The 72,089-nt window shown below is 43.1% G+C and overlaps 1 protein-coding gene across 1 annotated transcript; it reads right to left on the reverse strand.

The window, feature by feature from the left end:
- Positions 1-389: 389 nt before the first annotated feature.
- On the reverse strand, positions 390-30,837 carry LOC120940672 (enoyl-CoA delta isomerase 2-like). The gene is made up of 10 exons (XM_040353653.1): positions 30,702-30,837; positions 24,763-24,919; positions 21,091-21,189; positions 12,769-12,948; positions 9,376-9,445; positions 5,695-5,797; positions 4,253-4,373; positions 3,958-4,047; positions 3,057-3,200; positions 390-757 (listed from the first exon to the last, which is right to left on the reverse strand). Exons 1-10 carry the CDS (start codon positions 30,761-30,763, stop codon positions 602-604), a joined length of 1,182 nt encoding a protein of 393 aa, XP_040209587.1. The 5' UTR covers positions 30,764-30,837; the 3' UTR covers positions 390-601.
- Between the last annotated feature and the right edge of the window lie 41,252 nt (positions 30,838-72,089).

Below are 72,089 nucleotides of genomic sequence, written 5' to 3' on the forward strand. Positions count from 1 at the left end.
GCCTTTATACATACTTTATATCGTACCTCTGCCTATAAATATGTCCTGGACTGCTAGGAAAGGTCAAGGAAACCAAGCTCCAGATGTCCTAATCAACTCCAATCAAATGGAAATAACTAATGCAAAGTGTTTCCATTGAGTGAGTTTTCTTACCAAGATAATTTTAAGAAACAATGCTATCCTAGGCACAAGTAAACATTGCCTGCTCATTTGGTTACCAACAATGGTACCAATCGTGATTATTACTTGAAGAAAAAAAAATTGTGATATTTATGTATCTCCCATAGTAAACCCTCAAAAGATCACAGCACTTTTAGATCGGAGCATGATCACATGGGAAAAAACTTGAAATTGTTCAATGTGGCTTGGTGGTTCCAGCTTCTATTCTATACTGCCCTTGGCATTGATCTAACAACGGCTTTAAAAGGTAAATATATCCAAGTTTGTCAGACAGGTCTTTAAATTGGATATTCCATACAGATCAATTTTAACAAAATATCAATTACACATTTATATTAGCAAAGGTTAACAAAGTTCAAGTTTTGTTACAAATTCATTAAAGGTAGAACTTCAAAATGTAAGCCATTGGGGAAACAAATCATCACAATTTGACTCTCTTCTGGAAAAAACTGATAATTGCATTCATGCACTCGTCTGACAGCCAGCGCTCCTTGAGGCGTTCACACTCTTCAATATTCACAGCATGCAGCTTTTCCTTCTCAGTTGCACGCATTAACTGCTTGGAAAAAACCAAGGACTGTTGGAAAAAACAAAGAAAAGCCATTTTTGTTAGAACATACATAATAGTATATGTACTGTTTGCCTCTGTTGTGAGACATGGGAGGATTTTAGTTTTATAAAGTCTTCAATTTATGTCAAATACTGGCAAAAGCAAAAATCTCTGAAAAAGCTTTAGGATTTAAAAGGGGACAGTGTCTCTGGAAAGCTCCTCATCCAACTCCCTTATAGTTCTCCAATCTGTGCTCCCTCACAGCTCCTTGTTCTTCCCTAGTCAGCGAAAATACCTAGCACTTCAGGGTATGGAGGAGCATGGGTCTCACACCCCAGTGACAGTGCCCTGGCCTATTAGCTGATTGCTAAGCCCGAGCACTGTTACATTGGCAGAGGAGTGACATCACCACTCCCCTGGATTGCCACTCTCCGCACCAGCTGCAGAGGTGGAAGGAAATGCAAGCAAGTCAAGTATAGTGGGGTTGGGGGATGCCCTGTTAGGAGTCACCTTGCCTTGCATGAGCTGCACCATGTTCAACTAAATCTCTATCATGTCTTCCATTGTGTTTAATGACACAATAGCAATTTATGCAAAACAAAAAGGAGAAATTCTGTCAAAAAAAATAAATAAAAAAATGACCCCTGTTGGAAAGTTTCCACCACATGGGAGTGCCTGAAGACTAAAATGCAGCATTGTCTGTTTTGGCCAAGCATTACAATCCTGGCCACCATGTTGTCAGTGTTGTATCTCACAAAGAAAGGCATAAAATGTGATGGCTAGCATTTTCCTCCATCTTCTTTCCAGAATATTCTCCCAGCATCAAGGGTATAATACATTATACAGAACTGAGTGTGAGCAGCAAGGGTATAATACATTATACAGAACTGAGTGTCTGCACTGGTTTTAATTTATAAACAAATACCAGCAGGGTGAGGTTCCTAGTGTTGCTTGTGCCATGGGGTTAAAGCAGAAATCAATTTCACATACAAGACATTAACTCCCACACGCTATAAATGAAAATGAACCTAAAGCTACTGCATATTCATTTATTCCAGGCATGTTTTCTCAGAAAATAGGTGTAGAAACTCAACCATGATGACCCCCCCCCCCCCCCACACCAAATAGATGCTCGCCTCTCACTTGCAGGGAGATTATCCAGTAGGGGTGTCGGCATCCACACTGCACCCTGGGAACTTGCATTTTCCTAGTCCCTGCACTCAGTGAGGGCCGCTCAGGAGATCAGATCTCTGGGAGCGATTAGGAGCGAAGAACACAGAAGCTGGACTTCTTTGTTTACAAGTGATAGTGGTGAGCAGGGAGCAGATGGCCTGAGCCAGAGGTGATGGAAACGAGCTCTACCAAGTTCCAGCTAAAAAAAAGCCCAGATTTAATCTAAAATTACAAACTCAAACATGGGCAGGTTTGAAAACATACAATATTTCCTAATTTTTCTATACTGTATGTCTTTAGCTTGTAAGCTATATGACAGTAGAAATTGCACTGGCCATGTTCTAGCTGCAATAACCCATGACAAGAGCTCCTTTTTCTAATGCCTAGAGTAAACTGAAATCTAGTCCCCAGACGATAATGTGATGTGAAAATACATACTAAACTTTGAACCAATTTATAAAATTCACTAAAACTTGTCTTTCTTGTAAGATGTGAATTTTTCAGTTTGAGGGAGACACTAAAAACACACTTAAATCTGCATTTTTACATATATGTTAATGCGCGTTCGCACATTTGGCATTGATGCATTCTATTAACCGGAATATTCATTTATTTGGGCAATTAGAATGCATAAACATGCACATGCACCTAAACACGCTAGTGGCAATGTGTTATGTGCGCATTTGGTGGTTTTGTGCCAAAACACTCCTCTCCTGAATGCGCTGGTAGTGCGTTTCTTTTTCTGTCTCTGAACACTCCTACCTCTGAATGTCTGTAAATGCCTGTGTGCGTGGAAAAAAAAACTATAATTGGGGGGGCATTTAGAGGTGAAACAAGAAAAGGTAAAACGCCTGTAAAAGCTGCATTTTTGATGTCCTGTCTGCATGAAGCCTTATAATGTTGCTGGAAAGCGGCACACACAAATTAGAAACCAGATTTAGCTCACAAAGCGATTATTAACCATAAAGGTAATTTTCAAGCATATATGACTTATTTTAGTTCTCATTTGTCTGATAGCGTAAAATGGCAATTTTGGCAAACAATCAGTATAAATTATGGAATTCAACTTCCAGAAAAGAGCAATCTTTGTTCCAGATTATTTAACACAGGTCATATTAGTTATTGCTGCTTCCAGATTTGGTGGAACACTTACATTTTTTGGTAGACTGCCATAACCTTTCAGTCTGTCCCAAACCTCCCTTTGGAAAGTGCTGTCTGGAAAGACTTCAGTGACCAGTCCAAGCTGGCACGCTTCGTGTGCAGTCAGAAGCTTGTTGAAGAGGAGAACTTCAGAAGCCTATTAAAATAAATATATTATCAGTTTCCTGCAAAATCCCATACCTGCTTGTATGTATTTAGTTGTGAAAAAGTTCTTTAGTAAAATATAAAAAAAGAAGAATAGCTATACATATGTAAAATCATAATTTTAAATTAAACCCCCCAAAAAGCCTTAACACTGTTCAAACTGCAAGATCCATAGGACAACTATTCTGGCCAGTCTGTACCGTTGTGCATGTGCAGAGAAAATAACATTAATTCCCATTCTGCGGATGCGCAGAAGAAGCAAATGAACAGCCAGGAGAGTCTGCAGTGGCTCCCAATAGACTGCACATTGTGGATGTCACAGAAACATGGTTACATTAGTAGAAGACTTTGGGCAGGGGTGAGGTGTACCCTAAAGGTTTAATCATACAGAAACAGGGGTGTACATAGTTGTCAATTTAGACGAGTGTACAAACACATGGTGCATATGATAGGGTATACCACTAGAGTTCACAGAATAAAAAACAAACACAGTCCAAGAAGTTCATCTAATGAATGGCAGCACTGGAAGCCATTTTGAACTGGAAGGATTGGGCACTATTCTGTATTCTTCCCCCCAATACAAAATGTGGCAATGCTTACTCCCTCTGATGCCAGGAAAATTTCCACTCCTGCTGGCCACAGTTCGGCCTCCCTGAAGGACAATAAACTGGCTCTTTGTTAAGAAAGTTTGGAGACCCCGATTTTAAATAGTAGTTTTATTCAGGCAGATAATCCCACTTCAAGGTTACCTTGCTTAGACCCATAATTCGAGGGAATGTGTATGAGGAACAACCCTCTGGACTTTGTCCTAACTGGCTGAAAGGTGTGTGGAAGGTAGCCTGCAAAACAGGAAGAATGCAAGAGTTAGCATGACATGGCATTTTAGCAATCACCATCACTCTGAACAAACATGCTCTCAATCTTAAGCTGGCCATACACTGAATTTCAGAAAAAATTTCAAAAAAAGTGAATACCATATATATCATAATAGCCAAAAATAACACAAATATCTTCTAAAACAAACACAGTTAAATAAATACTTACCCTATCTGTGGCATAGACCACATCAAACAGTCCTAATATGGTGACTGAGATTCCAACTGCAGGTCCATTAACAACAGCAATAAGAGGCTTTGGAAAATCAATGAATTTACTGACAAATGCTCTGAAAAAAAAAAAAAATACATTTATTGCTCGATTAAATTACATCTTTAAATAAATGTATTTATTTTTAAACAAACAAGGTAGAAAATGCATAAGCGTACGTATTAGAAAATACATGTGGAAGAAGAACTAGCTATATCTATGGCATCTAGAGTCTGCTTACCCCATTACAGCTTGCCTGTAATAAGGGTCTGTGCTGCGCTTCAGAGAGTTTATAGAAAAAGCCACTTTGAGTACTTTCCCTTTCATGAGGCCAAAGCAATTAGAAAAAAAAAAAAAAAAAAAAAAAAACACACGCACATTGCTGGGCCAAGAACATGTCCATAATAGCAATCTACGGGTACGTTAATGGGACAATACATTACAAAACAAACTGTAGGTTACCGATAGGAAAAAAATAAAAAATCTTAAATCTGCTTTTTGATACTAGAATACCATATAAGTTTATGATACATTAATAAGAAAAGTGATGTAATCAATTATTTGTAAAGCTGAACTCCAAGCTTACCATCAGTTGCAGTTGTAGAGGTTCCTCTCCTGTATTGAAATTTCTTACCTTGATTTCACTGCACAGCTTTTTACATTGTGCATCAGAAGCTTCAACAGTTCAGATAAAGCCTGCCCCATTCCCTGGCTTAAGGACCTCCAATATCATATAGCGCTTTCCTCCTCAGCCTTACTGTCACTGGCCTACATCATTTACTGGATTTCACTCATAGAGGCTCGCCATCATATGTGGGGTTTGTCTAGTGTGATCCGCATGCAAATGCATCCTTACTAGGAATGCCTACTCCTCCAGACTGATCCCTGACCATGAGGACATTTTGATGCTGGATGTCCCTGAATAAAATTTCTGTGTTTTCAAAAAGCACCCTGCTGGCCCCTTTCACCAGCCATGATCTATCCACATTGCATAGAGAAACATACACCCAATGAAAAGACCACTGGGTATATAATACGTTATGAATTCGAAATGGAAAGGTTTTATTTCATTTCATTGGGGGGGGGGGGGGGGGAGAAGGTGATAAGGAAAAAAAATAGAAGCAGATTACATTTTTGCTTTCAACAATCATTTTAAAAAGAAACCTAAGGTGTGCAAATTTAATATAGAAATCGGGGTCTAAGCAGTTCAATCTAGGATTCAGCAGGCAAGGTTAAAGAGCCAGATAAAAGCACAAGAAGGCTGGTTGTAACATTCAGTTTTTCAACAGTATACTGGCTAAATGGCTCCCGAGATATATCTAAACTAAGCAATTATTTTATTTCTTTTATGCTCTAATCTATTCGTATAAACATATCAAAGATACTTATAGTTTACCCACTCTAAAATCACTGCAGAGTCACTCGCCATCTGTTCCTTGCCTTCTGGTGGAATGTTTGTGAAATTATTCAAGTCATTTCCGCTGCAATAATAATCACCATGTCCTATAAGAAAAATGATAAACATTATGACAAAAGAGTCTGAAACAAAAGATTATTACCGTATGTAATGTCCCTTTGAAGATTTTAGCATTGAGAAAGGTGGGCATTTAGGACTGTGATCTCTTCAATCTTCCTGCATTCAAATGAACCCCATCTTCTGTACTGGCTGAGCATTGTTTACCATGTAGCTATAGAAGTATACACTGCCCCTGTGAATAAACCCTTAAGCCTCATACACACGATTGGATTTTCCAACGGGAATTGGGCGAGGACACGCTGTTGGCAGAAAATCCAACCGTTTGCTCAATCGGACAATGTTTTTTGGATTTTCCGCAGACAAATGTTGGATGGCACGCTTTAAAATTTTCCGCCAACAACGGATTTTCCAAACGTGTACACAAGTCCATCAGGCAAAAGTCCAAAGTACAAACACGCATGCTTGGAACCAATGCTTACCAAACACAACATTAGCAGAAGGTGCCCAAAGGGTGGCACTAAAGAGCTGAAAAAAAACCCCACAGAGTTTCATGTTTGTTGGCCGACAATTGCGTGCCGTTTGTAAGCAAGACAAATTCCTGGCCAACGCCCTTTGGACAAAAGTTCTACGCTTTGTCAGCTGAAAATCCGATCGTGTGTACCAGGCTTAAGCACTGCTTCGCCCCTTCTGCATTATGTTCTTCTATTCAGCATGATGCAAGAAGGGTGTATTTTTAAGTGTATGTGATTTGTAATATACAACTGTGCACATAATATTTTGGCGTTTAAAATATTTGTAATGTATTTCAGAAAAAATGCCAATTGTCTAGTGCAGTAGAGACAATAATAAGTTTCATAAATGCACTGTGTATTGTTTCTGAGTGCCATTTGTTATATGTGAAAGCAGCTCATTGGCAGCAAAAAAGGTGTGCATTTCTGCTTTGCAGTACAAAAGTAGAGACATTATTAATGCTACAAAGATGCTACTTAATAAAAGTCTACTATAATTATTAAACAATTGCAGACACAAATGACTTCTTTAGAATTTTATGCATTTTCAAGGATAATAGGATTATCATGCCAGGCTTGATTTACAATTCGTGATACAAGGTTTAACTACAAAAACTGCAGCTGCTCCTGGGACCATAACATTAGGGAATAGAAGCACAACTAGGGCTCCCCTCAATAGGCATCTATGTATGCCTATTATATTCAGTACAGAACAAAGCGTCTTGAACTTAAAAATGACCGACCTTGATGGCGGCTAAAGAAAAAGTCTATCAGAGCTCTTCTCTTTCCAGCCACTCAACCCATCACTAGGGTTATGAAGACTTAAAGTGGTTGTAAAACCTTACATACCACTTTACCTACAGGTAAGCCTAGATTAAGGCTTACCTACAGGTGCAACAAATATCTCCTAAACCTACATGGCTTAGGAGATATTTGCTGAAAAAAAAAAAGACTGCACCGATGTCTACGGCGCATGCGTGCTGTAGACCAGTGTTTTTCAACTCCAGTCCTCAAGGCACACCAACAGGTCATGTTTTCAGGATTTCCTTTAGATGAAACGACTGTGGTGATTACCAAGGCAGTGAAACTGATCAAATCACCTGTTCAAAATAATGGAAAGCCTGAAAACATGACCTGTTGGTGTGCCTTGAGGACTGGAGTTGAAAAACACTGCTGTAGACAACGGCGCAGGCGCACTGAGCGTGCCGTTAGTGAAGGTGATCGTGTCGTCACTGACAGCTCCCGCGAGCATCGCGGCTCCAGGCCCATCACAGCGCCGGAGCCGCGTTACCCGGAAGTCGGAGGAGAGGAATGAGAGTCGCTTTGGGGGCTTCAATCTCAGGTAAGCAATTCATAATGAGCTATGCATACTAGCTCATTATGCCTTCCTCTTGCATGTTTTTTTTTTTAAAGAAATGTATTAGAGGGTTTACTTCCTCTTTAAGAAGCAGGAAATGTTCACCAGTGTTACTAAAATTTGCCTTTAAAAAAGGATTGTCAGGGATTTCTACATGTGCATTTTGCACATGTACCTTGCGTAATGTGAAGTTAAATTACCATCTCTCAGCTATAACATGGATATCTTAGCGTTAACGGATTATGAAAATGGCTTTGAGACAGTTTTATTTGTTTTTAAAAGCCTGTACCTTATAAACTTGCATTAACCCCTTCGCACCTGAGGGTAAAACAAATCTAAATGCCTAAGTCCAATTTTGCAAAGAAACCATACATATTATAACACTACTAACTACTTTGTGCATCCAGGTGGATTATACAGTAAAACCTTGGTTTGAGAGCGTTTTGCAAGGCAAGCAAAATGTTTTAATACATTTTGCCTTGATATACAAACCATGTCTTGATACAAGAGTGGTGTCATGTCACAACTGAGTATAAAAAAAGAAGAGAGGAGCCGCAAAGTGTAGCAATATGGTTACCATTAATGAAGGTACAATATTTAGCAACTTATTGCTACACTTAGAGGTGCCTCTCTTCTCTTTTATACCCTGTAAAAAAGAAAAAATTTGATATACAAGTGCTTCGGATTACAAGCATGTTTCTGGAATGAATTATGCTCGCAAACTAAGGTTTTACTGTATATTTCTTGCTGCCACCATAAACTACCACCAAAGAACAACCCAAAAATTGCTCCTGACAATCCCAGGGATACCACATATGTGTATGCAAGTTGTTGTTTATACCCATAGTACAGCCCAGAAACAATCATGTGCATTTTGCTTTTTTATTATTATTTTTTTAATCCTACATAAAAAACACACAGACACTGACACGATTTCCGAAAAAATACAGACCCTGACCTAGATCAAACCGTGATCTAGTTATCTTTATTTTATTTTTAATAAAATAATGTATCTCACTTGACCATTCACAAAAGACAAAAAACACGGGGCGGGCTTCACAGTCACTGATCACTGTAATAGCCAATCGGATGCTTTCACAGCGATCAGGTGACCCGGAAATCGGACAATCTGAGTCCACATAGTAAGAATGGGGCCCGGCGCTCTAGGTGAGACACTGCTTTCTGTGCTGGGAGCGCACCGTGCCGTGCGCTCCCAGCACAAAGGAAGATACACATACTGTATTTGCAGCCCCACGGAAAAAAGCCCAGTCCAGTGGGGCTGCATATTTGCGTACAGTCAGTGTGAAGGGGTTAAATATATATTTCTGTCTTTCTTCTTTGTGTATACAATCTTTGTTTTACCTATAAAACGTAATACATGACAAAGAAAACCCACAGCACTATGGGTTTGCTAAAGGTCAGCAAAGCACAGGCTGAATGCTTTGCGTTTTAGTTTGTCTGTCTGAAACTTCAGACTGAGACCATAGTTTGGGAATGCAAGAAAGAAAGGATGAAAATTCTACATTTGGAAGCAAAGAATTCATCAATCTAGCCTATATGCATAAGAACTACCACCAATGTAAAATGTAAAAATATGACACAGTATGAGAATAGTTTCATTTTAAAATCCAAACTGAACATTCCAATTTTATTATGTATGCACAAAATGTGTAGCACAATAGTCAGCAAACTGAAATGTATGTAGTATGAATATTTAAAACTTCAATGGAAAAAGTACCAGTCAAGACTGTAATAACAGAGTCATCTTTTGCAGCTTCATCTAAGGCCAGACCAATTTCTTTATACATCTGTAAAAAATTAACAAAAAACATCAATAAAAACTGAACATATATGGTTCTGGGTCATGTACGAGATAGTTGCCCTGAAAGTTTGAAGTGGCGGTCCATTTATTCTGTATGAGCCATGACAAATCAGGGACATGGGTTGGGTCTTGGTGCAGTCAGTTTGTTTATGAAATATCAGGTGGCATTTCATATGCGCTGACACAAACGAAATCCTGAAAGTAGTGAGAACTGGGGCTGGAAGATTCAGCATAATCACAATGTGATGTTTAAACTTTATACATTTTACAAGCTTTACGTGAAACGTTCACTATCCGCAGCAACCAATCTGCATCCATCTAATAGGGGTTTGTCTCTAGTAGAATCATTAATTGCTATAGATTAATACAGTTGGCACTTTGCTCCATGGACTGTACATTAAATAAGCCCTGATAAACAATGGTCCAAATGTAACAGTATCCATAAAAGTTAGGTTAACCTTGGATAAACAGATGTCTCACTGAGAATGACAAGCAGCTACAGTGGATAGCCACCATCCAGCACCACCAGGATCTATCATTATTACCTCTTTGACATGACTGATGGGACATTGCACGTGTGTGTGGAAACGACTATGTAATTGCACAGCACAGCTTGCAAAGTTCAGTGGTCAGGAGAAAGCGTCCCTTTATGTTGATGGATCAGAATGTCCCCTACACTGTCGGTCAGCGCGTCCCCTTGATTGGTGATAATTCTCAGCATGCACCTTTATATTGGTGGTCAGTGCTCAGTGAGCTCCCCTCCCATACACTGGTGCTCAGCGTGCCCCCCGACATTGTGGTCAGTGTATTGCCCGCCTTACATTGGAGATTAGCGTGCCCCTTTACATGGTGGCGAGTGTGCCCAGGCTTAAACTCTATACTCCATACACACGGTCGGAATTTCCGCCAGCAAAAGTCTGACGTGAGCTTTTCTTCGGAAATTCCGACCATGTGTATGCTCCATCGGACTTTTGCTGTCGGAATTAACGCCAGCAAAAGTTTGAGAGCTGGTTCTCTATTTTTTCTCGACGGAAAAAAATCCTTTTCGTCTGTAGCAATTCCAACGCGCAATATTTTGAAGCATGCTCGGAAACAATTCGACGCATTCTTGGAAGCATTGAACTTAATTTTTTCGGCTCGTCGTAGTGTTGTATGTCACCGCGTTCTTGATGGACGAAAGTTCAGAGGACTTTTGTGTGACCGTGTGTATGCAAGCCAAGCTTGAGCGGAATTCTGTCAGAAAAACCATCCAAGGTTTTTCCGACAGAAAATTCGAGCGGGGCATTAGAAAAAAAAAAAAAAAACCCAAGCAGGACATCTACTAAGGGACGACAGGGCGATGCACTGTTCAAGAGCATTTTATTTGTGCTGACCCAAATTTTCCTTTAAACATCATCTTCTAGACACAAGACGAACATGTGAAAGCCAAGTATGCAGATGCTGGTAGCGCTTCTACATTTTGGGCCAGATCCACGAAGACTTACGACGGGCGTATCAGTAGATATGCCGTCGCAAGTCCGAATCCCAGCCGTCGCAACTTTAATTGTATTCTCAAACTGAGATATGCTTAAATGTTGCTTAGATACGGCAGACATAAAAGTCTCCTACGCCGTCGTATCTTAACTGCATATTTACGCTGGCCGCTAGGTGGCGTTTCCGTCGATTTCTGCGTCGAGTATGCAAATTAGCTAGATACGGCGATCCACGAACGTACGTCCGGTGCATTTTTTTACGTCTTTTCCGTAAGGCTTTTTTCGGTGTATAGTTACCCCTGCTATATGAGGCGATACCTATGTTAAGTATGGACGTCGTTCCCGCGTCGAATTTTGAACATTTTACGTAGTTTGCGCAAGTCGTTCGCGAATAGGGCTTTGCGTAGGATGATGTTCACGTCGTAAACATTGGCTTGTTGCGGGTTAATTTCGAGCATGCGCACTGGGATACCCCCACGGACGGTGCTTGCGCTGTTCAAAAAAAACGTCAATCACGTCGGGTCACATAACATTTACATAAAACACGCCCCCCTGTTCCACATTTGAATTGGGCGGGCTTACGCCGGCCTATTTACGTTACGCCGCCGCAACTTACAGAGCAAGTGCTTTGAGAATACTGCACTTGCCCATCTAAATTGCGGAGGCGTAACTTAAATAGCACATGTTACGCCCGCTCAAAGATGCGCCGATCTATGTGGGTCTGGCTCTTTGTGTCTTCCTGAATTAGATCCCAAAGTAAAAAATTATTAAAAATACTATAATAATATAATTAAAAAAGAGAATTACGCAATTTGTATTTAATTACCTAGGTGGATGCAGCATGAGACCGATGTTGCATCTGACCCCCACCGGCTGGAAGGCCGAGAACTGAGAAAGCAAACACCGCTGATCGCTCGGTTCTCAGAGCCCTCTGATCTGCCCCCCCCCCACTGAAGCGCTGGGCTGTGGAGAGGAGCAGCCGGCTCACTGAGAGGCAGAGCTGGATGGCAGTCCAGGCATATGGTCAGATCCCGACCATATGGTCACAATCTTTTCCGACCCTGGACCGGCGACGTCAGCAGACAGTGGGCTTCAGCCTGCTATCTTCTGGAAACGGTACACAGGAGTGCAAAACAATCTGCATTCATGTGATCCACAGAAGTACAGTCAAACAAGCTTTGGCTGCACGTCTCCTTTAAGCCACTGTCCTTTGGAAATTGTAGGATTTAACATAGATAAAGCTTCAAGGTTTAAAATCCCAGTTATTAGACTCCGCAAAGAATCTAGCAGACAAGGATCCCTATATTAAAAAGGTCTAAGCATTATATTCAACCATGATCTATGTATGTGACCCATGTAAAGGCCCAAAGCTGCCATTAAATATGAAATACATCAGTACATATTATTAAAAATGCCCTGTGGGTCAAACAAGTCTAATATAAGAAATAATGTCTCGATTAATTAAAAATATAAAAAGAAAATAGGAGGTCACCTTGGACTTTAATTGCCATAAATTTCAGTCTGTCGCATTGTGCTTTTATGCATCCAAGAAATTCTGTATAATCACTAATAACTATGCCCTTGGGCCAATAATTTATAGTGAAATAAATGAGGTAATGAAATATGTAACTTATTGTAAACTATCTCTCCACTGATTCCCCCCCCCCCCCCCCAATTTCATTTATGAAGTACCATTTTTCACTTTTAACCCAAAACCTTCCAAGACAGGACTGATTGCCTTTATTGTAAACAGCTGTGAAAACTACCAATATTAAATTACATACATTTTAAGGCCTTTACCTATGATAAAAAATAAATAAAAAAATCTAGGTATTACCTGCAAGGTAATTGCATTTTTCTTTTCTGGTCTGTTCAGGAATATCTTTGTTATATTATCTTGAGAAAACACCTCTAATGTCTCATATTTCTTGTCAGCACTTGATGTTGATCGTTTGGTAGGCGATTCAGTGGAGATCAAACTAGAAACAAGTTCTATGTAAGACTGCCTGGCTTTTTCCTGAAAACATACACAAAAAAAATAAAATAAAAAAAAACATATTCATGGCATTGTACTACAAAATAACCAGATCTGCCGAGCAACGTACTTATAGTAGTTCTCTTGTGCAGCGTTTGGAGCTTGCTATTAAAAGATATCAGCACTGCTATTCTGACAATTTTTTTTTACAGTACCATTAGTTTTAGGCTCTCAAACTTCCAGGGGTACCCGCAGCCAGACTCTCTCCCCCAGTCCCTTTGTCATCACTGTTTCTGCTGCAAGTTAATTAACCTTAAAAGCTTGACCGTAATAGCGAATGCATTTTGACCAGTTGTGAAAAAGGAGCATGCATCTGCTGAAAATTTCCAGCTGTCAAAATGACAGCTGGGCATTGTTATTCATCTACAGCAGCTATTACTACCACTGCTGTATAAAAAAAAAAAAAAAAAAAAAAAAAAAAAAGCTGGACCTTATGACAGTGTTTATACACATTGTTCTGATGCGAGATACAAAGTAACATTGTTACATTTAGAGCCGGTTCACACACGGGTGACCTGTCAGGCGACTCAGCCACCTGACAAGTCGCGGTCCGCAGTAGTCAATGGAACCGTTCTAATAGGAGCGACGCAAGTCGCTCCGACTTAGAAAAAGGTTCCTGTACGACTTTGGGGGCGATTTGCATTGACTTCAATACAGAAGTCATTTTGCAAGATATATATATATATATACATACATATATACATATACATATACACACACACACACACACACACACATACACACAGTAGATATAGTACAGTACATCTATATATCTTATCCTATATAAATAATAATATTTTTTTATATACCGTATATAATAATAATAATAAATATATATTTAAAGATCCTTCTGCTATAAGATTAGCCACCATCTGCCATTGTGTATGGTCTTTACTGCTTCTTACTACAGTCCTCAGATATGTAGCTGTGTCCCCATTTTATGTTAATACGTCTTTACCCGACGTAAATGACGTTTTTTCTGAACGGCGCATGCGCCGTCCGTGGGGGTAGCCCAGTGTGCATGCTCCAAATTAACCCGCAACAAGCCAATGCTTACGACGTGAACGTCATTCTACGCAAAGCCCTATTCGCGAACGACTTACGCAAACGACGTAAAATTTTCTAATTTCGACGCGTGAACGACGGCCATACTTAACATAGGATACACCTCATATAGCAGGGGTAACTATACGCCGAAAAAAGCCTTACGGAAACGACAATAAAAAAAATGCGCCGGCCGGACGTACATTCGTGGATCGCCGTATCTAGCTAATTTGCATACTCGACATGGAAATAGACGGAACCGCCACCTAGCGGCCATCGTAAATATGCACCTTAGATCCGACGGCGTACTAAGACGTACGCCAGTCGGATCTAGCACAGCTTCAGGCGTATCTTGTTTTGTGGATACAAAACAAAGATACGCCGGAGCAAACTAGAAGTTACGCGGCGTATAAATAGATACGCCAGCGTAACTTCTTTGTGGATCTGCCCCATGGACTCCAAGTTCAAGTTTTAGTAGAACTGCTTATGGACAATATTGTCCGTTTTGACTGTGCCTTATTACTATTATTTTACACGTATACATTGTCTTTGCGCCAGTTGTTATTGTATTTATTACACCCAATAAAGACTATCTATACAGAGCATTTTGGCATATAATCTGCAAGGGAACATTGCCTTCATTACTGCAAGCACAGAGGGAAACCATGAGCTAACTTGGGAAAAAACCCAAAGCCATTTGTTGCAATAGTTTGTTAGCTGAGAATATTACGGTCACATACAGTGATTTGCAGCTCCTGTGACACCATCTTACAGCAGCAGCAGCCTGGATGGGGAATTTTCAGGGCATGTCTACAGTAATAAATATTCTATTAGCCTTTTGTCTACAGAGCAGGCTTTTGTTGTAAATAGTAAACAAGCCAGCACAGCGGCAGCACTGTCTTACCAATAACTTTTGCCTACACTAATATTAGGTCAAGATTGTGCTGTGAAGGGTGAGCAGCAGGGATCGCCTCTATAATCAGGACACACACCGGCATGTTGTCATTTTATTTTTCTCATCAGTCTGCCCTTTCCTTCCCTAATAAGTAAAGGAAGCAAGTAAGTAAGAGTAAGAGTAGCAGTGATCCCCTTTTATGTCAATGCTGGTACACACATTGGCATATTGTCGCTTTATTTACACATCAGCCTGCTCTGGACTGCTCCAATACTAAAATGAAGAATGTGGCTGGGTTCAATCACACCTATGCGAATTGGATGCGAGTTTCTCCGGGGCCCCCGGTCTGCGCCAACGTAATAATATGGCCTTTCTGGCATAGAATAAAAGTATGTTGAGTAGAGTCCTGTGCGCCCTAGACGCGAGCGACCACATCCTCGACCAGCCCCAAGAGGCACACCCGAACCTCACCGGCACAGGAGTCATCAAAATTTCAGATATACAAGATGTAACCTCTGTCCAAAATATGTAGATCAGAGGGCAGCTCCAAAAGCCGCTGGAGCAAACATACATCTCCAGCACTCTGCCTGCACTGCCGGATAAATAGACGCCAGCCTAGCAGGTGTATAGTAAATCCTATGGAGGAATTTAAAATGGATAAGTCTATCCCTAGCCGACACCAGGTGCTGGAACAGGTGTGCCCACATATCATCCCAATCCTCCCCCTGAATGTCCGGGACCTCCGCCTCCCACCGCTCTCTACACTTGTGGACCACCCTGGGGCTAGTAGCAAACAACTTTCTGTAAGAAACTGATAGAGTCTTGGTGAGACCCTCCATCATCAGCAAATTCTCCAGGTCTGAATATATGGATTCTACAGTCAAAGTTCTAAATTGTGCTTGGAACACGTGTCGTATTGAATGTAACGGAAAAATTGAGAATTCGGTAGATCATGTCTAGCTTTAAGCTGGTCGAAAGTTAACAGTTCCCCATCCATAGTAATATCCTTCAGGGTCTTAATCCCCCTTACCACCCAGCTCATAGGATCATCAAAGGAGTAAAGGTGTGGCAATCTAGGATTCATCCACAACGGAGTGGATGGGGAAAAACCCCTATAACTTAGGCATGCCATAGCAACCGCCTCCCCCCAGGCCTTAATCGTAGCTTTCATAGATGCTGTGAGTGGAAGGTCCATCTAAACCCCCCTATGAATGGCCAGCCGTAGCGATTCGTATGAACCCAAGTGGGCCGCCTCCAATACCGTGGCCGAGTCTCCATCATCCGATGTCAACCACCTGTGAACAAACACCAATTGTCCAGCCAAATAATATTTCCGCCAATCCGGCAGGGCCAACCCCCCCTCACCCCATGGCTGTGACCAGCTCTCTATGGAGCCGGTTCACACATCTCCACAGTGGCTCCGGAATGAATTGCACAGGAGACCTGTGCATCTTTTGGTTAGGTTTAGATCCAAATTCAGGCAAAAACTCAAGCTGAAATCGGACCTCAAACTGAATGGAGATGCACTGGACCCCTGCTGTGAGCCGCAGCATGCTGCAGTGTGAACCGAGCCTGAAAGGACAAATATTTTTTTTTTACTATAAAAAGTAGGAGAGCTATTGACGCTAGCCATAAACGTGCATAAAATTTCCATACGAGATAAAATACACAGTTTAGCTTACAATGTATAGAAATCCGTCAGGATATTTGTTAAGATATTTAACTAGCAATTTTAGAAAGAGGTTAGCAATGGCAGCCCCATATTACTCTCATGACAGATTTACTTACATTTTTCATAAACTGTCAACTAAAGGGAATGTAGATTGAATGCCAATGTATTGCCTTTGACTCTTTCTGAATCCTGGACTTAGACCAACCATAGAGATAAGGAAAGATGACTTTGCCCTCACTGTCATTTGCTGCAGGCATAGATATATTGAAGCCAAACACACCTAAGGAACTAAGATTTTCAAAACGAAGCCAGAATTGGCAGTCCACATATTACTCAAGACAGATGTTCTTTCAGGAAAACTAAACTGTTTAAAGAAGAGCATTTTTGTATTGTTTAATGACCTGTTAATATGCATTTAATTAAATTCTTTGCACTGAATGCATACAATTATAAATCCTAACTCATGTGTTTCAACTCTTGCCAATTTCAGTAAATATAATTGAAAAAAAGAAAGAAAATTAAGATAATGGCACAATTTAAGCATGAACACATTAATCCATGAAGTTAATCTTACCTTAAATACTTTTAAGCTTATCAAAATAGAATTTCCTTACTAAAGGCATGGTTCCCATAATCAAATCCTACTGGAAGCATTAATTAACCAACCCTGAATATTATTCCTTTTGAGGTATTAAAAAGGATTGCCCATCCCTGAAATTCCTATGTCTAAAAATTCTCAGCAAAGCATTGATTGCTACTCTTCCAAGGTATTTTTTTTTAAAGAATAAAGTTTTATTAGATTCTGAACAAATACAGGCATGTCATATCTGAAAAATCAGTGTACACAATGCTGTGCAAAACAAGAGAGGTGATTTGCTAAGGCCGGCAATACACGGTTCCTGCTGAACTGGCCGGGATTCAAACCGTTCATTGGCAGGCCGAATGTACCAAGTTAATCGATCAATTAACCTGGGTACAACCAATCTGCTGGACTCTCTTGCGATTATCGTTAGCGACTGCTTTAGCCGCTAGCGATAATCAAGGTTAAGGATGAGCTCCAGCATGTTAAAAAAAAACCCCATGTGCAGAGCCCGCCAGGAAGTCGGCACTGCGCTAATCACAGGTAGTGGGACATTTCCCGATCTCTGCAGCTGCGCATCGGGACAATGTCTCACTGCCTGTGATTAGCGCAGCACAGTGCCGACTTCCTGGTGGGCTCTGCACGTGGGCTTTGCGAACATGTCGGAGCTCATCCTTAATCACGGTCTTCTCCCAGCGGGGATGGCTTACCCGTCGCCACCGGGGGAAGATCATTGCTGATTCCCCTGTCAGCACTATCCGTATTGATGAGGGAGTTTTGGGAATAAAGATCTGAGTGAACAGTGCTATGTAAAAGGATAGGAGGGGTGATCGCTAAAGACACAATTGGTTTGTGTAAAGCATCGAGAGAGCGGTGTAACAATTGCAGCGATCCCTAGGGGTGTACGCTGACATCTAAATAATTAGAGTGTGTTATTTTTCAGTCTGTTACTCTTCAACTTCCTTTAACCACCCAAGCTGTCTAACAATAATGGCAGTTGAAGGTTTTAGGCAACACATCACTGACAGGGGTATTTATGTAAAAATTAAAATTTTTGATAAAAAGGATTCTGTAACTGCTTTAAAATAATTTGCTGGTGTTCTGCTTGAAAGTTGTTAATCAAGTTCATCTAAATTTGCTAGTGCATCCACCAATACTCTCTACCCAGATTGACAATGCTGCTGTCCAAACGTGGATATATTGCTCCTCCATCCCTGGAAACACCCTAGACCAGGAAGTTTGTTACTGGCTCAATCACCAGGTGAAAGTAAAAAAAAAAAAAAAAAAAAAAAAACCCCGGGAAACGAAAGCAGCTACCACATTTAACCACTTCAGGACCCCTTCACGCCGATATACGTCGGCAGAGGGGCACGGCTGGTCATAAGCACATACCTGTACGTCCTCTTTAAGAGCCCAGCCATGGGGTCGCGAGCATGCCCGTGACCCGCTCCAAAGCTCTGTTACCGCACCCGCGGGCCGCGATCGGTCACAGGAACTGAAGAACGGGGAGAGGTGTGGGTAAAGTTACCTTCCCCGTTCTTCATTGTGGCAATGTCAGTGATCGTCTGTTCCCTGATATAGGGAAAGACGATCACTGACGTCACAATTGTCCGATGTGTCTGCCATAATGTTGCATTCACGGAAAAAAAAACGCTGATCGCCGCCATTAGTAGTAAAAAAAAAAAAAATTATTCATAAAAAAATGCAATAAAACTATCCCCTGTTTTGTAAACGCTATAAATTTTGCGCAAACCAATCAAACGCTTATTGAGATTTTTTTTTACCAAAAATAGGTAGAAGAATACGTATCGGCCTAAACTGAGGAAAAAAAAATTTTTTTTTCTTATATCTTTTTGGGGGATATTTATTATAGCAAAAATATTGCATTTTTTACAAAATTGTCGCTTTATTTTTGTTTATAGCGCAAAAAATAAAAACCGCAGAGGTGATCAAATACCACCAAAAGAAAGCTCCATTTGTGAAAATAAAAAAAAGGACACCAATTTTGTTTGGGAGCCACGTCGCACGACCGTGTAATTGTCAGTTAAAGCGACTGTAAGGGGTTAGCTCGGTAGCGGGGTGTGTGACCCCCTGGATGGGTTCACTACACACTGAATTTATACAGAAAGTAAGTCGAAGACGGTTGAAAACAAAGATTTTGGTTTATTCTTCCATCTTGCTGGAAACAAGTGCAAGCATCCAAACAGCATAAACAAAATCAAACATAAAATAAACCCTGGCCACTTGAGGCGTCTACCTTCACCACACAGGAACCTATCTATGGAGTCTGGCACAGCCTAGTGCTGGGCAGACACTGCTGGTCCTACAGCAGAAAACAATAGTCTCTTTTTGATTTTTATCAAACAAAAAAATCAACAGCACCTGACCTCTTCAGAAGTATTTCTGCTACTGCTCTCCTTCACTCAGAAAGCCTCAGGATGCAGCTATCAGTAGTAATCCTCTGGATTACTTATAGAGGCCTTAATTGCCTCATTCTGAACAGCTGAAGTTTTCCAATGCCCTTAAACCTTTCTGGCTACTTCTGCAGCCGACACCCGATAATAATTGGTGTATTGTCTAAACAAGGCAGAAATGTATCTCCCATCTGTGACAACACCGACAGATTTACCTGACTTCCTGTCACACGACGCAGTGCCGAATTGCAAAAAGGGGCAAGGTCCTTAACCTGCATAATGGTCCGGGTCTTAAGTGGTTAAGGATTAGTAAACTGCAATAAAGTTACATTTTTTAATCTTTTTATATGGTCTATAAAGTATGGACAAATAAGGGGTGATTATGCAGAGACCAGGTCTTTGGTAGAGCCAATAATGTACCAGTTAATAGCATTCTATGAATTGGCATTTAAAAAGTTAAACACACAATAAATAAAATATATTTTTAAAAGCATCAACCCATATTATTATTTAAAAAGGTACTTATATAGCGCTGTCAATTTACAAAGCGCTTTACATATACATTGTACATTCACATAGGTCTTTACCCTCAAGGAGCTTACAATCTAAAGTCCCTAACTCACATTCATATACTGGGCCAATTTAGACAGAAGCCAATTAATCTACCAGCATGTCTTTGGAGTCTGTGAGGAAACCGGAGTACCCGGAGGAACCCCACGCAGGCACAGGGAGAACATGTAAACTCCACTCAGGTAGTGTCATGGTTGGGATTCGAAACAGCGACCCTTTTTACTGCTAGGTGAGAGTGCTACCCACTACACATTCTCAGTATATTAAAGCAGAAGTCTTTTTTTATATTATTTTTATAAAGAAAGACAGACCATTTTTTTGTGTTTCGTTTTTAGTTTACAGCAAACAAACTATACCAATAAATAGAATATTGCTTACTGTATATTGTCTTTATTGCAACTACCAATATCGATAGAGTACACATGAAAATGCTCAATACCCTAAACTGATACTTTGCAGTACAATTTACACCCATACATTTTGTATGGATGCAAATCACACCGCAAAGAGTTGCATGCGATTTGAACAGGAATGCGGTGCGATTTACATATGTGTTGAACCGATAAGTATATTGATTACTACAATATTGAATGAAGAATGAAACAAGTGGCTTGTTACAAAAAAAGTGTTTTTGGATACATTTCAATAATGAAGTGTGGGGATGCTACACCTGTGCCCCCCAGATACAAGGCTGGGATGCACGCTGTGCAGCTAGGCGCCCCTATGTGCAAGAGGTCGCAAAGTGAATACTGGCAGGTGAAACCTGAACACAGACCAATAAAAAAATTAAAAAAAATTAAAAAAAAGACGCTGTAACACTTCCTCTTTCTGTGCATGAAGGTAAAAACAACTTTAGTATGCAGCTCCAAAAAAAACAAACGAAAGAAAACAAAAAGAAACACAACCGCTTTAATTGCATTTTAACTAAAAACAGAAAGACAACATTTACCTTGGGTAAGTCTCCTAGTGAATTCCATGCATCCCACTTTGCTTTGTTTACAAAGTCTAACATACCTGGCTTTGGAGCATTGCAAGCTCCCTGCGTTGCCTGCAAGACAAGAGACAAATATTTTAAACACAGAGCAAAGTGCCAATTGCAAAGCACATACCAGATGTTAAAAAATAAAAAAATAATAATAATAATAATAATAATAATAATAATAATAAATAAAACTGAGCCAAAAGGAGTTCATAATTATACATTTTATTTAATATATATTATATATATATATATATATATATATACACACACACATACACACACATACATACAAATAACCAAAACACATATATACACACACACACACACACACACACACACACACACACAGTACAGACCAAAAGTTTGGACACACCTTCTCATTCAAATAGTTTTCTTTATTTTCATGACTATGAAAATTGTAGATTCACACTGAAGGCATCAAAACTATGAATTGAGGCTGCATTCACACCTGAGCGTAGCGTTTTGCTGCGTTTTTTACCGCGACAAAACGCATCGGTTTTTACCGCGATTTGCCGCGACAAAACGCGGCGTTTTTTAACGCAAATTTTTACAGGTCTAGGGTCACCAATGTAAAACGCCCAAACTCGAGCGACAAAAAAGGGTTCAGAACTTGTTTGGGCTTCAGGCGTTCGGCGTCAGGCGTTTTGTAGTGGAGATGTGAACCATCTCCATAGAGAATAATGTATTTTTTCCCCTCTAGCGTTTTGGGGCGTCTCGCTTCAAGCAACAAAACGCTCAGGTGTGAATGCAGCCTAACACATGTGGAATTATACATAACAAAAAAGTGTGAAACAACTGAAAATATATTTCATATTCTAGGTTCTTCAAAGTAGCCATCTTTTGCAGCAGACACATCTCTAGAACTGTTAAGAGGAGACTGTGTGAATCAGGCCTTCATGGTAGAATATCTGCTAGGAAACCACTGCTAAAGAAAGGCAACAAGCAGAAGAGACTTGTTTGGGCTAAAGAACACAAGGAATGGACATTAGACCAGTGGAAATCTGTGCTTTGGTCTAATGAGTCCAAACTTGAGATCTTTGGTTCCAACCCCCGTGTCTTTGTGCGACGCAGAAAAGGTGAACGGATGGACTCTACATGCCTGGTTCCCACCGTGAAGCATGGAGGAGGAGGTGTGATGGTGTGGGGGTGCTTTGCTGGTGACACTGTTGGGGATTTATTCAAAATTGAAGGCATACTGAACCAGCATGGCTACCACAGCATCTTGCAGTGGCATGCTATTCCATCCGGTTTGCGTATTGTTGGACCATCATTTATTTTTCAACAGGACAATGACCCCAAACACACCTCCAGGCTGTGTAAGGGCTATTTGACCAAGAAGGAGAGTGATGGGGTGCTGCACTAGGTGACTACCTCTTGAAGCTCATCAAGAGAATGCCAAGAGTTTCCAAGCAGTAATCAAAGCAAAAGGTGGCTACTTTGAAGAACCTAGAATATGAAATATATTTTCAGTTGTTTCACACTTTTTTGTTAATTCATAGTTTTGATGCCTTCAGTGTGAATCTACAATTTTCATAGTCATGAAAATAAAGAAAACTCTTTGAATGAGAAGGTGTGTCCAAACTTTTGGTCTGTACTGTATAAATATATATATATATATATATATATATATATATATATATATATATATATATATATATATATATAAATAAATATTTATTCTCCAGGGCCTCTGCCCTGGGGGTTCCAAGCAATTTTCTAGAATTTTTTTTTTCCAATTTTTAAATTTATCTTTGTCATCAGCCAAATTTCCAGACTACAGTCATTAGCAGTAGAGGGCAGCCTGCTGAGGACTGGGGAATGGAAGACTCCAGGGCTTGAGCAAGAAAAGATAAAACAAATCCATCCCTGTGTACAACATGTAGGCTACCATTAACATGCAGCACTATTTATATTAAATAAACTATATGTGATCATATTAAAAATTAACTTGGTGTCTGTAAATGTTCCACTTCTGTGTTCTCTTTTGCAATCACAATCCTCCCAGTGAATATACTGTATACACCACCACATGGCTATCAAAGAGTGTTTACCAGAGGCCAATGACCCCTAGTAGAGCTTCATGGGAACACTGAGGCCGGGTTCACACCTATGCAAATTGAGCGCGGCTTAAACCGCATACAAATCGCAGAACATTTCTAAATACATTAATTTCAATGAGTCTGGTTCACATATGTGCGATGCATTCGCACTGCGCATTGCCGGAAAAACATGTGCGTTTTCTAGGCATTGCGGTGTGGCTCAGGTGCGAATTCAGGCCCATTATCTTCTATGGGCACGCATCTGATTCGCAGATGTGTTAATTTCTCTTCAGGATTTCTCTCATTCTACTCAATACACTTCCCCCCTCCCCCCTCCCAGGTCTCCAAATTCGCAGCTAAAACAGAGATGATCTGCTGAACATCTCTCTTATCTTTTTGCAGAGATAACAGAGCTGGAATTTGCACCGCACAAGTGTGAATCCAGCCTAAGTGTAATACTTCTGGACACAAATTACATTTTTAACCACTTCAGTACTGGGCACATTCACCCCCTTCCTGCCCAGGCCAATTTTCAGCTTTCAGCGCGGTCGCACTTTGAATGACAATTGCACAATCGTGCAACTCTGTATCCATATTACATTTTTATATTTATTTTTTTGACAGATAGAGCTTCCTTTTGGTGGTATATAATCCCCACTGTTTTATTTTTTGATAAACAAAAAACTTTATTTTATTTTTCCCTTTAAACATTTAAGTCATTTTTCTTCTTCACTGATGTGCACTAATGAGGTGGCACTGATAATCAGCGGATCCATGGACGCACTCCCAGAAATGAACAACAGCACTGTGGCCGCATTTCTGCTATAATACGGTCGGCAAGTAGTTAATATGACCGCATATAGTTTAATAAAAAATGTTGTTTTACACTGTGTATAACCTGTTGTCCAAGCTACTTTTTCTAGGTATTTCTCTATTTCTGTATACATGTAAAGTCGCCATTGCCGAATGTCCAAGCTGCAAATACTAGGTATCTAGCGGTCAAATGGAGAACAAATATGCAGATGAGGTCTGACGTTACTCTGATTTTGTTGATATGGATACTTTTTTTTCCAGTTCTGCAACTTTGTCCCATCATCCTGGACCACAAAACTTCCTCATTGTTCTATATGTTTTCTGCTGCACCATTGGCATGGTTATATCTTCTTATGTTATCAGAAATTTGTGCTTAAAATAGAACTATAGGCAACACTCTCCCCCCCTTTGAATAGAGTAAGGGGGGGGGGTCGTTATAGCCCTTGTCAGTTTATTTTTTACAATCCCTGTCCCATTGCAGAGATTTTCCTTCACTTCCTGCCCCATAGCCAAACAGGAAGTGAAAGAAAGTTTATAAAAATTAAGGGAATCCGTTTCTCCCCCCCATCCCCCCCCCCCCCCCACAGGCCCTCAAAACTAGTGTCCCCACTCAAAAATGTCAGATGGGTCTTAAACAAAAGGGGGTGTGGCCTTGACAGAAAGGGGGTGGTCATATTTAAATTAGGGGGTGCACGAGTTTAGTCAGGCCTAGGGCAGCATAAACCCTTTTTTCGACACATAAAAACAACATGTAACATTTAACTACCTGTTTGAATAAAGCATACAACTTCAGTTTGACCTCATTGCCAGGGTCTTTTTTTAATGTTTTTAAGTCATTCTGTGCTTTATCAAAGTCTTCTTGGCTTGCTTGCATATGTCGTGCTGTAGTGTGGACACCAAGGGCTGCAACACTCCTCGACTTACTGGACAAGATGTGATAAAATCAAAGATTAAAAGGTTACAATGCAAGTCAAAAAAGCACAAATCTGTGCAGGTTAATACAGATATTATATAATTGGTCACATGAATTAAAAATAATTTACATTGTTTTGTTATTCATTACGCGTTCATTATCTGTTCAATGTCGCCCCTGCGTGGGTAAACCACGGCTTGTTACAATTTTTGAAAATCCAATAAAAATATTGAACAGAAAAATTATTTACAGACTGCTATCACCAATAAGGACACATTCATGATATGAGGAACTAAACTCAATCTTCTTTATTTGGGGTTTTATTCCTTTTTCCCCATGCACCCATATCCATAGATGTTTCATTCTTTTGCAGCAACCTCCCTCCTTGCAGACACTGATGTGGACAGATCAGAACTGTGAATAATTTCTCACTGGCCATATATAATCTTCATGCGTGGATAAAAAGGCATACAGGTGTAGCGCTACCCCCGGAGGAGACGCTGGTTAGATTTGGGACGGCATAATTATGTTACCTCTGTGGTGTGTCTAGGGGTGATGATGGTGGTGAGAGCAGTGACGGAATGTCCAGACAGTTGGTTGACGTTTTCAATGCTTTATTTCTGGTCCAACACGACCAACAGTCAACTCGAGGTAGATAGTATAGGTTGGTGAAAAGAGAATAAACTTCGCAGATTCAGGCTATGGATAGAGAAAGCAGTCCTGCTTCCAACAATTTACACTTGTCACGTCGCCACTCCAGCCGGAGTGGGTAAAGTGCCCCTGGACAGATCCCTCTCACAGACCTGGCAGCTAGAGCGTCACTCAGAACTTCTGGGGAAATGTTAGAGCGAATCCTCCCCGATGATAGTTAGCCTGAATTTCCCCTCAGGTGGACTTCTTGTTCTTGGGTCACCGACTAACAGTTTGCAGCAAACAACCTGTCAGTGTCCCGCCACCCAGATCCCCAATGGTTCATCTAAGCCCTGTTGGATCACCTGCCTCCGGGTTCACCTCAGACCGACTCCCTATCGAACAGCATAACTCGCTTGGGATCTTCTTGATGAGGGGTGGGGAACCCAGTCAATCACTGGGGTCCCTTTGCAGCATCAGTTGCTCCAGGCCATGGGAGCCCAGAGTCAGGAACTCCGCGTAGCACATGCGCCCCGGTAGGCCATATCTCCGGGGCCCGTGATGTGCGCACACCCTAAAGGTGGGTGCCGCACCTGGAACCCGCGAAGAACCCCCTGAGCAATGGTCTCCGCCACAGAAATACCCCTCCCCAGCATGCTCCGCGAGGGAAAACTCCTCTGATTGGCTGCTGGGGAGAAGCGGCTCCCCTCTGACGCCACCTGCATCCAGAGATGGAACTACATCCCTGTAGCGCAGAATGACCCACAGGACAGTCCAGAACTGGCAACAGCCGAATTTAGCAAATCAATATAGATGAGAGCAAGTAACTCTCTCATCCCCCAACTAAATTTGATATAGCACCTGTACTGAAAAGTACACAGGCGCTACACAGGAATACACAGTGCCTGCTGATGAGCAATTAGGAATCCCTAGCCTGTATAATGTCAGGTTCCAGATTAGGTGTTCGGGGGTTACTACTGGTTAGAGAATTATACACACGGGAATGGCCTGGCTTGAGCAAGCAAAACAAGAGACGGGCCAGGTTCCCTACATTTACTTTGGTGGTGAATTAACTGGAGCTTTAAAAGCTGAAATGTATTTGACTTTAGTATAGCTTCAGAGAGGGTTATGCCCTCTATCAGAATTTCACATTCTGTCTTGATAGAGAATGTTGGTGGCCAAAAGGGAGAGGACACATATAGCAATAAAAAAAAAACACTTGTTCACACATTAGTAGGTCTATCTTTTACAACTTTTTATACAATGAAAAATGGGCAATGTATACGTGGAGAGTTTAGTTCTGCTTTTAAACTTAGAAAGGAAATGGGTGCTACTCAGTACCTCTACCTCAAATCAATCCTATCCTGTACTGCAGCCATATTTTAGAGGATGTAGAGCAGCCATTCAACCAAGGTTTTGTGAACAGGTAGGGAAGCTGCCGCTCCAGGTGAGCACACTAGAATAATCAATGTCCACTCAGGAACCAATGGGTGCCGGAAATGCACAGGATGTGCAAAAGGAGGAAAATATGGACAGCCGCACTCCAAATTCTTAAAAAGACGTGCCCTTTATTGGGTGAAGGAAAAATGCACTACAGGTATCAGCACACAGTGGGAAAAACAGCTGACGCGTTTCGCATTGGATATCAATGCTTAGTCATAGCTACTGATGACATTGGCATTAATGTAGTGTGTTACTTCCTGTGAGCTGCACCAAAGAATATCTTCCTTAGCCATCTTCTGTTAAAGTGGAGTTCCACCCGTGTGTTTTAGTTCATTAAAAGTCAGCCGCTACAAAAAGCATAGCTGCTGACTTTTAACCACTGGCTTACTGGACACATATACCCCCTTCCTACCCAGGCGAAATTTCAGCTTTCGGCACTACGTCAATTTAACCGACAAATGCGTGGTCGTGCGACGTGGCTCCCAAACAAAATTTACGTCCTTTTTTCCCCACAAATAGAGCTTTCTTTTGATGGTATTTGATCACCTCTGCAGTTTTAATTTTTTTGCGCTATAAACAAAAAAAAAACAAAAATTTTGAAAAAAATTTGATATGTATTTTCCTACATATTTTTGGGAAAAAATAAAATAAAAATCGCAATAAGCGTATAGTGATTGGTTTGTGCAAAAGTTATAGCAGTTATAGCTAGAATTATGACTTTTTTTTTTACTAGTAATGGCGACAATCTGCGATTTTTATTGGGACTGCGACATTATGGCGGACACTTTTGACACATTTTTGGGACCATTCACATTTATACAGCGATCAGTGCTATAAATATGCACTGATTACTGTATAAATGTGACTGTCAGGGAGGGGGTTAACACTAGGGGGCGAGGAAGGGGTTAAGTGTGTTCCTTACTAGTGATTCTAACTGTGGGGGAAGGGGCTGACTGGGGGGGGGGGTGACCGACACTTACCTGCCCCCTGGCGCAGCGATGCGGCCGCCCGGAGGCTCTCTCCTCGCTGCCGTCATCATAACTGTGGGCACCCGGCCGTCACAGCTTACGGCTTCATGGCCGTGCGCACACTACGCATGCACGAGTCGCACTGCGCTCTCCTATTGGCCAGCCGATCTTCTGGGACCCGAGTTGTGTCACAGAAGATTGCTGCCTAGGGCAAGAGGAAGAGTCGCCTAGGCGGCCGAAGATAGAAAGGAGGAAGCGGGACAGGAAGTCCCACTAAAAAGATGTTACCCACTTCCCCCCAAAAAATGACATGCATGTCAGGGGGGCGAGGAGTGCTTAAAGCAGAAATTCCACTTTTGGGTGAAACCCTGCTTTAACTATCAATTGCCCTGCCTCCCACCTAGTGGAAACAAAGAGATACAGACATGTTTGTAGTCCACATCAGTACAGCACCCAAGGGGGGACAACTATGATTTCCTCCATAGACACAGTGGAGTGATGGAGTCACCCAGGTACAGGAAGTGTGTTACTTGCAAAATTGCAGGAGAAAATAAAGCAAAGAATGCCTGAAAAATGTAATAATAAAAAAACAAAAAGATAAAAAAAAAAAAAAAACATTAACGTATTATTCCCTGGTACAGTGGCTGCATATTAGTTTTGGATACACTTTAATTTCAAGATTATTACTAAAAACTTGTTGCACAGAGCAGGGGGGTGTAAAAAATAGCTACATGGTGTGTCAAATTTGCTAGGTATGTCTGTTTACTCCTATATTTAAAGCATTCTACAATCTGGTGATCATGCCCATGTGCTGAAAACTGTTGGCAGAATTCTTTTTAGCAGGGGTTCCCTGGGACCTCAAAAATATTTTAACAGTAAAAAACGTTGAGAAAGGCAGATGTAGATGGCTGGTCAACAAACTAAAGTGAGTGCATTTGTGCAATTCGATTTTAACTAGTTATGGGTCCACATTAAAATGGTAGTAAAGTTCATTTGTGTATGTTTTACCCATAGGAAAGCCTATAATAGGGGTTACCTGTATGTACTGTAAATATTTCCTAAATGTGCACCGTTTAGAAGATACTTGTGTAGCAGCCGGTGATGTCACCTGTGCGTTTGCTTTGAAGGAACAGCATACCCACGCTGTTCCTTCAGAGCTCTGCAGGAACAAAGCATGGTGACGTACAAATCGGGAAAGTTCCATTCGGATGGCGCCACCCTTTGGGCTGCTTTTGCTGATTTTGTGTTAGTAAAAGTTTGGTGAGAGACGATTCGCACTTTTCAGTCTGTTACAGTGTGACGAATGTGCTATCTCCATTACAAACGCTAGTTTTAACAGAACAAGTACTCCAGTCTCATAACTTGCTTTTGAGCTTGCGCGTTTTTTCCCCCCGTCGTTAAAGCCTACACACGACCGTTTTTTTTACGACGTAAATTTTTAATGGCCATTTTTCATGTCGAGAAAAATGCTCTGGAGCCTACACAAGATCGTTTTTAATGATCAATTAAAAAAATTGCATTTTTTAAGTCATGAAAAGCGAGCAGCGATAACAGGAAGAACACAGAGGGGACATGGCGGCGGCGGTGGACGGGACAGAGGAGGACTTCGATCTCAGTTATTGAGACTCGGGTGATCACGGATCCGAGTAAGGGGCCGGTCCCGACCCCTTAGCACATGATCAGCTGTCATCCAATGACAGCTGATCACGTGATGTAAACAAAAGCCGACAATCATTTTTTTTTCTGCTCACGCTGACAGCGTGAGGAGACAAAAAAAGCCGATCGCCGGCTTATGTGAAAGGGACAATTGGTCCCGAAGAGGAAGGGGGCACATCTGCCGCCAGTAAAACCCTTGCCAGTACACCCTGCTAGTGCCACGTGCAAGTGCCCACCAGTGCCACCTATCAATGCCCACAAGTGCCACCTATCAATGCCACATTAGTGCTGCTTCAGTGCCCAATACTGCCACCCATTAGTGCCACTTCTCAGTGCCACCTATCAATGCCCTTCAGTGCCACCCATCAGTGTCACCTCTCAGTGCAGCCTCATCAGCGTACATCAATGAAGGAGGAAAATTACCCGTTTGCAACATTTTATAACAAATAAAAAAAAAAATATATATATATATATATATATATATATATATATATATATATATATATATATATATATATATATATATATATATAACAAAAAATAAAAACCGCAGGTGATCAAATACCACCAAAAGAAAGCTCTATTTGTGGGGGGGAACAATATACATTAGTAGAATGAGGGGTAAAGATTAGCGTCATAAAGGAGGCGAAGGTTTGCTTTCACGCTCCTTGTAGTAACTTCCTAGCAGGCTTATTAGCTTTGATTCTGCTTGCTGGGAATGATCCTGCACTATAATTCAGGATGATAGATCAATGAATGAGAGGGTAATAAACATAGAATGGATCTCATTGGATCACCAGCTCTGTGCACAATAAGCTCTCAGCCCTGTATGAAGTGTGACCTGTCACTTACACAAGGACTACCAAAGGTCACCCACCTGATCCAGGCTGGGAAGAAAGGTTACACGTCCTTACACAGGAGGATAACATTACATGTAATGTGAGTAGATCTCAGTGCTCTGATCACCGATAACAGTGATATCAATACTTGTGATCATTGTGATAATATTAATAATGCATGTTCCCCCCACAGCCACTTCCGCATGATCCTAGACAGCACGCACTATATAACATTGCACGTATAGAGGAAGCTCACCTCATTGCTTTATAAAGTGTGAGCCACACGGCGCTCCGCGAATGCAATAACGAAGCAGCCATAGATAGCGAAAGCTTCAGGAGTTCGGTACAGAGTGAGTACCAGGCTACAGCCCCTCCTCTGCCCCTCCTCTTCCCCCTCCGGCCCCCACTTAGCACTCACATACCATGCTTGCTATAGAGATGTAAAGCGCTTTCTGATTGGCTAACGCTCTGGCCGAAAGCCGTCCCCTTGGCAAAGAATATATACAGTATACTGTATTGTGAGTTAGCTCCCTCTGCTGGTAAAACTAGTGTTTTTGCATTTATTCACACCTCTATAAACAGCTGCTGGTCGAAGAATCTGAATTGTTTTGTGACATATAAAAAAAACGAATAAAGACGTGCCAATCAGTATTTGTTTATGTGCAAATCAAATTCGTTATTATATTGTACATTTGTACTACATGTAATATGTGGTAATTCAATTAAAATAAGGTATTATTAGAGCATAGCAAGGGACTGTCCCTGATTTTGCGCAATGGCCCTCCTGTCCTCCTCATTTGTCCCTCAATTTGGTCTGATCTATTTAGTTGTATATAAAAAGCACTTTTTATCTTTCAAAAGGTGTTTCCCCCGTGCTAAGCCTTTCATACAATTTCTAAATTGCTGCATTTGTACAGTTTAAAAGCCAATGTACAGTAAAGGAATAGTAGCAGTAAATAAAAAGTCCTTGTGTATTTAATTAACTTTTTTGGGGTTATTTCTCCTTTACGAGGGTGTTACAGGGGGCGTGTCCTATGCCTACATACGTTTGTTAGTAGGCGTTCCTCATTCCCATCTTAAAATGTTGGGAGGTATGTTAGAGTGATTCTAATTCTCGTTTTTTATTCTATAAAAATAACAAACATGTTATACTTACCTGCTCTGATTTGCACAGAGCAGTCCAGATCCTCCTCTTCTTGGCTCTCGTGGCCTCTCCTTTCTTTTCAGTGTCCCCCGCATAGGGTTGCCACCTTTTCTTCAAGTCAAACCCGAACACTGTCGCAGAGCACAGCAATTTTGTTTTATAGTATAAACTATACATATATTTTGCTATTAAATAACATTTCTAATCATTTGAAGTTAATAACAAGAGTCTATTGGGGGAAACGGATGCACAAAACCATGCTAACTAAGGCAATATATAAACTAAAATAAATTTAAAACTAATTAAAAACTAAGCAGCAGCCAAATAGCAGCCAAATAGTGCTCACACACTGATAATATGTTAAAAAGGGGGGGGGGGATGGCGCTTGCTAATAAACAAATTAAATAATACTGCTGAATAATATAATACCACGTATATGAAAGTAGGTCTAAGTAAGTAGAGTAAGCCCCCATTCACATCTAGGCGTTTTAACGCCTGTAGTGCTACGCCGCTGCCACCAGAGGGATGAAAACACATGTCCCTCTATGGAGATGGTTCACATCTCCACGCCGAACGCCGGACGCCGGACGCCTGCCGCCTGAAAAAAGGTCCCGGACCTTTTTTTCAGGCGGCTTTCGGCGTTCGGCTAGGAGATGGGAACCATCTCCATAGAGGGGGTCAATCTGGGGCACATCTAGGCGGACAATACCGGCGCAAATCGCGGTACAAAATGCCGCTATTTGTACCGCGATTTGCGGCGACAAAACGCCGCGAATTTGCCTGCCTAGGTGTGAATGGAGCCTAAGAAAAAATGTGTTTCACTCCAAATTCAATAATGCCCACCAAACATCAACCGAATAATGAGGGGGGTGACAAGAGTTTAGTGAAAATATGAATAACATAGGTGGTGTGTAAAATACCACCCAGAATTAAGCAATAACGCACTAAATAAGATAATAATAAAAAGTATGAAAAAAGTAGATAAATAAATAATGGTGACAAACGAAATCTGTGTGTGGAACCACAAGGTCCACTGCAACAATCAATAATTTAAAGTGGAAATAATTAGATGCAAACAAAAACATGCATAATAGAAAAAATGTTAATGTTAACAAAGTGAGTCTCTGTGCACATTCGTGCAAAATGGAATAATTGATTAAGTGTTCAAAAATCTGTTTCAACAAGGTGCTCTAATCAATAACTTGATTTCAAAGTGCATAAGTGCTCCAATCAAAATACAGGAATAATGGAATCCACCACAGTTCCCACAGTGCAAAAGTGCAGAATAGGTGCTCCGTTTCCCCGAGCCTCTCACCTTAAAAAGGCTAAAAATAAGCCTATAATGCTGCTGGCTTGACAAGCACAGCAGATTCCGCAGAAGATCACTGTCTCACAGCCAGCCTGTTGCTTCAATCTTCCAGGTATAGGGTTCACAGCAGTACACACTCCCCGGATGGGTGGTGCTCAACAAACAAACAATAAAAGCTCCATAGCGTAAAATCATATGATACTTTTAATAAATAAATAAATGCACTTACAGTACAATAATGAACAGTCAGCATGTAGCATGTATCGAGGGTTGTCTCCACTCTCGGCCGTGAGCGGAGATGACGTCACCAACGGCTCTCCTCCTTACGCGTTACGTGGCTGTACACGACCACTTACTCATAGGATCTGCTGGGCCATAGCCTTTGGATAGGAGCCCACAGCCCCCTCCAAAACACACAGTGACAGTGGGTTCTGTCACATTTCTCCCCTTTTAAAAACAGACCAACCCTCAACTGGTCTGAACCTGCATTATTCACAAACTCCCACCCCAGGCAAACAGCAAAAGGAACAGTATGACTCTGGTGCAGGGGAGAAAAACAACACATACGGCCTCCCAGGAATAAAAACAGCTGCTGCAGAGCAGGACCGGCTGTCTTCACCCCTGTGACCCGGGGCTGGGTTGCAGGTATTGGTTGAGAGGCGAATAACCTTCTGCTCAGATGCCAGTGCTTCAGCTGGTAAGAAACGTAGGCTGGAAGTGATAAGCTGTTGGGGAGGAAGAGGTACTTGCTTTCCTCCCGATGTAGTTACCAGCCACTGAGGAGGTGTCTTGCGGGGACTATCTACCGGACTCTCCATCTCTCATTATCTGCTGGGCCATAGTCTTTGGGTAGGAGGCCAGCCCACAGCCCCCTCCAAAACACACAGTGACAGTGGGTTCTGTCACAGGAACCAACGTTTAAAAATGTCAGTTTTGCTGCATTTGCTGGCCTCGTTAAGCTGTGTTTAGTCGAGTTTGCGTTTAGAAAAGTTTTTTGTCAAATAGTCAAAAATCTCAGTTAAAAATGCCTGTAAACGAAACACAGATAAATGCGAGTTTAACTGCGCATGTTTACAAGCTGTTACAGGCATTTGACAATTCAAATGCCAGGCTCTGAACATCCGTCCTACAAGCATTTTTTTGCTTTCCAAAAAAAGCTTCTAAACTCTACTGCCTAGAAACAACTATAAACTACCCTGTGTACATGTACTGGTAAGATAACATAGGGGAGAGTTCAGGGGCAGCTGAAAAAATGCCCAACTGCTTCTAAACGTCCATTTACCAGCAGCAGTGTACATGAAGCCTTACAAATAGAAGAGCAACAATAGCAAAAATATTGCTTTATTGCTTTATTTGTGGAAAGTCACTCATGCTCGATGCAGGGTACATATATATATATATATATATATATATATATATATATATATATATATATATATATATATATGTAGCGTTACCCCCTAGATGTCAGACAGATGTAAGTGCCAATCACTTAGTCTTTTTCCAATGCTTTAATAAACAAACGTGCAGTAGTAGAAGTAGTAGGCTATGCCTGTTGATGCCTTGTGAGGAGAAACGCAGCGTGGGGCGGGGCAATAATACCTGATGTCACCACGCCCCAGCTGATTGGCCCCAGCCGCTGCTGGATGTTTTACCTGCTTTTTAAACTATTCTGCCGAAAAAGTTTTTATCTGATGTCAGTAACCCGCTTTTTCAAATAAAGGGGCTTTGATTGTTTAAATCTCACTGCACCCTGAAGCCTTTTTTGTTCTCCTTTTAATATTTCTGCACATCACGCTATCACGCTATCCTGTTGGGAGTGGATACTGCCTGCAATAGGATTAGTTACAGCCCTTGGAAGTCTGGAGTAAAAACGGATACACTACTGGATTAGTGTTTGGCTGCCGTGGATTCCCTTGAGTGACCCCTGGTTTGCTGAGCTCCTAAGATCTCCATAATAGAGGTCCATCTGATCTGGTAAGCAGCCCCTCTATTCACTAAATGTGTTCCATCGGCTGAAATATTGGATGAAGTTTTGTCTTTTTCTCCGTGATTACAGCAAAACACTATCAGCTGTTTTTGATTTGGACACAAATTTTTTGTTTTGTTGGCACCAGTTGTATTGATTTATTATTGGGTCAATATTTTCAAATTTTTACACTAGTACACTTTGTTTGTTTGCTTTTTTTTTGGTTGCGCATTTTGGTTCCTATTTTTAACACCCATCTTCTGTTGAGCTTCAGCTGGTGGACAGATGGCCTTAAGTTCTCCTGCAAAATGTCTTAATAAACTTGGGAATACATTTTTCCTTCGATAATAGCAATCCATCCAGGCCCTAAAGCAGCCCCAAACCATGATGCTCCCACCACCATACTTCACAGTTGGGATGCGGTTTTGATTTTGGTGTGCTGTGCCTCTTTTTCTCCACACAGTGTTGTGTGTTTTTTCCGAACAACTCAACTTTGGTTTCATCTGTCCACAGAATATTTTGCCAGTACTGCTGTGGAACATCCAGGTTCTCTTGCGCAAACTGTAAACGTGCAGCAATGTTTTTTTGGACAGCAGTGGCTTCCTCTGTGGTATCCTCCCATGAAATCCATTCTTGTTTAGTGTTTTACGTATCGTAGATTCGCCAACAGGGATGTTAGCATATGCCAGAGACTTTTGTAAGTCTTTAGCTGACACTCTAGGATTCTTCTTCACCTCATTGAGCAGTCTGCGCTGTGTTCTTGCAGTCATCTTTACAGGACGGCCACTCCTAGGGAGAGTAGCAGCAGTGCTGAACTTTCTCCATTTAAAGAAAATTTGTCTTAACATGGACTGATGAACAGCAAGGCTTTTGGAGATACTTTTATAACCCTTTCCAGAATTCTTAAACGTAGGTCTTCGGAGAGCTCTTTTGTGCGAGGCATCATTCACATCAGGCAATGCTTCTTGTGAAAAGCAAACCTAGAACTGGTGTGTGTTTTTTTATAGGGCGGGGCAGCTGTAACCAACACCTCCAATTTCATCTCATTGATTGGACTCCAGTTGGCTGACACCTCACTCCAATTAGCTCTTGGAGATGTCATTAGTCTAGGGGTTCACATACTTTTTCCACATGCACTGTGAATGTTTACATAGTGTGTTCAATAAAAACATGGGGGCAAATCCACAAAAACGTAGCCTAACTTAACTTTTACCATTTAAGTTACACTGGCGGAAAATTTCTACCTAAGTGCCCGATCCACAAAGCACTTACCTAGAAATTTTCGGCCGTGTAACTTAAATGTCTCCGGCGCAAGGCGGTCCTCTTCTGCAGGGGGCGATGACAATTTAAATGAGGCACGCTCCTGCGCCGGCCATACTGCGCATGCTCGTGACGTCATTTTCCCGACGGGCAGCGCGCGAAATTACGTTACGCCGGGCTTTGTGGATTTTGACGGGACAATAAAGTTGCGTCGGGTAAAAAAAAAGTTACGCGCCGAAAAATAAAATTCAAAATTTTAAAAAAATAGCGGCGATCGAAAAAAAGGTCTGTTTTTACAAGGTGTAACTAGTTTACACTTTGTAAAAGCATCCCTAATTTTACGTATGCAAACGTAAACTTACGCTGAAAAACAAAGCTGAAAAGCTTTGTGGATCTCCGTAAGTCCTCATTTGCATACGCAAAGCGGCATTTCAACGCAAAATGCCCCCAGCGGCGGATGCGGTACTGCATCCTATGATCTGACAGTGTAAGGCCCCGTACACACGATAGAATCCATCCGCTGAAAAATCCCAGCAAATGGGTTTCAGCGGATAGATCCTATGGTGTGTACACTCCAGCGGATCTGTTTCCGCGGATATTTCTCCCCTGGGATGGATTCCAGCAGATTAAATATTTGCTGACATGCCAAACAAATCCATCTGCTGGAATCCATCCCAACGGATGGATCCGCTGGTCTGTATAGACTCACCGGATCCATCCGTCCGAAGGGATCCCCCGCATGCGTCGTAATGATTCGACGCATGCGTGGAATTCCTTATATGACAGCGTCGCGCACGTCGCCGCGTCATAATCGCGGCGACGGCGCGACACGTCATCGCCAGAGGATTTCGGCGCGGATTTCAATGCGATGGTGTGTACACTCCATCGCATAGAAATCCGCGGAAATCCTCGAGAGGATTTATCCGTGGAAACGGTCCGCTGGACCGTATCCGCGGATAAATCCTCCCGTGTGTATGGGGCCTAAGTGTCTTACAGATGTCAGATCTTCTGCCTATCTTTGGAAAACTGCTTCTGAGGATCAGTTCCAAAGATAGAAACAGGGATACGCAGGCTGAACAGCAGTTCCGCCTGCGTATCCCTTTTGAGGATTTGGCCCATGGTAACATTTAATTCTTTGTGTGTTATTAGTTTAAGCAGACTGTGATTGTCTATTGTTGTGACTTAGATGAAGATCAGATCACACTTTATGACCACTTTGTGCAAAAATCCATATCATTCCAAAAGGGTTCACATACTTTTTGTGGCAACTGCATATATATATATATGTAGCGGTGTGTTGCCACTAGTTACTAACATCCACACATATTCAACCTGCTGCCAGAGACATCCATACGTCACACACTTGTAGACAATGAAACTTTTTTTTTTACTTTGTTTTGTTGTTTTATTTGGGGATTGAACCTGGTTGGGGGAAAGGGACATGGGATGCCCATAGAACAATTAGTATTTGCAATGCGGCTTCACATTGGCAAATGGTTACTCATTATCTTCAAAGAACAAAAATGGTGGACTCTAACCTTGACAGACTTTTCACCTAATGCAGCCTGTGTCCATCAATGAAGCCCGAGTCCACTAATGAAGCCCGTGTCCACTAATGAAGCCTGTGTCTATCAATAAAGCCTGTGTCTATCAATGAAGCATGTGTCTATCAATGAAGCCTGTGTCTATCAATGAAGCCTGTGTCCATCAATGAAGCCTCTGTCCATCAATGCAGCCTACCTGTCACTGTTCAGGGAAAGAAAGGAGAACAGCCTCATGATCAGTGCGCAGGGAACTTCACAGCTTTCATTTCAATTGCTGTATGTTCCCCACCGCCCCTTACAGCCCCTCCTCTTTGTCCAGGGCACTTTGATACACATCACCTGTCCCAGGATTGGACGGGTGATCTGTCTATCACAGTGGGAATTGTAGTCCGTGAACAACTGAAGGGCCATAGTTTGGAGACTCCCAATTTAAACCATTCCATTGTAGCTCTGGCTGTATGTTTATGGTCATTGTCCTGCTGGAAGCTGAACCTTCGTCCCAGTCATACGTTTTTTGCAGACTCTAATGACGCGTACACATGATCGGTTCGTCTGATGAAAACGGTCTGATGGACCGTTTTCATCAGACGAACCGATCGTGTGTGGGCCCCATCGTTTTTTAATCCATCGGTGAAAAAAATAGGAACTTGTTTTAAAATGATCTGATGGTTAAAAAACCGATAGAAAAAAACGATCATCTGTGGGCATGTCCATCGGTTAAAAATCCACGCATGCTCAGAATCAAGTCGACTCATGCTTGGAAGCATTGAACTTAATTTTTCTCAGCACGTCGTTGTGTTTTACGTCACCGCGTTCTGACACGACCGTTTTTTTTAATTGATGGTGTGTAGGCAAGACTGATGAAAGTCAGCTTCATCGGATATCTGATGAAAAATATGAACCGATCGTGTGTACAGGGCATTACAGGTTTCCTTCTATGATTGCCCTGTATTTGGCTCCATCCATCTTCCCATTTACTCAGACCAGCTTCCCTGTCCCTGCTGAAGAAAGGCATCCCCACAACATACTGCTGACACCACCATGCTTCACGGTAGGGATAGTGTGTTTTCCGCCACACATAGCGTTTTGCTTTTAGGCCAAAAAATACATTTTTGATCTCATCTGACCAGAGCACCTTCTTACACATGTTTGCTGTGTCCCCCACATGGTTTATCGCAAACTGCAAATGGTACTTCTTTTGGCTTTCTTTTAAAGAATGGCTTTCTTCTTGCCACGCTTCCATAAAAGCCAGATTTGTGGAGTGCACTACTAAAAGTTGTCCTCCACCTGAGCTGTTGATCTCTGCAGCTTCTCCAGAGTTACCATGGGCCTCTTGGCTGCTTCTCTGATTAATGCTCTCCTTGCCTGGCCTGTCAGTTTAGGTGGACGGCCATGTCTTGTTAGGTTTGCAGTTGTGCCATGCTCTTTCCATTTTTGGACGATTGATTGAATAGTGCTCTGTGAGATGTTCAAAGCTTGGGATATTTTTTTAAAATCTAACCCTGCTTTAAACTTCTCCACAACTATTTATGACCTGTCTGGTGTATTTCTTAGCCTTCATGATGCGTTTTGTCCACCAAGGTTCTCTAACAAACCTCTGAGAACTTCACAGAACAGCTGTATTCATACTGAGATTAAATTACACACAGATTGAGTTATTTGCTAATTAGGTGACTTATGAAGGCAAATGGTTCCACTTGATTTTAGTAGGGGTATCAGAGTAAAGGGGCTGAATACAAATGCACGCCACACTTTTCAGATTTTTATTTGTAAAAAAAAAGACAATTTCAAGGGGTATGAATACTTTTTCAAGGCACTGTAGACTGTTATATGCTATTGATTTGCTGGAGGATTTTGCTAACTCTATTCTTTTGTAGGTGACAAAAGATTTGCTTATCAGTTAATATTCTAATGTATTAACCATTTAGTATTAGCTAGTGGTAGGGCTCTAGATAGGTTGTATATACAGTATCTCACAAAAGTGAGTACACCACTCACATTTTTGTAAATATTTTATTATATCTTTTCATGTGACAGCACTGAAGAAATTATACTTTGCTACAACTTAAATTAGTGAGTGTACAGCTGGTATAACAGTGTAAATTTGCTGCCCTCCACCTTCCATTTAAAGATGCCCCACAGATGCTCATTAGGGTTTAGGTCTGTAGACATGCTTGGCCAGTACATAACCTTTACCCTCAGCTTCTTTAGAAAAGCAGTGTTCGTCTTGGAGATGTGTTTGGGGTCCTTATCATGTTGGAATACTGCCCTGCGGCCCAGTTTCCTAAGGGAGAGGATCATGCTCTGCTTCAGTATGTCACAGTACATGTTGGCATTCATGGTTCCCTCAATGAACTGTAGCTCCCTAGTTCCTGGCAGCACTCATGGAGCCCCAGACCATGCCACTCCCACCACCATGCTTGACTGTAGGCAAGATACACTTGTCTTTGTACTCCTCACCTGGTTGCTGCCACACATGCTTGACACCATCTGAACCAATTAAGTTTATCTTGGTCTCATCAGACCACAGGACATGGTTCCAGTAACCCATGTCCTTAGACTTCTTGTCTTCAGCAAACTGCAGGCTTTCTTGTGCATTATCTTTAGAAGAGGCTTCCTTATGGAATGACTGCCATGCAGACCAATTTGATGCAGTGTACAGCAAATAGACTGAGCACTGACAGGCTGACCCCCCCCCACCCCTTCAACCTCTGCAGCAATGCTAGCAGCACTCATAAGTCTATTTCCCAAAGACAACCTCTGGATATGATGCCGAGCACATGCACTCAACCTCTTTGGTCAACCATGGTGAGGCCTGTTCTGAGTGGTACCTGTCCTGTCAACCACTGTATGGTCTTGGCCACTGTGCTGAAGCTCAGTTTCAGGGTCTTGGCAATCTTCTTATAGCCTTGGCCATCTTTATGTAGGTCAACAATTATTTTTAGACAAACAAGTCACATGACTTCGGGGAGGGAAAATTGCTAAATTGGTTTCAAGCTGTACACTCACTACTTCATGTAATCATATGTTGTGTTGAGTTCTGTCACCTAAAAGGGTTCTTGCCTAACCTGCTGCCAGTCTCATGGTTGTAATGTACAAAGTGTACTATAACTCATCCAAAGTACCTCGGGGCCCTTTATCTACTGTGTCACATGCGATTGTCTCCATTGCGTTATCTACGTCGATCACAGCACCACCCATGCATTTAGATGCAACTACTAAGGTAAGCAATAGTGAAATTATGGTGTCACCTTCGGGGACACTGTTACCTGCAGAAGCTAGAATTGCGCCAATTTTTTTAGTAAAGGAGTAGGTCCGAAGTCTGAATCGGACACTATGAATATAGCATGTGCTCAGACTGAAACCAGTTCAGAGTTATCTATTATCAATTTGTCTTCGGTGAACTTGTCAGAGAGTGAGCTCCAGGTTTCGCCCGGATTCTCAGTTGGATACATTTAATTTTGCTATGTACAAAGTGATATTTGACAAACCATTGGCTGAAACCACTACACCTGACTCGAACTTGAATAATGAGATTACAGAACATCATTCTCTGGCAGACTTGATAGATTTATGGGAGGAGGTCCACACCATTGATGACAAAGTTGATTTGGTTTCCCCATCCACTTTGTCTATCGCAGGTGTGTCCTTCCCCCCTCTGCAATCTTTTAAACCTAAATACAGAAGCTTTCCACTCTAAGGCCCCATACACACGATAGAATCCATCCGCTGAAAAATCTCAGCGGATCGGTTTCAGCGGATAGATTCTATGGTGTGTACAATCCAGCGGATCTGTTTCCGCGGATTTTTCTCCCATGCGATGGATTTCCAGCAGATAAATATTTGAAGACATGTCTTCAAATCTATCCGCTGGAATCCATCCCAACGGATTGATCCGCTGGTCTGTACAGACTCACTGGATCAATCCGTCCACAGGGATCCCCCGCATGCGTCGTAATGATTCGACGCATGCGTGGAATTCCTTATATGACTGCTTCGCGCACGTCGCAGCGTCATCATCGCGGCGACGGCGCGACACGTCATCGCCAGAGGATTTCGGCGCGGATTTCGATTCTATGGTGAGTACACTCCATCGCATCAAAATCCGCGCAAATCCTCGAGAGGATTTATCCGTGGAAACGGTCCGCTGGACCGTATCCACGGATAAATCCTCCCGTGTGTACGGGGCCTTAAAAACAAATCCCAACATCTGGACATTTGTCCAGCAAGTCTCCCAGAGCATTGAGGAGCGTAAGTTTCGACCTCCACTCAATTCCAACCTCACCCTACTTCAGAGTGAGGCTTTAAGATCATTGCAAAACAATCCACATATAGTGATCAAACCCGCTGACAAAGGGGGTAATTTGGTCATTATGAACGTGGAACACTATGAAATAATGTGTAAAAAAATTACACACAGTTCTCCCCGTTCTTCAGCTCCGGGGACCGATCATGGAACTCCAGTGGCGATCGGGTCCGCGGGTCCTGCGGTCACGGTCACGGAGCTTCGGACGGGTCGCGGGCGCGCGCCCGCGAACCACGGCTGGGCACGTAAAGAGGACATATCTGTACGTGCTTGTGCCCAGCCGTGCCATTCTGCCGACGTATATGTGCAGGAGGCGGTCCTTAAGCGGTTAATAGATAGCTATCTCTCCCCCCATGTCATATCACTGAGTTCATATCTCAAGGACACCATTGACCTATTGAAAATTATCGAAGGTATTTACCTTCCAGTTAAAACTTGGCTGGTAGCACTTGACATAGAAAGTCTATATAACACAATACCACATCAGAAAGGTCTGGAGGTTATCGAAAGCTTTCTTGCCGAAAGGGGCCCTTTGGCTCTGAAATATAACACCTTCATTTTGGAGCTGTTGGGCTATATTTTAAAGCACAATGTTTTTTTATTTGGATCCTCCCACTACCTCCAGGTGCAGAGGGTTGCGATGGGGACTAAATGTGCCCCATGGTATGCCAACCTGTACCTGGGGGAGTGGGAGAGAGACTTATTTTCGAGAGATGACCTTGGTCGTCTCTTGGCACAGATATACTGTATAGATGATGTACTTTTTTTTTGGACAGGTAGTGAGGCGCAACTCAAAGAGTTTGTATCACTTATTTCAATCAATGCATTTAATCTCACATTTACAATGGAATATAGCCAGACCAATATAATTTTTTTGGATCTGACTATTTCCATTGATGAGGAAGGACAGATAAATTCATCACTATATAGAAAACCTTCAGCAGGGAACACGGTGTTACATGCCAGTAGCTCCCATCCGGAGCCTTTACTGGAAAGCATCCCTTACAGCCAATATCTACGCCTCAAACTAAATTGCAGTCGCGATATAGACTTTCAAAAATCTTCCCAATACCTGTACCATAGACTGAAATCTAGGGGATATAGTCACAACTGTCTTAAACGTGCCTATAACCGGGTAAAAACCCAAAGGAGAAGTTCACTTATTTTTTCTTTGAAGGACCAGAATAAGGTTAACACTGTTCTAGTCATTACCCGGTATTCCAATCAACATAAGGAAATGAGAGACATCCTCAAAAAATTCTGGCCTTTGTTAGCCGCAGACCCTACAGTGAAAAAGTATGTAAAAGAATACCCAGAGATCACGTTCCGACGAGTACCATCGCTTAGAGATCGCCTGGTACACAGCCATTATAATGTGGCTCCAGCATTAAAAACACCGGCGAGGGGAGATACCTCGCCATGTGGCCAATGTGACATCTGCAGGTTTGTTCAAAATAAGGAGAAGTTCAAATTACCTAATGGCAAGTGACATTCCACCAAAACACTGGTCACATGTCAAACCACTGGAGTGATATTTTTGGCTCAATGCATATGCAGATGTTTTTATGTCGGCAAAACCAAACAATGTTTTTTCAGGAGGATTAGGGATCACATTAGACCAATCCTCAAAAAGAAGATTGTCACAGCCGTCAGTAGACATGTTGCCATTTACCACAACTTTGACCCTAGCATGATCTCCTTTGTGGCTCTTGATCATATTCCACCGGATTCAAGGGGAGGCAGTGTGGAATCGGCCTTGCTTCAACTTGAAGCCCAGTGGATTTATGACTTAAAGGCGAACCTATCATCCAGGTTTTAATGAAAATTTAAATGACGTCGGATGCCGAGGAAGGACACTATATATTCCAGCTCTCATGACACTTCCAGGGCAGAGAGCGGTAGGCTGTCCATGTGATAGTGTGTGGGAGTTGTTGTCAGCGGGTTGTCAGCAGGTTTTTGGCAGGTACATTTCTTGGCTAACAACATTAAGGCTATCCTTGTTTCTTAACCTATAATCTCATTTAAATTCTCCCTCTTTCATAGCTTTTTTTCATATCAATTCTACCATGTTGAGTCCTATGCAAACTCCCTATAACATAAGTGTAACAGATGTAATGCATTGCAATATAGAAACCGGTGTGTTCATGGAATCTCTATCATCAAGGTGATTTAATATGTAATGAGTCGTTTTTGCGGCTATCATTATGCTTTCACCATACCATATAATTATCTCTCATTAGTGAAGATAATATAATATATATAAGGCTTTCAGTTTGCCTTTTATTATTTGAGCTCTCTTGGAATCTCTACATACTTACCTTATATATTCTTTATTGTATTTTCTGCCCCTTATGGAGGAAAGTGTCAGTCAATTAAAATGGATATTTTTTCTATTTCTATCTTTTCATGCAGTGCAATTTTTCCTCCTCCCTTTAAGGAATCAGCAGGTGATTGACGCCGTCATCGCGTCTCTTCTTCATTTTTCTATAACCTTACTCCTCTCCTCCTTACTCCTCTCCTCCAGATCCACATACCTCGGCGCTTCTCTCCGCCGGGCGCAGTGTATCTAAGATACACTACGCCGCCGTAACAAGTTACGGTGGCGTAGTGTATCTTTGGCGGGGTAATGGCACGGCATTCAAATCTCTGTGATGGGGCGTGTTTTATGTAAATACATCGTGACCCGACGTAAACAACGTTTTTTTAACTGCACATGCGCCGTCCGTGGGGGAATCCCAGTGCGCATGCTCAAAATGAAAATACGCAAATCCCTATACGTGAACGACTTACGCAGACAACGTAAAAAATTCAAAATGCAAGGCGGGAACGATGGCCATACTTAACATTGAGTACGCCTCATAATAGCAGGTTTAACTATACGCCGGAAAAAGCCGAACGCAAACGACGTAAAAAAAATGTGCCGGACGTACGTTCGTGGATCGCCGTAACTAGCTAACTTGCATACTCGACGCGGAAATCGACAGAAACGCCACCTAGCGGCCGCCGAAAAATTGCATCTAAGATCCGACGGCGTACTAAGACGTACACCTGTCGGATCCATCCGAGATGCCGTCGTATCTTGTTTTGTAGATACAAAACAAAGATACGACACGCAAAATTTGAAATTACGCGGCGTATCAAGAGATACTCCGGCGTAATCCTTTCGTGGATCTGGCCCGCTATGTTTATGTAATAATTTATGTGGTTCTGTCTTTCGGACCACTTCCGTACATATGTGTGGTGTTTGTTTAGACATCTTATATATGTATATTTAACAAATACACCTTCTCTGATTCACTTTCCATGTTTTGACCCTATATAGTGTCCTTTTGTGACTTGTCTCAAAACACTTTCCTGTTCTTCCATCTGAACATTTTCACATCATGACCCCACGTTTTTGAGATTTGCAGATTGCCTGGTCCAGCGGGTTTTTTGTGGGTAAGCATGTACAAACTGTGCGGCATGTCGATTACTCGAGCCACTCGCTACTTACCTTTGTCTATATATTTTGTTTACACATATTCTATACCCATGTAGTTTCTTTATGTGATTCTATATGGCTAACTGAATGCTCTTTTTTACCTAGTTGCAATCTTTACAATGGATATCGCTTTCCCCTGAAGAAGCGAAATTTGTGAAAACATGTCGGGAATGTGCGATCTTTGTATGGTTTAAACTGCTATTCTGTTATTTGATGACCACTGATATCCGTGTTATTGATTAGACCATAGATTTTAAATGTTTTTCTTTGTATTTAATAAAATTATTTTGTAATTTTTATGGATATAAGACGAGTTCTTTCTCATCATTACCGTAATATCAATTACACCGTAACATATCCATCTTTCTTCCCTTCCACAATTCCAATATTTTTGTTTAGGATTAGGTGCCTAGATTAATGGGTGATTCTATAAGTGTTTGGACTACTTTAAAACAAACAAAATTTCATCCAAAGTACGTTTATTATGTGGCATGCCACATATGCATTATTACTGTGTCGTTCCCCCACATATCTTTTTCCTTGTCTTTAGATTTTATGGGTTACTGTGCTCTGGGAGATTAGAGCTCCTTTTGCACATAGTGGACAGGGCTCCTCTATAATCATTTGAGCAGCTATTGACTTATTTGGGCTGTTTTAGATCTCACAGGTTGCGGGTTTGACTGTTTCCCCCTGCCTTATTGAAGTTTCCAGAACATAGGGCAGGGAGACTCAAATGAGCAGCTTGAATAATTATTGTGCTTCAGTGAATCTCTGGGGAGGTGCATCCAGTAGATGACTGGGGAGAAATATAATACAGAGGAAAGTGGCATAGTTAAAAGCAAAAACATACAGAAAAAATGAACATATTACCAAAGGTTCTATATTTGTTTCGCACCATACCAGTGTCATTAGTTCGAACCGAACTCCAAGCCTTTCAAAATAAAATTCTCTAGTTTATCTAGGGCGATAAGAGGCCTAGGGTGAACAAAGGGACAATGTACATCCCAAAAAGAAAAGGGGGACTTGGCTTGCCTGATCTAATAAAATACTTTAATGTGGCCCAGTTGGCCCAACTCATTAGATTTCACTCCCAACAACCCTGTGCAATATGAATGACTATGGAATCCTATTCCCGTCGCCCTACACCAATTTCTCATATTATGTGGCTCCCAATGAAGGAGAGACCAAGTATACTATGTCCCACTCTTTCCTTCTCTAGAAATTTGGGATAGACTTTCACAGACTCAAAAATTCAAGTCACCCCACAATCCATTAGCACCTATATTGAGAATCAAGGAATTCACTCCTGGCCTCACTCCCCCCGCATTCAAATGGTGGACCAATAAGGTATTAATACGGATAGCTGATCTTTGTGATCACAAGGGTATGCTATCTGAAAGCTCTCTGGTAGAAAAATATCAACTGCCATCCTCTGAACGCTATAGATATACCCATCATCATTATGTACAAACCGTAGCTCGTAAGGGTGACTTAATGACAATGACTCCCATGGAACATTTGTGTAGACAATAGGATAAACTCAGGGGGCACATCTCTGCTATATATACAATCTTGATGTATATCTCGACGAAACTGAACTATATGCTCCAAAGGGAACAAGATCTTTAGGAAACCCTTGAGTTAGAGGAATGGCATGCATCCAGATCGCTCATCAATACCTCTATTATAGAGGCTTACTATAAGATCTTATTGAGATGATATATGGTACCGGCCAGACTGGCCACCTTTGTACCAGGAGCCATCTCTGGATGCTTTAGAGGGTGCGGTCAAGTGGGAACCACCTATCACATATAGTGGACATGCCCCAAGGTCAGGAGATTCTGGATCAGGGTCTACAATTTTATATATACCCTTACCCGGATTAACTCGACGAAATCAGCGAAACATGCACTCCTGGGTGGCAGGGTGGCGGAAGCCTCTAAATTCCAAAGACGGCTTCTTACATTCATATTCATTTTAGCTAAAATAACAATAACCAGAAACTGGAGGTCCACTGCCCTGCCATTTGGCCAACTTAAACGCAAAATGTTGTGGCTTATGTTAAATTAAAGGTTAACCACAATAGTACAAGATAAGATGAAGTTGTTTCACAACAACTATGGGATCCTTAGATACCTCACAAATGACCCCAGAAGGCTCACAAGCTAGATTTTAGTGTCAAGAGACAGGACTCTGGGCACGGAGCCGTAGTCCCCCCCCACTTTCCCTTCTTTGCCCTCTCTTCTGCACTTTTTCTCTACGCTGTCCCCCCCTCTTTTAATAACTTTAATTTTTGGGTTTTCATTTCTGTGATATTTGTTATGTCGCTTCTATCATTCCCTCTTGGTGGACCATTGTCTACGTGAGCTATGGAGAGAGACACCAGCGCGACCGGAGGAATCAGACTCGCCCGATGATAGGATGGGGAGCTGGTTCTTCCCAGCGGGTGGAATGTACCCTAAGGCCTAGGATTGGGAACATGCATTAGGTTATAGACACAGTGGCACTGTGTACAGTCTATGATTCATAGTTGAGAAAGGCATATATACCACACTTACTTGAGCAAATGAGTTACAGTCAACATCAGGAGGTGTAAAGGTCTATGTATGCTATAAGAGGAGGATTCCTCAAGTATTTTAAAATATTCAATGTTTGTCTCTCTAAATATGTTGTATACTGCTCAATAAAAAGCCAAGATCTTTGTATTTTCTTTTTGTACCGTAACAATTTTAATAAACACTATTGAAACATAAAAGCAAAAACATATAAACAAAAAAACAGCGGCCTTAGGGCCCTTTCCCATGTACAGATCCCATGAGGATCCGTACCGTTCTTATCTTCTTGCTCAGCGGGGATCGCTCCGTTGATCCCCGCTGAGCCGGCAGATGACAGGGCATCAGATCTCTGCTCTCCCCTATGGGGGGATGGGATGAACACAGAACATCTGTCTGTGTTCACCCGATCCGCTCTGCAGACGGATGGAAAAATAGAATTTTCCTCCGTCTGCAGAATCAGAGCATAGCGGACACCGATGAGATCGGGTGTCAGCAGATGTTCATCCGCTGACACCCGCTATCTCATAGGGATACATGTATGTCCCTTTTTCATCCGTAAACGGATGGATAAAAACATATGGTCCGCTGGAGCGAAAGGCCCCATAGGGTTCCCAGAGTTTTATCTACATACCCAAACCAAAACTCCACAATGGGTACCTCAATACTCTCATTGGAGAACTGAAAAAAAAACAATATGAGAGGAGCATGTTGGCTGCACTACTCCACTTAAATTAAATTGATAATTGATATAACTGTACTATTTTGTTTCAAAGTTGCTAAAATTCCAAATACTTTTAATAACAGGTGATCTTTAGTAGAAGATGGCTGCTCCAGACCACAGACTATTTATGTTCTCCACAGCCACCTACTTGACACACCTCTCCAGAGCAGTGGTGGCTAGTGCTCAAATTTTTTTGGGGGGTGCAAACAAACTGAAAAAAAAAAAAAATTGCAGCCACTGTGCCCATCAATTGAAGCCACTGTGCCCATCAATTGCAGCCACTGTGCCCATCAATTGAAGCCACTGTGCCCCAGGGATTGGCTGAAGCACAACACATATATGTTTGACTCTCCCAGACATAAGTTTTGGAAAATTACAGAAGGCAGGGGGAAGCAGTCAAACCCACAACCTGTGAGATTTAAAACGGCGCAAAGAAATCTATGGCTGCTCCAATGATCACAGAGGTGCCAAAAATAACGAAATTTGCCCAACATCCTGGCAGCATAGTTGCCTGTTTGTCTCTGTGAAAGATATAATTACTGTGAAGCACTCACCTGGACCAGTGCTAGACCAAAAGACCCAGGGATTGTGGGATATTTAGTTTCTTTACAGTAAAATTTAGTTCTCAGACTACAGACAGAGACCATGCATTCACCTGTGCAGTGCCATGGCTCATGTTTGAACATAAACGGCTGACACCAGAATATGATAATTGACTGTACTACAGTGTTTCCCTGAAAATAAGCCTGGGTCTTATTTAAATTTTGGCAACAAAAGACCCATTAGGGCTAATTTTCAGGGTAGGGCTTGTCGTGCTGTCTTCTCTCCCCATCTCCCTCCCTGCCTGTCAGGAATCCCCTGTGGCCAGTGATACTGAGTTTAAAGTGCCTGTATAATCCTAAAATGCACTGCATTACAGCACTATACAATGTAAACTGTGCATGTCTCTGCAATCCACCTGTGACAAACACTGTACCTTCCTACAGCAAGCATCCGTGACCTGCCTGATTGGTCTTCCAAGCTCCGAGCACTGCAGAGGGAGATCACCTGCAGACAGCTGGCAAAAGAGGACAAGTATAGGAGAGCAGCGGGGGATCAGCTGAGCACCGCTCTGCACCTCCATGGCCTGCCTGATCATTCTTCCCCCACTCCGAGCACTGCAGAGGGGGCCCCAAGATCCCCCACTGACAGCTGGAGGAGGAGAACAGCGGGGAATCAGCTGAGCGACGAGCAGCGCCGCAACAAACTTGTTCACCACAAACAGACCACAGAAACATACACAGTCTAGACCACTCAACACTGTAATACAGTACATTTTAGGACTTCACAACCCTTCCAAACTAGGGCTGATTTTCGGGGTAGGGCTTATATTGCAACCCTCCCCCCCAAAAAAAGGCACCATGCAACTACATGATCAATGCACATCATATGTAGGTGAAAAAACACAAGGTTCAGGTATGAAGGTTTTCAAAATGTGTCTCAAATAAGGTTCAGAGATAATTCTTGCCTGATGATAGGACTGGTCCCAGTACAGTGCCAACTTTATTACATTTGATTCTTGATGGGTCTGCTTTAAATATTTGCACAAGTGCAATGCTAATTGCTGTATTTATTGGCGTATAACACTCACTTTTTTACCCTGAAAATAGAGGGTAAACTGTGCCTGCGTGTTATACGCAGGGGGCTGTGGGAAGTTTTTTTCCTGAAACTTCCCTCTTAAAGTTAGGGGGCCATATTCTCTCTAAATATCCGCCTGCTGCGCTTAGGGCACTTACACTCCGCTGTCCCAACTTACTGGAGCAGGTGTTGTATTCCCCAAACACTTGCTCCATAAGTTGGGACAGCGGAGTGTAAGTGTCCCGGCGTAGCCTGGCGGATCTCAAATGAAGCGCGCCCCCGATGCGAAAGAACTGGGCATGCGCCGGGCTGCAAAAAGCCCAGTGCGCATGCTCCAGTTCTCGGCGGAAAACGTCAATGACGCCGACGTGTGCGTCATTGACGTAAAGTCGTATTCAAGAACGACTTACGTAAACGACGTACCCAACGAAAAAACACGACGGGGACCCGACGCCATCCGTAACATTGCCTACGCGAGACTTGCGGAAACTTACCCCTCATATAGCAGGAGTAAGTTTCCGCTTACGCAAATGACGTTAGCGACGGTTACGCGACGCGAACTCGTTCGGGAATCGGCGTAGAAGGATCATTTGCATACGCAAATGACTCCTTCACGTAAATGCCATCTAGCGGCGGCCGGCATCATTGCATTTAAGATCCGCCAGTGTAAGTGACTTACAGATGGCGGATCTTAAGTGTATCTATGCAAAAATGATTCTGAGAATCAGGAGCATAGATACACTGGCCAAAAAAGGGAGTTACGATGGAGTATCTGACTTACTCCATCGTAACTTCACTGAGAATATGGCCCAGGGTGCGTGTTATACACCTGTGCTTGTTATACGCCGATAAATACGGTAATCAAAAACTGGCTTACAAAACTTGGATTGGAGATGAACTGACTATTAAGCCACATATGTCAAGCAGAAAAGTAATTTTCCCTATGTTGAAAGTATGTCGTTACGTGTATAACTGAGGAAAAAAAATCTTTAATATTTCATAGCTTAATTACAAAGATACACAGATTACACAATACATATGGCACAGAATTATTCTATTCCCCAAACACAGTATGATTAAAGCTGAGTCTATTCTATCACATTTTATTGCAGCTCGTAGTCCTGGTAACTTGGCTAAAGAGAAATATCACTAACTGACAGACACAATTGCTGATGTATTTAGCTTTGTCATGTATTTTCAGCACTGGAGAAACACTATAATTAATTTGAATAAATGGAATTACAATTTTTCTTTATTGCATATAGCAGTTTCATAGTCAAGGGCAATAAGATAATTAATCTCCTGTCTACTGGTATCTCATTGCCACTGGAACATTTGTACTTAGGATCTTGGCTTATTCCTACTTCAAAAAAAACTAATGCTGAAAGGCAGGGCAAATAAATCAACTATGTAAATGTCATTTTGTACCTGTTTTGTACCCTTTGTACCCTTTTACATGGTATGTGTAAATATGCATTGCACAGGTTTAAAAGGCGTACAGAATATTTTATAAAAACACTGGGCCAAATTCTCAAAAATCTTGCTTAACTTAACTTTAGGGAGTTAAGTTACACTGCCGCAATTTTCCGAAATTAAGTACCGATTCTCAAAGCACTTACCCGGAAAATTGCGGCAGCGCAACTTAACTCCGTCCGTCGCAAGGCGTTCCTAGTTTAAATGGGCGATTCCCATTTAAATTAGGCGCGCTCCCGCGCCGGACGTACTGCGCATGCGTGTGACGTCATTTTTCCCAACGGGCAGCGCGCGAACGTAATTTACGCCGGGCTTTGTGGATCGCGACGGGACAATAAAGTTGCGTCGGGAAAAAAAAAAATACGCGCCGGGAAAAAAAATTCAAATTTAAAAAAAAAAAACGCGGCGATCGAAAAAAAGGTCTGATTTTACATGGTGTACTAAATTTACACATTGTAAAACCAGCCCTAGTTTTGCGCAAGCAAATCGGAACTTACGCAGAAACCACAATGCTTAAAAGCTTTGTGGATCTGCTTAAGTCCTCATTTGCATACGCAAAGCGGCATTTCAATGAGAAATGCCACCAGCGGCGGATGCGGTACTGCATCCTAAGATCTGACAGTGTAAGTGTCTTACACATGTCAGATCTTCTGCCTAACTTTGGAAAAATACTTTTGAGGATCGTTTCCAAAGTTAGGCACAGGGATACGCAGGCTGAACAGCAGTTCCGCCTGCGTATCTCCTTTGAGAATTTGGCCCACTGTACAGACACAAAGGGGGGATTTACTAAAACTGGAGCATGCAAAATCTGGTGCAACTGTGCATAGAAACCAATCATCTTCCAGGTTTTATTGTCAAAGCTTAACCACTTAAGCCCCGGACTATTTGGCTGGCCAAAGACCAGAGCACTTTTTTGCGATTCGGCACTGCGTCGCTTTTACTGACAATTGCGCCGTGCTGCGACGTGGCTCCCAAACAATATTGACATACTTTTTTTCCCCACAAATAGAGCTTTCTTTTGATGGTATTTGATCACCTCTGCGTTTTTTTTTTGCTATAAAAACAAAAATAAAGCATCAATTTTGAAATAAATTTTTTTTTTACTTTTTGCTATAATAAATATCCCCCCCCCCCCAAAAAAAAAATATATATATATATATATATATATATATATATATATATATATATATATCTCTATCTAAAATGTCCTCAGTTTAGGCCGCTGCCTATTCTTCTACCTATAAGCGTTTATTGATTGGTTTGTGCAAAAGTTATAGTGTCTACAAAATAGGGCATATTTTTATGGCATTTTTATTAATATATTTTTTACTAGTAATGGCGGCGATCAGCGATTTTTATCATTACTGCGACATTATGGCGGACACATTGGACACTTTTGACGCCATTTTGGGACCATTGTCATTGATACAGCGATCAGTGCTATAAAAATGCACTGATTACTGTAAAAATTACACTGGTAGTGAAGGGGTTAACCAGTAGGGGCACTGAAGGGGTTAAGTGTGCCGCTATGATCATTCTTATAGTGCAGGGATTCGCCGGCTGAAGAGATGGATATCTGAATGATGCCTGTAGCTGCAGGCATCATTCAGATATCCCCACTGAAAGTCCAGGACGTCATATGACGTCCTTGGGCTGGAAGTGCTTAAGGACTGGTATAGGTGTACTATTGTTAGGTGTGCAGTATATAGGGGTGTAATACACTTACAATATACTTTTTGTCAGTGTAGGGAGAGGTTGCTGTGTGTGGAGCAGGAACAGACTGTAGTGACACAAATCGTTACCTAACAGGTCCACAAAAGTCCTTTTAAGGACTGGTATAGGTGTACTATTGTTTGGTGTGCAGTATATAGGGGTGTAATACACTTATAATATACTTTCTAATATAGAAAGCTTATTATAGTGGATTTGTATTGTGCAGCATTGTGACTGGTGGTGTATTTGGGTACTGCAGAATTTTTGCCTATTTCGCTGCGTTACCTCTGCTACACACAGTGACAACATTTCCTGAAAAAATTGTTTTATAACTGTTGCGATAAACCAGTGGCCCCCCAAAACGACAGATTGAAGCGGGGTGTTGTATAAAAATATACTTTTATAATAGTGTATTTGGGTACTGCAGAATGTTTGTATTCTGACTCCGATTGTTGTGATAGCGATATATCTCTTGCTGAGACCTCTATGCCTGGCCTGTATAAGCAGATATACTCACTGCGGACAATCCTTGTCAGACAGCTGAACTCGTCAATACCGATTCATTCAAAAGAGGTGTTTATTCTTTAAACTTCAGGAGTTACAGCAGATAACAGGAACAGCAGATGAATGGTGATAGTATTGTGCGGTCAAAAGATGATGCCTTTCCTACCTACTGAGCAGAGTACATGAGTGTCCTTCTACATGTGGCTTGCTGGCTGAAGAGATGACACAGGAAGTACTCCACACAGGAAGCAGGGAGGGGCATACATACAGTGAAAATATGTGGTAACTCAAAGAATCACATAAACATGTGCATTGCAACAAAGGCCACTAGATGGCAGCATAGGATAACACATAGATTTAGCTATGAGAAAATAGTAGGCAAACCACACTATATAAACTCTAATCTATATAACAATGCTAATATTAACTGAGGCTATGCATCTCATATTCTATGCCCCTATTGGGGCAGCACACTCCCCGTCTGGCATGATAATGTCACTATTTACATAATACAATGGCAGTTATGCAAATAAACAACAGCGCAATTTGCTTGATGTCTTGAAAACCTGAAAGACATAATGGAGAACATGCATATAATACAACAACTATAATATAAGGCTTCAAGTTGTGACAACTAGAGTTCCAGATACTTCCTTCTCGAAGTTGCAGGTAGAATCCAACAGCATACCCAAGTAAGTTCAGTCTCCAAACGGCAAGAGCAAAATGAGTTCCGTGATAGGTCTGATGAAAGTCTTTACAGTCCCTATAATCCAAAGGCCTGCGACTCTTATGGCTCCCTCTGTGAAGTGTCTACCTTGGTGTTTCACCATTTCATGGTAGTGCCGTATGAGCAAAGTGGTGATGTGATGGCGAGCAGGTATAATGAGAGGATTCTGTTCTTGCTCACTGAACTTAGCCTTGTTTAGGCGTCCGCCAACCCTTAACGTGCCATCGTTGTCAATGAATGGGTTCAGGTTAGCAATTGGACTGTTTTTTGGAATGTCCCCCTTGTCACGGATACGTCTGATTTCTGAGCCAAAGACATCCTGTTGTACACTGCGTATTATGATCAGTTCAGCTTCAGCAATGTCTTTTGCAGAAAGAAGCTTTTGGCACATGTGCCAACCTTGACAGTGAGCATCTGTGAGCTTCGTGTGAAAGCAGTGTGCAATATGAACTAACCTTGCGGTGGTGCGTACCAGCCTTGTCCACTTGGAGAAATGTTCAAAGCGTTGACAGCCCAAGGCACATCTTTGTTCAGTTCTGGTGACAAGGGTTTTAACTTCAGGACGAACCTCTGGATCTTTGTCGGGTTCTAGAAGACTGAAGACGTCAGCCGTGGTTTCTTCTGGATCAGCCAACAAGAATTCAGGACCTGTTAACCAAGAAGAATTTACGAAGGCACTCGCAGACACTGGCCTGGTGCCATGATCTGCAGGATTAATTTCAGATGGAACATAATTCCATTGTTCAGGTTTAGATGATTTTCTTATTCTTTCTACACGGTTGCTGACATAGACATAGAAACGTTTAGTCTGGTTGTATATGTAGCCCAGAACAACCTTGCTGTCTGTGTAGAATTTGATGTCATCTATCTGAATGTCTAGCTCACGCAGTATGAAATCTGCAATCTCTACAGCTAGCACAGTCCCACAAAGTTCAAGCCTAGGAATTGTGTGTTCAGGCTTGGGTGCTAACTTAGCTTTCCCAAACAGAAACCCTACATGGGTTAGATTAGCTGAATCCCTTACCTTGAGGTAGGCAACAGCCGCTATGGCCTCAGTAGATGCATCTGAGAAGATGTGCAGCTCTTTCCTCCGACTGGTGGCAAGGGAAGTCGGAGTGTAGCAGCGTGGTATACGGATTCCATCTAAGGCATGTAACGACTGTTTCCAGGACTCCCACCTTGAAAGTTTGTCTATTGGTAGTGGGGCATCCCAATCTTTGATAGTCTCTGAGAGCTGTCTAAGTATGGATTTACCTTGTATGGTGATGGGAGCCACAAATCCCATTGGATCGTATAGGCTGTTCACCACTGACAGAACTCCACGCCTGGTAAATGGTTTGTCTGCAGAGCTGACTTGAAAGCCGAAGCTGTCCTTTAATAAGTCCCACCGTAGGCCCAGACTTCTCTGCACAGGTGGCATGTCCATCCCCAGATTTAAGTCTTTAAACCCTGTGGCATGTTCGCCAGGTTGAAAGGCTTTCATAACAGCAACACTGTTTGAGGCAATATTGTGTAGTCTGAGGTTAGCCTCAGAAAGCATAACTTGTGTCCTTTGGAGCAGGTCTATGGCTTCTTACGCTGTAGGTAAAGATTTAAGTCCATCGTCCACATAGAAATCTCTCTCGACGAAATGTCGAGCATCTGCACCATACTCCTGTTCTCCGTCAAGAGCAGTCCTTCGTAAACCGTATGTTGCGACGGCAGGTGACGGGCTATTTCCGAAAACATGAACCTTCATGCGGTATTCAATCATCTCATTGTTCATGTTGTTGTCACGGTGCCACAGAAACCTTAGGAAGTTCCTATGGTCTTCTCGTACAATAAAGCAATGAAACATTTGTTCAATGTCCGCAGTTATGGCAACTGGCTCTCTTCTGAACCTCATGAGTACACCTACAAGGTTGTTGGTAAGGTTAGGACCAGTGAGAAGAATATCGTTCAGGGATACGCCCTGATGCTTGGCACTGGAGTCGAACACTACCCTAATTTGTTTTGGCTTACGTGGATGGTACACTCCGAAGAAGGGTAGGTACCAGCACTCATCGTGTATTTGAAGAGGTGGAGCTGGCTCAGCGTGCTCATTGTCAAAGATCCTCTTCATAAAGGTAATGAAATGGTCCTTCATTTCAGGCCTGTTCTTTAGTGTTCGTTGAAGTGAGTTTAATCTGGATAAAGCCTGTTCCCGATTGTTTGGCAGTTTGACCTTTGCAGCACGAAGAGGCAATGGTGCAACCCAGCTGTTAGACTCATCCTTGAAGAATTCTTTGTCAATTATTTTGATGAACTCTCTGTCTTCAACTGACAAGGCTATTTTGTTGTCGTCACTTGTGGTACAAAACACTGTGGTACCTAGGTTGTCATCACAAAGGATAGGAGTGACATCAGGTACTTGGATGATGTCAAGAGGCTTCTCCTTTATTTCATAATGGTGAGGGCACTCTTTGAAGTGGGATGCACGTCCATTTCCTAACATGTAAGTTTTGAAGGAGTGGATCTCAGATGACGTACACATTCTATCCAAGCATACATCGCCCACTATTACCCAGCCTAGATCAAGTCTTTGTGCATAAGGGGCATCCTCAGGTCCATCACACTGCTCACGTACCTTATGTACTCTAAGAATGTCTCTTCCTAGCAAGACTAAGATTTCAGCATTCATGTCCATTGCGGGAATCTCATCAGCAAGGTGCCTTAAGTGAGGATGGTGATATGCAGCCTCTGGAGTAGGAATCTCTTCTCTTTCGTCTGGTATCTGGTCACACTCGACTAATGTTGGTAGGAGTATGCCCTCTTTCCCTTCGATATGAGACACCATGAACCCATCGACCCTTCTGCCGAAAGTCTCTACGCGACCAGAACAGGTTCTGAGAGTATACGGTGTGGCATGACCCTCAATGCCAAAGATCTCAAAGAATTTAGGCTTAACCAGGGATCTGTTGCTCTGTTCATCTAATATGGCATACATCCTGGCAGCTTTTTCAGGTTGACCCTCTGGGTATACCTTAACAAGGCATATCTTGGCACAGCACTTGTGATCTAAACCTTCTCCACAGACTTCTGTGCATGAAGAAGAAACATTCTCCTGGGCTAGAGCGTGGCTTCGTTGCTCCCCGCCATGATTTGAGAGAGGGGTGGAGGTAGGTAGCTGCTGTGGGCTGTCTGTAAGTGGAGTAGGATGCATAGCTGTCACATGTCTTTCGCTGCTGCATTCTGTGCACTTGATGACAACTTTACAGTCCTTGGCAAAATGACTATAAGAAGCACAGCACCTGTAGCATACTCCAAGTTTCTGGAGAATCTCCCTGCGCTCTTGTAAAGTCTTTGCTCTCAGCTCTCGGCATTTCTTAAGAGGGTGAGGCTTCTTGTGAATAGGGCACTGACGATTAGGATCTTTATCTTTATCACCCGAATCACTCTGGTATGCATGAGAGGAAACGGGTGGTGAGATGTCTGTCCTTTTAACAGATATTGCTCTATGAAAGTCTCTGTGTTTAGCTGCTGTGTTGTCATACCTTGGAGATGGTGATGAAGCAGGCAAGTTGGGTTCACTGAAGCTGAAGCTGGGATCATTTCTCATCCAGGCTTGTTCACTGATGAACCTGGAAAAATATGAGAATGGAGGAAAGGATACGTTATAGTCTCTTTTGTACCTTGAGCCCTGCTGCGCCCATCTCTCCTGCAGGCCGTATGGCAGTTTAGACACCACTGGATTGACACCATGAGCAGTGTCCAGGAAGCTTAGTCCAGGTAGACGTGGGTCTGTCTTTGCCAACTCTAACTCCATGAGGAGGTCACTTAGATCTTGGAGCTTGCGATAGTCTTTGTTCCCTATTTTTGGGAAGTTTTGCAGTCTCTTGAATAGAGCGCTTTCTATGGCTTCTGAGCTACCATAGGCTTGCTCAAGTCTTGCCCATGTGGCAACAAGACCTGCATCTGGGTGGTCAACATGTACTGTCCTCAGTCTTTTAACACGATTTGCAGATTCTGGCCCCAGCCACCTTATGAGCAAATCAAGTTCGTCCTTGCTAGTAAGGTTGAAATTAGCAATAGCAGCCTTGAAGGTTGATCTCCAGGCCCTGTAGCTCTCTGGACAGTCATCAAACCTTGAGAGGCTGGTGATAATGAGCTCACGGCGCGCCATATAGCTGGCTAAGTCATTCAAGTCTGATCTCTCACTCTTTGGTGCCAAAGTAATCTGTGGAACCCCTTGGGTGTGAAAGTTCTCTGGTGAAGAAGGGTGAGGTTTACCAGGATGAAATGATGTTGCATGAGCGCTTAACTTTGGTGTAGTCTTTAAGGCTTCTGCTGGCTGTGGCTGGAGCTGCGGCTTGTCGCTGGAAGTCACCTTGTTGATGGCAGGAGTTGATGTGGTTTGCTGCGTAGATGCTCTTGCGTTGTGGACTTGAGGAGACTCAGGCATTTGGAGCTGGGAGGTCCCTGAGTTGAGAGTCAGAATAGTGTTGTTAGTAGGAGGTACAGGAGATGACTCTGTATCTTTGTAAACATTATGCTTTAGCACATAATCACTGGTGCGATCAATTGGATCTTCCAGTTCTGCTGGGATAAGACAGTCTGAATTAGTACTTTGACCCATTGCTTGTTCAAGGACTTTCAGCCTTGCTAGCGCACCTGCTTCCTCTTTCTCTATTTGCAGAATCTTTATTTGGGATTCCATCTCTGCTTCAAGAGCTTTGCTTTGGGCCTTCATCTCTGCTTCTTTCTTAGCAAGGGAGCTTTGCGCTTTTTTGGATTCAGCATCAGCGCGGGCCTCTATTAGCTTGTCGCTTAATGTTGAACTTCTGGAGCGAGAGGATCTAGAAGAGCGTGCAGTGTGCTTGGTTGATGTTGATCTGTGAGATCTGGTCTCTTGCAGTTGAGCAATGCGGAGTTCTGCCTTACACTGAGCATTTTGCACTAAGAGATCCCTTTGTTGGTTCAGTGCATCAGTCTTGGTCAGTTCTGCTGAAGAGTCCTCTATATTACAGTCTTGCAAGAAAGTAGTGTATTTTGCAGACAGCCGTTGGTAGTGTTCATACGCAGCAGATAGGCGAACTATAGAATCTCCTAGTTCAGCCGGTTGATCATTAAAGTGTGGCAAAACTGACATGCAGTGTGAAGTTCTGTCCCAGAAGTCCGATAGCTTGCTGGAGAACTTATCTCTAGTGTATTCATAGTTTTCTCTGAGTTTCTGTATTGGTTTTATTGTACGCTTGGGTCTTACACTCTGTTCAGCAATATCTGCAGAGACTGCTCCCTGTACGTCTGCGGGTTCAGAGGCATGATGAATCTGCGTTGGTTCAGCCGTAAAAGAGTGTTCAGAGCCTTGTCTAGACATTTCTCACGGTTTTGTAAAAAATGGTACTGTCTCTTTAAGAAGACGAACAGCAGCTTAGACAGGTGGGGAAACACAGTTCAATTAGAGAAACAGCTTTCAACATTCGCATGAAGCGCAGTAAGCTTGTGCGACCATGTGCTTACACAAGATGGCGGCTGGCACTGAGCTTGATTGCAGATTAGGCACACACATATACCCAGCATGCTGTAAGAATTCTATGCATCTTTTGACTATTCTGACTCCGATTGTTGTGATAGCGATATATCTCTTGCTGAGACCTCTATGCCTGGCCTGTATAAGCAGATATACTCACTGCGGACAATCCTTGTCAGACAGCTGAACTCGTCAATACCGATTCATTCAAAAGAGGTGTTTATTCTTTAAACTTCAGGGGTTACAGCAGATAACAGGAACAGCAGATGAATGGTGATAGTATTGTGCGGTCAAAAGATGATGCCTTTCCTACCTACTGAGCAGGGTACATGAGTGTCCTTCTACATGTGGCTTGCTGGCTGAAGAGATGACACAGGAAGTACTCCACACAGGAAGCAGGGAGGGGCATACATACAGTGAAAATATGTGGTAACTCAAAGAATCACATAAACATGTGCATTGCAACAAAGGCCACTAGATGGCAGCATAGGATAACACATAGATTTAGCTATGAGAAAATAGTAGGCAAACCACACTATATAAACTCTAATCTATATAACAATGCTAATATTAACTGAGGCTATGCATCTCATATTCTATGCCCCTATTGGGGCAGCACAGTTTGCCTCTTTCGCTGTGTTACCTCTGCTACACACAGTGGCCCAGATTCAAGAAGCACTTGCGCGGGAGCAAGTGTGATTTGCGCCGCGCAAGTACTGATTTGCTCCCAGGCAAATCTGCGGCTGATTCTGTAAACCAGTTAAGCCTGAAATGCGGCCATTTTCCCGCGCACGCAGCCTCGCTGCTCCGGCGCAATTATAGCGCAATTTTGCGCGGGGTGTAAGTTGCGCCTTCATGGAATTCCCTCAGCGAATATGCAAATTAGGTACTGCCGATGATTTAGAAACATGCGCGTGTGATGCGCATCTTGCGCTGGAAGCGCACAAGCTTTTTTCCCCGGGCAAACTTGCTCCTGCTAAAAGCAATTTATCAAACCAACCACGGCTGACCTGCGGCAGAAGGCAATCAGTGATTTTTATGAAATAGCCAGATTCCCACGCACTGTGGGTGCAATAGATTGTACCCATGTGGCACTACGCCCCCCCCGGCTCCTCGAGCATATCTACTGCAACAGGAAGCATTGGCATTCGATAAATGTGCAGGTGATTGTGGATGCACATGGCCTCATATGGCATGTCCGTGCCAAACACCCAGGGTCAAGCCATGACAGTTTTATTTACCCACACAGCCCCATCCCAACCGAGTTTAACCAGAACATGTATGGAGACAGCTGGCTGATTGGTGAGTGACATGGGTGTCAGGTATGACTGCCCCCCCCCCCCCATGATGCAGACATCACAAGGGGCACATGCACGACTAACATCCTCCTGTCTTTTCCCTTCCAGGTGACTCTGCATATGCCCTGGGACCTCACATGATGACCCCATTTCGTAACCCTCAAACACCAGGAGAGGAAAGTTTTAACGAAGCCCATGCACGTACCCGTGCGGTGGTGGAGCGCACATTTGGCATCCTTAAATCTCGATTCAGATGTCTGGATAAATCAGGGGGGACCCTGTTGTATTCACCCAACTTTGTGTGCCAAATCATCGGGGCATGTTGTATTCTCCACAATTTTGCTGAGAGAAGGGGCATGCACATTGAGCTACGCAATGACCTTACCCCCGAACCACGCAACCCCCCCCCCCCCCAAGAAACACTACCGGATCTTCTGAGGGAAGAGCAATCCGGAATGGTCTTGTGGAACGTCTCTTTGCACATTAAACACACCCTGATCTTGTCACAAGTATAATGCATGTATGCACACCACTGTAGTCCCTAGCACACACACGACACATGCACCCCAAATTGGATTAGACCCAACAATACCCCATGGTATTAGGGAGCAGCAACGCCGCGTCAAGGCTCCAATTATGTTGCTGTCCATTCATACACCTTTCACATGGCAGAGGGTGACACCCCTTTTCCAGCAGGAGTGCCACCCCCCCCCATTCACACACCAGTCACACTGTAGTATACACTCCTCACCGTGTGTAGGGACTACAAATAAATATAAAAGCTCATATTCTGAGCATATATAAAAAAAATAAAACTCATATTCTGAGCATATATAAAAAAAATAAAACTCATATTCTGAGCATATCATAATTGTTCAAATTATATTATTTTTTTGATTTCTTCTTTGGGCCAAGGGTGCCCCGGCTCTGGCTCCTCAATCTCCGTGGTGCGGAGGAGGCATGGGGTGGGGATGGAGGGGGGGGAGGAGCATCAACCCCTACTTCCAGACTCCTCGCAGGTGGTGGCTGCATGCCCTCCATGGCGTTGGCCAGGCGGGCGAGGATGGTGTTGGTCTGGGCCAACATCCGCATTTGGCGGGTGGTGGTATCCCGCTGATGACGGCGGGTAACTCTCCCCTCCTCCCGCACTGCAGCGGTGTTGGCCTGCACAGTAGCGGTGTTGGCCTCCACCGCAGCTGCCATCCTGCTTAATAAAGCGGGGGCGTTCTCCTGAGCCACCAAGCAGGTGACTATGGCCTTGGAGTTGCCACTTATTTCCGCCAGGCTCTGTGAGACATGTTTGTCCCGGTCTGCATGCAGGGTGAGGGCATGCTGCACAGAGGTGGAGGTGGATGCCATGCTGTCCGCCAGACGTCGAACATCTCCCACCATGGCCCCTATATGGCGGGTCTGCAGGGCCTGCTCCTCCAGCAGACCGTCACGGAGGCTGGAGGATATATGCCTTGTTTTGGACAGAGCCTTCCTGGGAGGAGAGGCTCGGGCACGGACAGAGGGAGAAGGGGAGGGGTCCACAATGGAGGGGCTTGCCCTGGAGGGGGATGACGTGCTGGGCGGGGGGGTGGTGGGTTGCTCAGGGATGGTGGTATCCTCCTGGAGGGAGCCAGAGTCCTCCTGGATGAGGAAAAAGGAATCCTCCTCCAAAACAACTTCCTCCACCATACTTGGCCCCGGTAGGATCTCCTCCTGGACCAGCATAGCCATAATGTCCATGGGGCCTGACTGGACCCCTGGCTCAGGTATGGATGGCGTGGGTGGCCCCGCAGCCGAAGACGGCCCAGCTTCATCATCCTCATCACCACCTGTGGATGACACCAAAACAAAATATTTTGCTGGTGCAACACACTGCTCACATGTTCACTTCTACCCCCTCCCATGATGCACAGCAGATATGAAACAAAAATAATAGTTCCATCTTCACTTCTACCCACAAATATGTTCACTTCTACCCCCTCCCATGATGCACAGCAGATATGAAACAAAAATAACTTACCAGTCCCCAAGTTCCCAACAGTGGAGTCGTACCCTTCAAGTCCCTCCACCTGCTCCTGCACAAAAGTTTGGGCAATAAGCTCCTCCTCATGATTTAGGCGGATCTTACATCGCGGTCCACCTCCCGTGCCACCGGTATGTTTTCGGATAAGAGCCAGTTTATCCCGGACCCTGCGCCTCATATCATTCAGTTTTTTTTAATGTCATCCCAGGAACGATCTTCATTACCGAGGGCATTGATGTCCAGGGCTATGGCTTCAAAGATAGCCCTCCTTTGGGCAACGGTGGTGTTTGCCCGCTGGGAACCATATAGGAGTTCTTTATGTTGCTGGAGTGCAGCAATTAGGATGTCCATCTCCGCAGCCACGAAGTTTGCCTTTCTTTTTTTAGTTCCTTTGGGAGGTGCCATCTCTTCAAAATGGGCTGAATTTCCTTGCTCAGGGGGGGTTGGAAAAAGCAGGATGAAATTCAGCAAAGAACCTGCGCAAGTCTGCTCCTATTTATTTGCTCAGTGCAAGCAGCTGAGCAGGATTTGCCCTGAAAGTATGCTAGGCGCAGTTTGACGCATGTGCAGACGGCAGCGCTCTAACTGCGCATGCGCGCGCCCGGCGCAAACCTCTGCTGAGCCGAAAAATCCTCATTTACATAGGGGCACACCCACTTTGACTTGCGCGGCCTTGCGCCCTCAGCTTTGCCTTAAACAGGAGCAAATTAACTGAACAAACGATTCCTGAATCAGGTGGCAATTTGGCAAAATTGCCCCAGCGCAGAGAAATTCAGCTGAGCAGCTCATGTGTAAGTAATGGGCAAATCTACCTGAATCTGGGCCAGTGACAACATTTCCTGAAAAAAAAGTTTCATAACTGGTGCGATAAACCAGTGGCCCCCCAAAACGACAGATTGAAGCGGGGTGTTATATAAAAATATACTTTCATAATAGTGTATTTGGGTACTGCAGAGTTTTTGCCTCTTTCGCTGCGTTACCTCAGCTACACACTGTGACAAAAGTTACTGGAAAAAAAGTTTTATAACAGGTGCGATAAACCAGTGGCCCCACAAAACGACAGATTGAAGCGGGGTGTTATATACCTTCTTCCACATATACTGCGTTTCTCTAGAGACATTTGTCACAGGGTCATTTATAAAATGACAGGCAGAGGAAGAGGCAGGCCCTTCTGCAGGGGTGGTAGGGGTAGGGCAGGAGCACCAGGCCGGAGCCAAAGTGGGAAGTGGCACATTGTTCGTTTGATTACGTCAAAGGACGCACCAGACTTGGTTGAGTGTCTCAGCACCAACACCACCACCATCACCACAATATACCCTCCGCTTGAGTCACAGGAATTATTTTCCGATCCTTCTGAAGACATTTCCGATGCGCAGCCATTCTTGGCATTGGATCAGGAAGAGGAGGTAGTAACAACCGCCACTCAGCAGTCTGACGACCGGTCCCAGATCAGCCCAAGAAGGTTGGTCCCCGCTGTTGCTGCCTACTCCGAGATCTCTATTGTTAGTGATGGGGAAGGTGACGTCGATGATGACGTGTCTACAGACGTCACGTGGGTGCCCACAAGAGAGGAAGAGGAGGGGAGTTCAGAGGGAGAGATGGACCATCAGATAGGGAGGAGAAGAAGGCCGAACTTACATTGCACAGGAGGGACAAATTAGACTCCTAACGTATCAGGAGTGAGCCATCAGCCATGTACGGTCACATCTGGCGCTCCCAGGACGCCGGCCCATGGCTCTGCAGTGTGGGCTTTTTTTAACGTGTCCGCTGCAGACAATAGTGTTGCCATCTGCAGCCTTTGCAGTCAACGCATAAGTCGCAGTAAGCCCAACACTCACCTAGGAACCACTGCCTTAAGAAGGCACCTGGCCTCCCATCACCAAGCCCAGTGGGAGCAACGCCATCAGAACCCACAAAGCCACACTCCAGGATCTCACCGTCCAGCCTCTTCTCCTTCTCCTGTATGCTCACAATTGTCCTCCACTCCACTTTGCAAGTTTTTCTGCAAAAAGGCAGGCTTCCATGGCCCAAATGTTCGATCGTAAAAAACGATGGCGCCGGATAACCCTCTTGCCCAACGGTTGACCGCTGACTTGTCGGAACTGATAGCCTGCCAACTACTGCCATTTAAACTGGTGGATTTGGAGGCCTTTCAAAAATTTGTGGCTATTAGAACACCACAATGGAAGGTCCCAGGAAGGAAATATTTCTCACAGAAGGGCATCCCAGAGCTATATGGCCATGTTCAGCGGCAAGTGAATGTATCTCTGGCACACAGTGTCAGTGCCAAGATACATCTGACCACAGACACGTGGTCTAGCAAATACGGGCAGGGAAGGTATATAACTTTTACTGCCCACTGGGTGAACCTTCTGACGGCCGTCAAGCATGTAACCCGTGGCACCCATGTAGATTTGGTTTTACCGCCATGGATTGCATGCAGGCCTGCCTCTTCTTCTCCTCCTCCTACTCCTACTCCATCCTCCCTCTCCTCCTCGGCTGACTCCTCCTTTTCCAATGCTACCGTCTCTTCCGCTGAGCCGCCCAAGATCCCCAGAACCTATTCGACATGCCAGGTGAGACCTTTCCATGCTGTTCTGCGTCTGTTGTGCCTGGAAGACAAGAGCCACACTGGTCCTGCACTCCTTTCAGCTTTGCGTTCACAGGCAGATCAGTGGCTAACACCACTCAATTTGACAGTTGGTAAAGTGGTGTGCGACAACGGTGCCAATCTGCTGAGCGCGCTGAAACAGGGCAAAATTACACACGTAACATGCATTGCACACGTCCTGAACTTGGTCGTGCAGCGATTTGTTGCCAAATACCCTGGGGTCCAGGACGTCTTGCGGCAGGCCAGGAAAATCTCGGCCCATTTCAGAAGATCTTACACGGCCATGGCTCGCCTTGCTGACATTCAGCGGTGACACAACCTGCCCGTCAGACGTCTTATTTGTGACTGCCCGATGTGATGGAACTCAAACTTGTATATGCTTGATAGACTGCTCCAGCAGAAACGTGCAGTTAACGACTACCTGTACGAACTCTGCAGCAGGACAGGTTCTGGGGAGCTTGTTTTTTTTTCACCTCGCCAGTGGCTGCTCATACGCGACTCATGCAAACTTCTGCGGCCATTTGATGAGATCACCAAACTGGTCAGTCGCAGCCAGGGCACCATCAGTGACATCATATCTTACGCCTTCTTTCTGGAGCGTGCATTGCGTTGTGTCATTGATCAAGCCGTCGAGGAGCAGGAGCAGGAAGATGAGGAAGTCGCAATGCTGGATGAATTCCCAGGGGGGGCTACTCCACCTGAGACAAGTCAACAATGGGAGTCTGAAGAGGAGTCAGAGGAGGATGGTGCCGGGGCGGATGAGGAGGAGCAAGAAGAGCATGCTTTAAACCTTTCTGGGATCCCTGGTGTTGTCCGTTGTCCGAGGACGACATTATCCTGGATGATGAGCAGGAGCCAGGCCACTACACCGCTTCCAGTTTAGTGCAAATGGGGGCCTTCATGCTCCAGTGTTTTAAGAGGGACCCCCGTATAAAAAGCATAAAGTGCAAGGACCAGTACTGGGTGACAACTGACAAACAAAACACGGAGGAAATGTTACCACCATCACAGAGGGCTATCAGAATGTAACACTTCCAGGCCTTGCTTCAAGAAATGCTGCATTCTGCTTTTGCGTGCACTGGCAGAGGAATTTCCACTCACAGAAAAACAGTTGCAGGTACCAATCCAACAGCGCCTGCAAGAAGAGGGCGGTTTGAAGATGTGTTGGTCACTAATGATATGAGATCATTCTTTCAGCCGACCCATCGACAGCTGTCCTCCGGATCCAGCATTAGGGAACGCCTAGACCGACAGGTGTCCGACTGAGAAGTGATGAACCCCTGGACTACTGGGTGGGCAGGCTTGACCTCTGGCCAGAGCTTGCACAATTTGCAATGGAACTGTTGGCTTGCCCCTCGTCCAGTGTTCTGTCCGAAAGGACGTTCAGCGCAGCAGGGGGGGTCGTGACCGATAAGCGCACTCGCCTAGCTCACAACAGTGTTGACTACCTCACATTTCTAAAAATGAATGAGGCATGGATCTCGTAGGAATTCAACACAAGTGACCAGTAGACCATGTTTGATTCAAATTCCTCATGACAGGCCACAAATATCCGCCACCATCCATAACAATTCATGGTCCCTGTCTTAGGTAAATAGCGGCATAAAAGGCCTTTTATGTCCGTTGAATGACTAATTTTTGGGACCTGCACTTATTTATCCGGTGAATGCCTAATGTACCACCAGCCACAGAATACAAAGTTGTTTGCTGTCAGATGAACGCCTGTGGGCTAATTTTTGGATCTTGTATCTTGTAATTACTTCTGTATCCGGTGAATAGCTTAATGTACCTCCAGCCACAGAATACAAAGTTGTTTGCTGTCAGGTGAACGCCTGTCGGCTAATTGTTGGGGCCTGTAATGGCCGACACTTACTTCTAGACATGTGCATTCGTTTTCTTTTGAATGCATTTTCGTCCGAAAATCTGTTTTTTTCGTTATCGTTTTAACAAACGATAACGAAAGTGCAAGAAACGAAAACCGAAAGATCCGACATAAAAAATGCTTTATTTTTGTTTTCGTTGCAGTACAAATTCGATATAGAGAGATTCGACATTATAGGGAAAAGATTCGACATCATAGAGAAAAGATTCGACATTATAGAGAAAAGATTCGACACTATAGAAATAATAGATTCGACATTACAGAGAATAGATTTCGATTTATGAGAAAATAGATTCGACATTATAGAGAATAGATTCGACATTATTACTAGTCATACAACATTAGAATTCTTGTAGGCGGAATATTCGAACGAAAATGTACGATTCGACGTTCCGTCGAATATTTTTTTTGACCATTAGACAGAAACCAACAAAGATTCGACGTTCCGGCGAATATTCTTTTGACCATTCGACAGAAACCAAGTAGAATTGGATTTTCGGACGAAAGCTATTCCCCAACGAAAAACGAAATAGATCAAAAACTATTTTCGGGAGTAACTAAATAAATTTATTTTCCAAACGAAAACGAAAAAACGAAACGAAATATTCCAGTCTGCACATGTCTACTTACTTCTGTATCCGATTTTTCGCTTAATACTTCTGGTAGGTCAGTGTCCATGTTGTGGGACTATTTGTACACAGCTAGTAAGTATTTTGTGGCTGCAAATATGACCTGCAGTTTTTTAATGTTCGCCTGCCATTAAAGTCAATGGGGCCCCCCACCAACTTGCGGTTTCGCGAATATTTGAGAAAGTTTGCGGTTAACGTTCACGAACCACCCCATCAGATGTTCGTCCATCACTATCCCCGATTACTGTGGTCAATTTACTTGCCTCCATCATCCCGCTGCTCTCCTGTCTCGCTCTCCCTCCCTCCCTGCCTGTCAACTTCTGTGTTTTTCTCTCCCCCTCTCAGCCCCCCCCCCTGCGCCGCTACTAGTAGCTGGCAGTAAAAATAAAGAACAATTACAGCCAGCTTCTCTGTTATAGCAATCTCTCCAACACTGTGTAAATGTTTTTGTAAAAAAAAAAGCCTGTAGATACCTTATCTTCGATCTCTTCCAAACCACCCCACCTCAACAAAAAACCCCATATCCCCCCAACCCCCACCCTGCTCCTGGAGAATGTGTGATTTTTTTTTTAAAAAGACAGAAAAAATAGCACTATATACAAAGTATATAGGGCCAGATTCACATATAATTACGTTGCTCCTGGGCAGCGTAACGTATGTGATTTACGTTACACCGCCGCAGGTTTACAGCGTAAGTGCCTGATTCTCAGAACACTTACCTGTAAACTTGTGGCGGTGTATCGTAAATGCGCTCGGCGCAAGCCCGCCCAATTCAAATGGGGCGGGCACCATTTAAATTAGGCGCGTTCCTGCGCCGAGCGTACTGTGCATGCTCCGTCGGGTAAATTACCCGACATGCATTGCGCTAAATGACGTCGCACCGATGTCATTTGCTTAGACGTTAACGTAAATGGCGTCCAGCGCCATTCACGGACGTCTTACGCAAACGATGTTGATTTTTAAATTTTGACGCGGGAACGACGGCCATACTTAACATGGCTTAGGACAACTAGGGCTCAGCCCTAATTTTACGCGACGTAACTCGACGGAAACGATGTACAGTTAGATCGACGGGCCGTTCGGACGTTCGGGGATCGCCGTAAGTATTAATTTGCATATTCTACGCCGGCCGCAATGGCCTCGCCACCTAGCGGCCGGCCTAGAATTGCATCCTTAAGATCCGACAATGTAATTCAATTACACCTGTCGGATCTTAGGGCTAGCTATGCGTAACTGATTCTATGAATCAGTCGCATAGTTAGGACGGCCCTAACACAGAGATACGACGGCGTATCAGGAGATACGCTGTCGTATCTCTTTGGTGAATCTGGCCCATAGTACCTATTAGTTTACACGATAACCTTACTCATGGAATTCCTTATGGAGTATGTATGTTTTCAAAAAGAATTATCCTATTGAGATCTAAAATCCACTCAGATATGGTCGGTAGGTAGGGAGAGGTCCACTTAGGTGCAGTCTGTCTACGGGCAACAAGAAGTGCGCGTCTTATAGTGTTACCAATAAAGGAGGTATAAATAGATATATCGCAGTATCTCAATAGACATATAAGTGGTTCAACCGGAATGTTAATATCCAATAGCCCGTTTAGGGTACCAATCACCTCCACACATCTAGCAGAGGCTGGCTCAGATTTCAATCCAATTGCATACAGAAATTGCGGAGTTCTATAGACTCTATGGAAAATAAAGATCTGTGTCAGTCTGTGTGATGGAGAGATAGACACCCGGGGCGGGGACAGAAGAATATCATCCCAGACCTCCTCAGGATAGAACCAATATCTTTTTCCGAACCAGCCCTAGAGCGGATGGGAACGTTCAGAAGAAACCTATTTGAGAATACCCTAAATGTAGCAGAGGTGAGACCTTTTACTGACCCTGCCTGTACTATCTTATCAAGAACAAGGATGGGGGGGGGGGGGGGGATATCCTAGTAGAAGAGAATTGGGCATATAATGCATGTCTTAGTTGGAGGAATTGATAGAACCAATTAGATTGTAGAGAAAACTCTCCCCTTAGATCTTCAAAAGATTTAAGTATACCGTTTTCGTATAGCTGAGCTAGAGTTGTTGTTCCTAATTTCCCCCATCTCTGAAAGCCTCTAAGGGCCAAAAGTTCATGAAGTCTATAATTTTCCCATATGAGAGTGTATCTAGTAGGATAAGAGACACCCAGTATTTTTTTAACTGTATTCCATATTTTACATATTAACGTGCAGGTAGGCATATTGGCAAGCGAGACACCCCTTCTTGCACCATCTTTTTTTTACTAGTAATGGCAGCGATCTGTGATTGTTTTTTTGTCAGGCCTGCGATATTGCGACATATCGGACACTTTTGACACAAATTTGGGACCATTCAAATTTATACAGCAATCAGTGCTATAAAAATGCACTAATTACTGTATAAATGTGACTGGCATGGAAGGGGTTAACCACTAGGGGGTGAGGAAGGGGTTAAATGTATTACCTGGGTGTGTTCTAACTGTGTGGGGGGAGGGGACTGACTGGGGGAGGTGACCGATGCTGTGTCCCTATGTACAAGAGACACAGATCGGTCTCCTCTCTCCCTGATGCCGGCACAGTGTTTACCCTCCCCCTTGGGCCCGCGGGTAATGCACAGAAAAAGACGTCCAAAGACGTCCACTCGGCACTTGAGAGCCGCACTGTAGACGTCTTTTGTCTATAGCGCGGATCTCAAGTGGTTAATTAGATTCATATGGCCTATTAACGATAAGGGGATTTTTGAATCTAGAAAGTAAAGGAAGTATATTATCTACAATATATGGCTGTGGGGAGTCTGACATAGTTATACCCAAATATTTTATAGAGGAGACAACCTTAAGATGAGAAAGTGTAGATGGCAATCTTTTTATGTGACAACACTGAAGAAATTACAACTTGCTACAATATAGTAGTGAGTGTACAGCTTATATAACAGTGGAAATTTGCTGTCCCCTCAAAATAACATAACATAAAGCCATTAATGTCTAAACCGCTGACAACAAAAGTGAGTACACTGTCCAAAATTTGCCATTTTCCCTTCCCGGGGTCATGTAAATCGTTAGTGTGACAAGGTCTCAGGTGTGAATGGGGAGCAGGCGTGTTAAATTTGGTTTTATGGTTCCCACTCCTACTGGTCACTGGAAGTTCAACATGACACCTCATGGCAAAGAAGTCTCTGAGGATCTGAAAAAAGAATTGTTGCTCTACACCAGAGATATGCAATTAGCGGACCTCCAGCTGTTGCAAAACTACAAGTCCCATCATGCCTATGCCTCTGGGTGTCATGCTTATGGCTGTCAGAGTCTTGCTATGCCTCATGGGACTTGTAGTTCTGCAACAGCTGGAGGTCCGATAATGGCATATCCCTGCTCTACACCC

The sequence above is a fragment of the Rana temporaria genome, chromosome 5 (genome assembly GCF_905171775.1).
Source record: "Rana temporaria chromosome 5, aRanTem1.1, whole genome shotgun sequence".
NCBI lineage: Eukaryota > Metazoa > Chordata > Amphibia > Anura > Ranidae > Rana > Rana temporaria.

Coding starts and splice junctions, on each gene's coding strand:
- LOC120940672 (XM_040353653.1), bottom strand. CDS start 30,763: ATGGCTGCTTCGTTATTGCATTCGCGGAGCGCCGTGTGGCTCACACTT. Junction 24,920..30,701: donor ACACTTTATAAAGCAATGAG/GTGAGCTTCCTC, acceptor CATCTTGTCCAG/TAAGTCGAGGAGTGTTGCAG. Junction 21,190..24,762: donor TGTATGCTTTATTCAAACAG/GTAGTTAAATGT, acceptor CTTGTCTTGCAG/GCAACGCAGGGAGCTTGCAA.